General features: G+C 35.0%; 1 protein-coding gene across 2 annotated transcripts; it reads left to right on the forward strand.

Annotated features, from left to right (window-relative positions):
* Window positions 1–18,132: 18,132 nt before the first annotated feature.
* On the forward strand, window positions 18,133–22,202 carry LOC149571692 (protein neprosin-like). 2 transcript variants are annotated; one of them, XM_089809673.1, is made up of 7 exons: window positions 18,133–18,325; window positions 18,416–18,502; window positions 19,484–19,669; window positions 20,791–20,958; window positions 21,054–21,107; window positions 21,216–21,365; window positions 21,696–22,202. In XM_089809673.1, the coding sequence occupies exons 1-7, from the start codon at window positions 18,173–18,175 to the stop codon at window positions 22,098–22,100; spliced, it is 1,203 nt and encodes a 400-aa protein (XP_089665799.1). In that variant the 5' UTR covers window positions 18,133–18,172; the 3' UTR covers window positions 22,101–22,202. The 2 variants fall into 2 exon arrangements, with proteins under 2 accessions (XP_089665799.1, XP_089665805.1); XM_089809679.1 differs by having other exon boundaries at window positions 19,487–19,669.
* The last annotated feature ends 49,887 nt before the right edge of the window (window positions 22,203–72,089 follow it).

Genomic DNA, 72,089 nt, shown 5'->3' on the forward strand with positions numbered 1-72,089 from the left:
GTATCATCTCTCACAAAGATGTGTGGTACCTTTGACTACTTCATTAAAGAAAAATCATCCTTTGAAGAACCCATGTGATAAGAAGTACCTGACTCAAGGATCCATTCCTTTGAAGAATTTGAATTAGCCATGAGTGCTTGCCCTTTGCCCTTTGAATCTAAAGAAGACCATTTCTTCTTATGCACATTAGGTAGTGGAACATTATGTTTCTTCATGATGTTGGTCAACTCATCAATCTTCTTAAGATAACACTCATGTTCTTCATGTTCCATTTTCTTTCAATAGGCACACTTTTTCTTCTCCTTATTGTTGTCCCTCTTCTTGTTGGAATTTGAGGACTGGCCTTGTTAATTGGATTGTGGTCTTATTTTTCTACATCCTGTGATTTTTCCTTCTTCCATTTCTTATTCTTACCTTTTCCTTTATTTGAAGACTATCCAACTAAATTTTGAGAACCCTCATTGTTGGCCACCAATGCTTTAGACGTAGGTGATTTGAGAATCCCCATGGATTTCAACTTCTTTTCTTCAATATCCAATAGATTAACATATTCATCAAAGGAGACTTTCTTATAGGTAGACCCTCAGGTAGTCTTTGAGGTGTTAAAAGAAGATACAAATGTGGAATACTTCGATGGTAGCTTATTATGAATAAGATAGATCAATCTGTCATCTTTGAGAGAACCCCCACAATCAGTAAGCTTTGTAATTAGTTCACTCACCTTGATGATGAAATCTTGTATAGAATCAAATAACTTAAGATCTAAGGAGACAAGCTCATCTTCGATTTTGAAAAAGTCCTCTTCAAACACTTTACCATATAGGTTTTTGAGGGTATCCCAAGCTTCCTTGGATGTAGAATACTTCTTAATTTGATACATGATCTTCTCATCAACCCACAAACATATATCACCTAGGGCTTTCCTATCCATTGCCACCCAAGCTGAAATATCACTTGTTGATACTTTATCACTTGCTGGTTTAGGAAGAGTACCATCTACATATTGAGAAACTCCATTATGCATTAAGTGATAATACATTTTGATGGACCATGTAGCATAGTTATTCGGAGTTAATTTTGGAAACTTAAAATTTCCCATAATGCATAAAATGAAAGAAAACTATAGGGAAAAAGAGAACACAACACCAAGGACACCCCCCTTTTCACTAAATCAAGAAACCCTTGCAAAATAGATGCTTTTTGGAACTTTATCTGTAGTGTGATTACAATGGCCACTTGCCAATTTTGGCCTTTGTGGACCTCTAATTTTTCTTGTTACAACTTCTTAAAAGATTACAAATTTGGAACTTTACAATGTGCTACAATTATAAAGCAATACAAAGAAAAGAAAGGTCTTATTGCTAAAAGTGACACTTTTGTCCACATAACACTACAATTTGACTATAAATCTAGAAAGTAGACAAAAAATAATGCACTTTCAAAAAAATAGAGCCTATTTTTGACTCTAGATATGCCTGTATGAAGCGTTTGAAGTTGCAAAATATAGGATTATGCAGGTACAGTAAAAAAAAATGCAAATTTTGACAAATCCATGCACCAAAACCAGAAAAAAGCTGCACCACTAATTTTTTTAAGAAATTCTACCCAATTTCAAAAAAAATTGCACCTAATTTGCAGTCCAGATAACTAAGATATGGCCTCCCAAAGTTGGACTGTAAAATCAAAAATCAATCTGGAGAGGCGTTGCATCAGCAAAAGATGGGGTTAAATTTGATGGTCATATGGCCATTGTAGTAGTTCAAATTGGCCCTAGAATGATGGTCAGACTACCATCAAATTTAGGCTCATAAAATGATGACATCAGAAACACCAAGCCTAGTAATGATGTCAGCAATGATGTCATCTATATGGAATTATACAAACCATATGAAACTATATAGATGGCTGAAAATGTAGGATGAGTCAGTAATGATGTGTCTCTAACATATAGGCTTGCATGGCAGGTGACTTGGTGGTGACTATATCTATACAACTCATTGACATGGGTGCTACATAGGATAGGCAGGTATGCCATGTGCCCATGAGGAAGTCTGCACAATCATTGTGTGACATGGTGAGACAAACCAATAGATGATCACCGCATGCTATAGGGAATATGTTGACTATAGAGGTGATTTGATGGCACGTTGGTGACAACTACGAGTATGTTACAATCACTGGCAAGAGAGTAGTGATGTGTGTCCTCAGGTGTCCTCATCTGTGTGTCATTATGTAGAGATGGAGTGATAGGGCCCAAAATTTCCTTTGTCACCAGAAGATTACATTGTGAATGCCAATTTTTTAGTATATGGCCAGACTTCAACGAATGCTAGAATATTCTTTGGTCACTACCAGAGGTAACTATAGGATGCTACCAGTGGTTTTAGAATATTCCTCACTAGATTATTGATTTATAATCCCACATTTGTGGGGCAACAAACTACTATGTAGTTTAAAACAAACATGTTGTAGTTAATAAATCAAATAGTGAGCACTATGATATTAGCCTCACCAGTGTTGGGCAAATTAATTGCTAGTTCCAATGCACTTACTAGGTTATGCAGTTTGGCCACACTAGATTTATGTGCAGTGCTTGGAAATTCTAAAATGCCTGCTGATTAAAACCCAATTGCAAGTCAATGCCTTCGGGTACCAGTTGAAAAAAAAAAATTGCCTCGCGATCAATTTTAGTCCAATATAGGCATATTTATAGTCAATCTTCATTGAATCAACATTTTGGATGCAATGGCAAGGTTAAATTTGGCTCTAGATACTCCCAATTTTGCAGATTCTCCAAAATTGGGTTGAGGTACTAAAGCATGAACAGTCTCAAATAGCTATGTGTAGAGAATCTCCCCGAGCTCTGATACCATGTAAGATTTTGGCTTAGGCCAGAATTCACCCAAGACCAAGGAACTCAAACACATGCACAATAGTAGACCAAAGAGAGAGTATGATCATAATGATAATATATTCATTCAATATGCCATCTGAAAGTACAGTAGGAGTGCCTATATATAAAGGCCTTTGGAGAGCTTCTAGAATGCATAGAAGTCAGCAACATGATAAGTCAAACAACCGAGCACATGTCCACCAGATATGGGTTATCCTTCATTAAGCACAAAAGTGTGATGATGTCAAGATAAGCCTACAATGGTGTATCACACAAATTAGTGTAGACAACATGTGCTAAATTAGAAGTGTGAATAATTGTGTTTTCTACATGACAATTTAGTGAATGATGTAAACTCCAGTGTTGTGGATGCCATGTGCTAAATTAGAGTTGTGTACTTTTGTTTTGTCAACATGACAACTCATGTGAGTACACAAACTCCTAAGTGGCTCACCTAAATAAATAATAAAATAATGCATTAACCTAAGTAAACTTAAGTAAGTATAAATAGTAAATACTCATTTACACCAACACATTCATTTTTCCCGCTCAAATCCTTCCATTTTTCTGATTGGTTTCATGTTGATTGCATAGGGAATCCAAATATATTTTATCTTATCTTCAAAGCTTTGAGATCTATCCATAAGTTAGCTCAAAAAATTTTTACATAGTTGTTTGTGCCATCACAAACAACTAGGTCCATTCTATGTTACTTAGCACTTGACAATATTGATGCTTGACACTTACTACAATTCTGTCTTGCTCGACACTTGAACTTGCTTGGCATCAACTATTCACTTTGTACTTAAACTTCTTAGCACATGAGTGACTCGACACTCATTGCAACTCGATATCTATACATATTTTACTTGGCATGTGTTACTAGCTCGACATGAACTTAGCAAATATCTTAAGTGTGTTGACACTCAATTGTTAAAACTAATCTAAGATCAACAATCTCCCCCTTTTACATGAGTGGCAAAAACACTTAACTATACATAAAAAATCTAATCTACTTGAGTTTAATATACATACAATTTGGCATATGTACAAGACTTCAAAATTATCAAAACTATGTAATAGACTCATATACCTCAAAATTTTGCTCAAAATTTTTCTAACTCCCCTTGATTTAATGTGACTATTCTACATTCAAAATATTCTTCTCTTCTCTTAGTATATTTTCTTCATGTTGATACTCTTTGTCTTTCTGACACTTTGTTTTTGTCTGATATACTCTATTTTGCTACTTGCTCCCCCTTTGCTTGCTCTCCTTTATTATCTCCCCCTTTTTAACACTGATGTCAAAGGGTCTATATACTGATTGTGTATTTATCCAAAAAATTCTTATGGACTTGCATTATAATCTTAAAAGAAACATCCCAGTTGTCTAATGCAACATGTAAAGATTTGATCTGGATGGTTGTCTCTGCTGCAAGATGAACTAGACCATCCAATGTTGAAAGATTGGGGTCTTTCTTTAACATTGTCTTTGCATAGGCTACTTCTTTCTGGAGTAATTCCATATGGGGGGTAAGGGAGGCTTGTATATCAATTGACTTGGCTCTTATGTTAGCCTCTTTTGCTGTTAAGACAACTAGTTGATTTTGTGTATGAAGCATTGAATGAAAGTGCTTCTCTCATTGGGTTGGCTTTTGAGGAAATTGCATGCCTGAAACCTTCAAATTCCTTTCTAGACTAAAAATTATGTGTCTCATTTCTTGTGTGAAGAGTGTGGGGTCACACAATTTTGTGTTTAGTGAGAATATATTCTCAAGTACCTTCTTCACTTTTGCAATTTTGTTAGCCAACTCTACTTGTGATAGTGTTATTCCACTAGATATCTTCTCATTGACCTTTCCTTGAAATTTCTTTTCAAACCATTCCATGAGTTATACATTGGTTTTCTGGACTTCATTTGTCACCTATTCAACAATTTTTGACAGTTGTTCTAATAAGGGCTTTTATTCATCAAGTGGTTGCAAGCTAAAGGCATCTAAAAAGATGTATTTGATCTTCTGAAGTGCTTGCCTTTGTTTATACTCTTTCCTGAGTATCTCTTGATTTTTCTTCCTTTCCAATGCTTCTTGTGTGATATTAATTTGTTCTAAGTCCATGGTTGCATAATCATATTTTGGTATCACTATTTCTTCATCTAATAGTGCATCACCATAGTGGAATACCTTTGCAACCTTTGTTGAGCTAGAGCATAGTGCTTAAATTTGCAATGGTATTGCATCAGTGCTAGGCCTCTAAAGAACTTTAGTAGGAGTGCCAGTTGTTGGTAGATTTACCAATGTCTGAATGGCTTCTTGCTCCTTCTCTTTGGATATGTCCTTCTCTTCATTAGATTTTCCTTGATCAATTGTGATCAATTTTGGTGACCTTTTGTTTGTGCAGTAGGTACAGAAGCATCTATCTATCCTACTTGTCCCTTTGTTGGCTCCTTTTCTTCTACAATCTAACTTCATCAACTTTTGTAGTAGTGTTAACCTTTGTGGATTTATCCTCTATTTGTGTCAATGGTTGAGCATTGGTAGCTATAAGGATGGTAGTAGGCGGTTCTTGTGTAATCACCTTTTCCCTTGTTATGTTAGCTATAGCCTTTTGTAATTCCACACTGACCAATACAGGATTTTCACATAGTCTTGCCTGTAATGTGGATTGGTCAAGTATCTTTTTCAAATCCTCTATAGTTAATGGATTGATGTTCCGAGGAGATTTTTAAGGAACATCTTTCACTGTAATAGTTTCTATAGTTGTATTTGTGTCATGTGGAGGGCTCATGGTTGACAATTGTTAATCTTCCACATTCTATTCTACTTGTTTCTCATCAGCTATTGCCATCTCATCTTTCTTTTGTTGTGTCTCCTCCACTGTATTGCCTTCTTTCTATTTTTTTGTTTCTTCCTTCTTGTCCTCACCTTCTTCTTCAGTATTTCTCCCCTCAAAGGGATTTGCTTCTCCTTCCTTTATAGTTGTCAATCCATATATTTGTCTCCACATTTGTGTGGACTTCTTCACAACATCTTCAATTTTATTTTGCAAAATGCTAAAAGCCCTATACTTTGGTGCAAATCTACTACAATATTTCTTATTAGCTTTGGTTATTTTTCCTTTTGACAATTTTGGCATCAGTTTTTCCAATGTAGACTCTCTTATTTCCTTTTCCATATTTAGGCAATAGTGCCATTTATTCTCAATAATTGTGTACAAATCTTTGGGCATTGTGTTGTCAAATTCAAGAGGGGTGTTCTTAAATTTTTCCATCATGGCATATATAGATTCTTCAACCATGTTTTGATCTTCTCTACTTAGTTTACCAAATTAAATGTTTTTCAAACCAATCAAATCTACATTATCTCTAACATTATCAAAAATATTCTCAAGATCAGATTTGGGAGCATGACTTACCATTTTGAATTGGCTTATGTCCTCTGACTCCACCTTTTCATCATCTGACTCCGGTTGTGCCACATATTTCCTTCTAGGTTTCTTCTATATAGGACTAGTCTACTTAGTTTCCTTGGTTTTCTCTTTGGCTTGCTCCTTTTCCTTTTGAGTGGTAGCCCTTGTAGTTGCTCTAGTTGTTGGAACTACATGCTTTGTTGCACTAGGCTTTGTAGTCTTCTTAGCCTTAGGTTGTGCAATCGACTATGTCTTTTCTTTCCTTTTCTTTGCTTGTGGCTTGGTTGGTGCTTCCTCAACATCATCTTCCTCAACACCTTCTTCTACTTCCTGATCTTCACCCATTCCTTGGGTCAAAGAAAGAGGTTCTTGACCTTGTTCCTCTTCTTCCTCTTCTTCTTCTTCCTCTTCTCCATCATTTCCTTCAGCTCCTTCACCAAACTTTTCTTTAAGTTTCTTCACCATTTTATCCTTCTTCTTCACTTGGTTGATGCTATTTTTAATTCCATCTCAACTTTATATTTCACAACATTATAGTTACCAAAAAATTTAGTAGTTTTATCAACTTCTTTAGCAAGAAGTGTAGTGATAGTAGTTGAAGCTTCATCAATGTTTATTTCATAACCTAGAGGCCTTAACCATCTCACTCTAGGTACTGCAACCTATATGAAGGTGTAGTCAATATCCACAAGAAAGAAAATATCATTGTAGTATTTCTCCACCAAGGAAATAGGAATTCTAAGCCTCTATTTCATTGACTTCTTGAAATCTTCAAAGTAACTAGTCATCACTAACTCAAAATTGTCTCCCATTTGCTCAGTATACTCATTTATTTACATAGCAATAGACCTATTGGTCTTTCATCCTACTCTACCAAAAGATGGGAATTCATTTTGAACATAGAAAAATATGCATATTAGTATGGAACCAAACTTACATTGAGCACTTTTAAATTTCCTTATTGCTCCTAGGTTTTCAATTATTTGCTGCAATTGGAGTTTTGCAAGATCATAAGTATGATTGTTCTTGACTATCTTGTAGCATACATCAACTAATATATAAGGAACATTATTCAGTTAGCTTGACTGATAGAATTTTTGTGATATGACTCTCACTACAAAATCAAGTGGATCTGTGATAGTATCAATGGTTATTCCTCATGTGTTCCACTTAGCTCACGTATTTTGCCCAATCACCTCTTTAGAGTTGCTTCTTAAAGTCTTAGGCCAATATAGGTTTGGCTATCCTATAACCCTATGTACAATTCTCTTTGAAATTTTGATGGGTCCACCTTCCAGCCATAAAAATCTATCATGTATTCTACTTAAAACAATTCTGATCTATTCAGTTTTGAAGATAGTTGGAAAATCTAGGACATGGGTTAAGCCCTTCCTCTCTATGATTTTGAATTCTTCCTTTAACACTCCATGTTTGCATAACCTATCATATGCCTATATAATTTCCATGTCTCCAATTCCTCCTACCTTGTAGTTATAGCATTTTCTTACATCTTGAACCATAACAACCTTAGGTGGAATAACTGATAATGCACCTACTGGATCATTCTTGTATGCAACTTTTGATATGGCCCTAAATTCTGGTTGTTTTACTTCATTGCTAACTAATTGGACTTCAAATGGTTCCTTCTCCTTTGGATGCTTAGAACTTGAGGTCATTTTGCAAACTAGGGTTTTAATAAATATGTAAACTATGTAGCTCGACAGATGAAGAATACCTTAAAATCAATGAATTGATGCTTGATCTTTGCTATGATTCATGTGAATACTTTTTTCTTGCTTGTCAATTCCTTATTCACTCTACTTTCTCTTGCTCTATGTTTGAAATAAAGAAAAATATGTATAATTTTCCCTTATACCCTTTCAAAATATAACATTTATTGCATGGTACATGTATAACTATGAACTTAGCTTCTACAGAAACCACTACTGACTCAGTTTCAACTAACTTTAGCTAACAACTTAGCACATACTAGAATTTACTCAAAAATTAAAGATCAAGCTCTACTTTTCTCTTTGAGAGGCTTCAAAGAGAAGGGAAAAAGTCTTGAAATGGCAGAACCCATTAATGGTGATTCTTTTGTTGTCAATTTTTTATGTGCCCCCTACAAAAAGGACCCATAGAGTAGTATGTGGTTGTAGATCTAGGCCAAGCCTACCATATTCACCACATCATTTCATTTCAAAATGTAAGGGAAAGAATGAGTGATAAATTAAATTATCACAAAAAATCAAAATACACATAAATTAAATAAATTAAAAAATAAAAGAAAAAGAAAGTTGAGATGATCATCTATTTTCATCTTTAAAAGTTGTCTTAAAACATATTATCATGTAGTAGTGAAAGGTAAAAGTCATTTGGTCTATAAATTGAAGAAATCCTTGTATGGTGTAAAATAAGGTCCTAGGATGTGGTACTAAAAGTTTGATGCATATGTATTGAGTTTGAGATTTGTGCAATCAAAATCTGATCACTGTATATACTACAAGTTAGATGGTGATTATTTCCTAGTTATTGCCTTATATATTAATGACATGTTGTTAATTAGCAAAGGAAAAGGTTTGATTGCAGAATTAAAATCTCAACTCTCAGCAAAGTTTGAAATGAAAGATCTTGGTGTAGCAAGGTACATTCTGGGAATGGAGATTATAAGAGATAGAAAAAAATAGAAAGCTTTGGCTAGGGTAGAGTAAGTATAGTCTAAGAAGATTCAATATACAAGACTCGCGACCATTGAGTGTTCCTATTATTATGAGAACAAAGATTTCTAGCTCACAGTGCCCTTTGTCTCCATTAGAGATGGAAGAGATGAGTCAAGTACCATATCAGAGTGTTGTTAGAAGTTTGATGTATGCTATGGTCTATACAAGACAAGACATTGCCCAAGTAGTGGAAGTACTTTCTAGTTATATGTCTAATCTAGGAAGAGCACATTGGGATGCAATAAAAAGAGTTTTAAGATATTTGCAGGGTATCTCAGAGTACTCTATATGTTTTCATGGAATAGGAAATCAAAATTCCTTGGATATTTGAGGCTATGTGGATTCAGATTGGGCCGGTGATTTTGATAGTAGAAGATCCACCAGTGCATATGTGTTTATATTATTTAGCCATGTAATCAGTTGGATGAGCAAGCGACAAGCTATAGTCACTTTTTCCACTACAGAGGTGTATATTGTAGCTACTCATGATTGCAAGGAAGTTATCTAACTAAAGAGCCTATGTTTAGATATAGAATTCAAATAGGGTACAGTGACAATTTATAGTGATAGTTAGAGTGTAATCTACCTAGTGAAGAACCCAACATTTCATGCTAGGACCAAACACATTGATGTACAATATCATTTTGTGAGAGATATGGTCAAGGACGGCATGGTGAAGTTGGAGAAGGTAGAGACTTTGGTGAATGTTGTTGATGCATTAACTAAGCTCGTGAGCACAGAGAAGTTCAGATGGTGTTTAGAGTCTATGGGCCCCTTGGCTACTATCAATTAATTCCATGTAACTATGGATCCATTGACTCTTGCAAGGTGTTTGACAAGTGGGAGAATGTTGAAAATTGTGTCTCAACCTTGCAATCTTTTTTTAGAAAAAACTCTAGAATTTTTTTTTAAAAATTTGGAATTTGTTTGTGGTAGTTTTCCACATATTTATGAGTTGAAAAAATGTGTATGATTTGTTAAAAATGTGTTTAGTCTCTGGAACAATGTAGAAGGGCTATTTTTAGAGTGTAAACAACTCATTATATGACTTTTATGGAAGTCTAAACTAGAGGATAAAATTATGGACAAGAATGGTATTCTTGGAATTACAAATTGCAAATGGGTAACATGTGGCATGGTTGTTTTGTCCATGGTTTTGTAAAACCAAAAATAGTTTCCAAGTGGCAAATCACTATAAAAGGAGGGCTTGGGGAGGTGTTTGATTCATCAAGTTTAGTTTGCAAGACTATTGCTAGAAGAATTCTCTCTAAGTCCGAGTTTGAGTTTGAGTTGTGGTGATGTGCTCCTATAAGAACTTGCATTGCAAGTGTATTGTAATCTTCTAGATTTGAGAATGCATTATGTAGGTTTTGGAGGGTGGGGTTTTTCTCTTGGAAGGGTTTCCCTATTGTAATCATTGTGTTATGAGTTCATTTTTATTTTGATTATATTGTTATGCATTTCTTGAGATCTCTATTTAATAGTTAGTCAAATTTGCATAACTATCCTCTCAAAAATTAGTGTAGGAAGCAATTTCGTGCACCTTTTCTTCCTTATATACAAATTGTAAGTATAAGTAAAACTTGTTGCATGAATTGTAAGTATAAGTAAATAAAAATTATATACAAATATTTATAAATTGTAAATAATTTGGTCTTGATGAAATTGATTTAAAAAAAATTCATGATACCAAGCAAAAATATAGGCCATGGAGTTTTTTAAAAAAACTTCTAAAGTGGACAAGAAATTAGCCTATAGATAAGGCTATACAATCGTAGTTGAATGACTACAAGCAATGAGTGCACAAGGTTATTTTGCTAGATCTATGGATGAGGTAAATATACAATGATTATATATTTGTTTAAAACTTTAAAGTGAATATATTTATATGTATTAAAATGAATCATTAGTTAACATTTTTTGGTACTTCTCTTGTATATATATGTATATATTATTGATAAATGCACTAATTATTTACATTAGATTGTAGCCTACCAATCCTAATACACCAGTCAGGCACCATGGAGGCATCAATTCGAATGTGGATCATAGTACTGAAGGTATATATTTTCTATTCAATTTTTTATTTCTGAATTATCAACACAAGTAAACATTTTAAATTGAATTTGGTTTAGTAATACAAATTTAACTATAACATATGTTGGGATTAAGAAAACATCTTGTATTGTAGTTGCAAGGGATGTAGAGGTTGTTCTTGATGAGCATGTTGAGATTCAAGCCGACAGGAAAGATGATGTTGTTGGACAAGGTAAAGAGTGCTACAATGTTCTTTAAAATATTTAAATTCTCATTTATTTTTTAAATTTGACCTTTTGATTTGTTATTGCAAAGGACCCACCTTTGCAAAGGATAGTGAGATCATGTTCATGGGTGAGAAGAAATATCAATGATGACATGGATATGCCTCTACAACAATAAAGGGAAGGATAAAAAAAGAAAAAAAGAAAAAGAAATGATTCATGTGAACTTATGTAACTTATTTGAGGGTATATGTAGGATTATGGTCACGCAAGCTATGCCCTTAAGTGGTAATGAAAAATCAACAAATCAGGGTTATGTCAACTTGACATACAATTTTTAACTTGTTATGAACTTTCAATCAAAGAGTTGAGAGAAAAGAATCTCTAGGAAATTTAATTTAGTTTGTAAATTACTAGGCCTTATCTTAAAAAATTTAAAAATTGATTGGTCAAAATTTTGAATTTTAATGCAATAGTACAAAAATTTCATGACAAAAATAAGAAGTAGATGTATGTCTAACCACCTTAATCAAAATCAAATGATAATATTTATAAATAAAATTATAGATATAAGAAGAAGACTCATGCCCATATATGATGCATATTTTCGAGTATTTTTATTCTTAAAAATTTATTAATTATGAATTTTTTACTATAGTATTTTTGGAATAAAAAAACTCTCATGTCTGACCACCTTAACTAATTCAAAACTTTGCAAAATTTAATTTAATTTTTATTTTTCTTGCAATAGAATAAGCATAGAATGTGATGCATCTTTTGGATTTCAAAATTATTGTACCATTTGAAAGTTATAGTTCTTTTTTAATCAGTGTTTCAATCAACACTTTATGCATAACTCCATTTGAAAATAAGTAATAATTACTTACTAAAATCATAATTTGATAGGAGTTATATTTATGGGAATCTAAAAAAATTCTTAAGAAACTATTTTCATTTCATCAAATTTGGGTAAAAAAAAGTCATGAGGTACATGTTTGAAGTAAAAAAAACCACATAAGAACTTGCACAAAACATGTTTTGGGGATGTTATTAAAGTTGACCATGAAGGGTTGGTATCCAAAGATATACTATGACTTATAAAGGTATTAAATTTTTGGTTTGGCATTAGGATGGGTGGAAAAAAAGTAGGAATACATTTTGAAATGCTTTGAGGCATTTCAGAACTGTATATTTTTCAGATTGTCACTTTTTGGCACACCATGATCCTGTACATACCCTTGATAATGATTGATGTTTATGTCTAGTTGTTTTGTTTATGTTCTATTAAATTTTCATGTGAATGTTCTAATGAATCTTATGTTTTAATGTTAGTGTGAATTTTCTAATGAAACTTATGAGTTAATGAATGTTATCATTTGATAATTCATGAATGTTACATTTTATTAATAGAATGAATGAATTTTAGATGTTCACAAGGAATTTAGATGTTGGGATTGTGGGGCCAAATGAGCTATCATATTCACATGGTTGGCCTTGATTAATTGAGAATATTAAACTATTCTTGAAGCCAAGTGAAGCTCAACATCAACCTATGATTGCATGACAACTAACTGTGCGAATCTCTTGGTTTCAGACAATGTAGAAGGAGTCCATAGTTCAATGTGCAATCTCAATTCATATGCACATGACATCAGGTGGAACTCAAAAAATGCAAAAGGTTTGTATTTTTGTTAGAGGTCCTTAATTAGGTATTTTAAGTTATAGACCATTACAAACATTGTAACTTTGACTCTTATAGGCAAGCGTAATATACTTAGCATGCAAGCAAATCAAGACTTTCTATGTGCTGGCTTGCTAAGGACATTCTCTCATCCATGGAAGCTAGAGTTCTAACATTCATGATGGCCTATAATTTTAAAAACTTAATAGACCTATTGGACAAATGTAAATTTGGTACATTTTTTCAGCTCCGCCTATTGTCCATGCATATAGAACATAGTTGCATGTGTATTCTTGATTTAGATTGGCATTCACAAGTTTATGAAATCAATGTTATGATTTCATTGACATCTACAATTTTGCATTAGCAAGTGTAGTTAATTGCTAGGCTATTGTTACAAACTATACATATTCTGGGTGTATGTAAATTATTTGAGCACTATGACAATATTGTCCTATTATTAAAAAGTATCACTACTTATTTTCTTTTATGTGCAATGTTGGTTCTAAAGTGCACAAAGATCTGACAATTTGAAAATTTAGTCCAAGTTGCCACCACTCTGACAAAGAGCTAATTGATGTAGACTATTCAATTTAACATTTAAGAGGATAAGCTATGAAATGTTAGTTTATTTATAGCCAACTCCAACATTCACATTGTCGTAAACCATCTATGGAAAGAAACTTCAATCAATTGATTAACCTTGAAACCCTAAAGATATTTTATTGTCTACTTATCAATGAATTGGATCTTGGAGCCAAGTCTTCCAATTCTTCACTATTCAAGCTTAAGACAATAGATTTATCACATAATGATGAATTTTCAAAGATCTTTGTACCCAAAGACTGTTGCACCAGTCTCAAGACTCTCACAATTCAAAAAAAATAGAAATCTATTAAGTGAAAAAATTGCATAATATGTTGCTTGGTTTATGACTTATCCTTGGTGAAATCTAGCTTGCAAAGCTGATACTAGTTCTTACATTGGATGCTTTTTTATCCTTCTTTCTGACTAATGAACCATATCTATTTTGCAACTCACTTAAATTATCCTTTATAGAAGCCTACCCTCCAATATTTGTAGAATTGAATTTAGGGCTCACCAAAGCTTTCTTTTTTAACAGATTTGGTATTTTTTTCTGTGGAGTTGAGTGACGATCCTTTTAAAGAAACTTCTAGTTAGAGGAGTAGCTATGGGTGACTTATGTTTTGTTGACTCAGTTAGAATATTCTTTGTACTGAGAACAATTTTCTTAGTTAGTGAGCTAAATCCTTTTTGAGTTATATGCATTACAGTATGATAATCCATATTACCCTCCTCCATCAGGCTTTCCTCCTCAATAAGAAAACATCCAATATGCTCTTGAAATTGTTTTGCAAACAAGTTGGAGTTTGTGTCTAGGGAATTTGTGATAGTTCTGTCAAATAATGTTCCACCTGCAGGGGTCAATAAATCCAAATAATCAATCTGTGATGGATATCCCTTTCCTTAGCATTTGATGGAGTTTTGTAAGTGATCACTAGAGTACCGCTAGCAAAGGAATGACAACTAATAGGAGATGAGTACCACCAACAAAGGAATGACCATCATGATGAGTGTCTTGTTAATTGCTCTATTATTCGATGGACACCTACAAGTTGTGATGATTTTGGAGTCAATCTCATGACCAATGAGTTGCTCCTTCAATTCATCAATGTAGGAGTCCATTATATTGTTATTGAGTAAGAGAAAAGAACAAGTTAAGAAGTGCAATAGCTCGCTAGGCTGGCCTAGGTGTTAAAAGAATAAAATTATTTTTTAATAATTCAACTAGCTGTTGCAATTGCAATGACCTCTTTTGATGGCTAGTCGTCACTTGCACAACACATCTGTGACAATTACAATAGATAGTCTCGATAGATGAATGTTGCTTCCACAACATAGTTGTCACATTGACGTCTCAATTGTGATGGTGGACTAGGAGCTTATGATATCATAATTGCGATGCGATGACATACTATTGCAATTGTGATGTCACAAACATGAACTCTTGTCCCTTCCTTCTTCCAAGTTATGACAATGTCATCTATTGCTCTTACGACAACCACCCTCATCGTCCGATGGTCATGTGATGGGAGCCAATTCATGGTTCTGTCACTAGTGTGATAGGTAGATGTCGCAATTGCAATAGCCTACCATCACAATTTGAGTCCAAATGTAGTAGTGTTACCCATCTTTCAATCCACAAACCCACTTCTCCATACTAAATAAATCCAACTTAGGTGATGTTATTTCCTTCCAAACAAGACATGATAAACTTATGACATTCAAGAGAGAAGCTCTTGAAAATGAGATGAGATTAATTATAGTATTTCAAAGAGTATTTTTAGCTAAGTAGATATGAAATGTAGATAAAAAGGATTGACAAAACCTATGTTTGTATGATATAGCTAAATAGTTAAGAAAATTGAAGAATGCATAAACATTTTTCTTAATATGTTGATAGGAAAAAGAAAAGAGTATCGGGAAAAATAATAACAACTAATAGCAAAAATGAAATTGACATCTTTGAAGTAAATTAATTCCATAATGCCTTCAAACTGTAGTTTAAGACAAAAAAATTTAAGATACACAATTTCTAAGAAACTAATGTCAGAAAGACTATCTAAAACTATAGTACCTTAACAAAAAAGATTAAGAAAACATTAGACTATTATAAAAGAATTCCAAAACAATACATGAATGAAACTAATGTCAAAAAGAATACCTAAAACTATAGTCCTATCATCTTTGTGTTTTTGAAGAAAAGTTTAAAGTTCAAGCTAATCAAGCTATTATCAATTAGTCTTGTGCAATATGGTGTTCAAGTCTATGCTGTCAGCCTGAAATATATACATCTTGGTTGCAGCATTGTTTCAGCGTTCTTTAGTAATGGTTGTTGATACTTTGAAGGAATTGCCGAGTGTGTTGAAAGAGGTTGGGAAGCAGCTGCCACATTCATTTATAATATTCTCAATGTCCCTGTTAATTTGGATGGACATTTGTTGTAATATAATTACTACTGTTATACCAAATAACGTTGTATCTACTGTCATTTATTTGTAAAATATTTATTTTTGTTAATAAAATATTTTTTTCAATAAAAAAACTAAAACATTAAACTATTATAAAAGAATTCCAAAACAACACATGAATGAAATGGCAATGAGATGGACATAAATGATATTAGGTGCATGTAGATCCAAAATGAGATTTACGAGTTTCAAACATCAAAAATAATAAAAAACAATGATAGTCACAGTTACCAACATCTCTCAACAACTGCAAAAATCAAACTGTCAAATAAAAAGATGTCAGCTACCTACATTATTTTAATGGATCAGCATTGAAATATATATTTTACCCAGGCTATGCGGAAATGAACATTGCACGTGTTAAACCTGCTAGTTCTTTGACAAGAGCAATGTTGTTTTCAATTTTTAATAAACTTTTCCAGCAACGGTATATTTTTTTAAAAACAAATCTGATTATGTATGTCTGCTATATTTTAAAAGGATTAACAATGCATCTAATTGAAATCATTTTAACTCTCTAACATTCATAAGTAGTTACATCTTGTGAAAAACATGAAAGGTGTTTCATTATCTATTAATTTATTTTTTATAATACATTTAATTAAAAAATAATTAAACCAAATTATTATTTTGATAATGATTATAATAATTAATATTTATTATGTAATTATAATAATACCAGCTGATATTTTTGTCAATAGATTTTTCTATTTATAAGATAAATGTATAATTAGTTTTTGTAATAATAATTATTTTATTTTATTTTATTAGATCATCTAGTTTAATAATAATATATCAAGAAATGTCATTTTAAAAAATATTTCATATTTTTTATTTGTAAAATTATCAATAATAAAGTATGGAAAAAAGTTGGGTTTGTATAAGTTTTTAACATTGTCATTATGTTAGATAAAATTTCGTTTTTCAAAAATGGTGATGATCCATACCAACTTGCATTTGACAACCTTGTAAATGGTATCAAAAGTTTAAAGCCACCTATCTCAATACTATAATCATTTCTTAAATAGTGGTACACATGTTGCATTATAATCTTTAATACAATTCGTTGCATAGACATGTGCATGCTGGGGGTGATAATCTTTTGTTATAATTTATAAGAAAAGTGAAGGTTGATTATATTCACATTTTTAGAATGAACAAGATTTTTGAGGGTTGATTATGAAATGTTAGAATAAGATATTGTTATTGTATACAAAAGTGAGAGAAATACATAATTTTATACAATTTGTTGAGGTTAACAATTATTTATATACAGCTTAAGCTTTGCATAGCCTATAGTTCATATTTTCAATCAAATGGTGTGGGCCTTGATAAGTCACAAATACCAAAGCTCGCTTGGAATCCCTTTACCTTAATATATTAAAGGTATTTGCGTACAAGAGAGTGCATACATGTTTCTTAAAAAGTTAGATTTAATTACATTCAGAAGAAATGTATCAATAGTTGTTATTGCTAACTTTAGTTGGTTCAATATGCCACTTACAAGCTTACAACTGTTATTTTGTTTCTATGCAATAGCAACACATATTATGAAATCTGCAATGTCCATAAGATTCAAAAAAGTATTAATTTCTAATTGTATGCATATATGTTGTACACCCATCTTAGATATTGTCAATAGTTATGCATTAATATTCTAGTAGTCTTAGTATATTCTAACTATAGAATTCATCAATTTAGACTACTTAATTAATACACAATATATTTATTAATAAATATTTAATAATATGTTTATTAAAAAATATAGGATAATTGTCACTACTCTTTCCCGAAGGATTTTACTAGACTCTTTCTAAAGTCTTTTCTCATTGCCAAAGTCTCAATATAGGGTTAGATAAACGTGGGTTAACTCTGGCAAAATAGACATTTGAATTGAAAGCCAGAAAAAAGCAAATCTCCTAATGGGTTACGCCATGACAACATTTCTCTTGACTATTACAAATAGGTTTTGGCATTAGCGTAGAAAATTGTTATTGGCATGTTTTTCATTTTTACTGTTATAACATGTTTTTTCACATGGATTTGAAGCAATGCAGTCCAAAACACATTAAAATTGATTATAAATACACATCCTTTGATGCATTTTGTTAGCATGGTGGTGATAGTTTACAGATTAGTATCATTTGGTTTCAGCAATGGCTTTTCTTATGTTAAATCTGGTTTCTACTTATGCGGTGTGTGTGGCATTTATGATTTTAGCATCCTCAGCTGAACTAAATGATATGACTGATATGAGCATTGTGGATTATATCAATTACATGAATCCACCAGCTGTTCATAAGTACAAAGTAAGACAAATCATTTTTGTTTGTATTTTTTCCTTTCATATTATTTTCAAATATAAGCTTGGGTTTAATAGGATTTATTTTCTGTTTCAGCATGACAATGGAGACACCATATTGTGTGTAAGATTTGCTGATCAAATTTCCCTTCGCCGTGGAATACAGTTATATGGCCACGATAAGGTAGATGGCAACTTTTCAATGTCTTGATCAGTTTGATTCCCATAAATTCTTTGTACAAAGGAACCTCCTTTCATATTATTACAAGGTAGTAATTTGTAATGTCTTTTAAAATTATATTGGTTGATTTATAATTATGTTCAGAGAAAATTTATATGTACAGGAATGATAGTTAATATATGTGTGTGTATGGATATGCTTTTATAATATTCGGAACTATATTCTGTGATTTTTATTAGGAAGAAGAGAAAAAAATGAGTAAAATGATGTTAGTAAGAGATATTAGAAAAGATATATAATGTTCTATAAATTGTGAATGAATCAGTCATTGTATATATAATTGAGTTGAGACTTTTTTCTATTAGATGATGATCTGAGGTCTTTCAATATATATATTGGTCAATCTATTAAGCTATGTTCATAATGAAATATTGAAATGAAATTATAAAATTGTATTTTTGTTTAGAGAAAGTATTGATAATGTATATATAATTGAGCTTGGTGTGATCGACAAGTGTATAACAGTAAAAACAATAAGTCATCCTCCATCCAAACTGTTTGTTATTTTCTTTTCCACTTAACCTATATAAATTACAAATGCTCCTCTTTAAAATACTTGTGATTTGATTTTCACATTTATTTATTAGTTCATCTAAATAATTTGAATTTTTCTAACCAGTAAACAAAGACAAAAGTTCTAACAGCCTAATGATATATCTATATTTATTTATAAGATTTATGTATAATATACAAGAAACATCAAACTCAATTATTTGTTTGTCAAATAAATAAAACAAAACATAACGATCCAATGTTTCATTTATATAATGTACCTTGATGAGAAATGTGGGTAATGGAATATACTAAATATTTTTTATTGGTTATGTGCAATATCATTGAATCATCTGTATAGTATTAATTTAGATTAAACAATTATATTGAATCATCTATATGGTATTAATTTAGATTAAACAATTATTGCAGAAGACATGGAAGAATACTCAAGCAGGGGAGATATCTCCAACTCTCTCAAGCAGTAGGTATTTAAAAACGTGCCCAGAAGGTACAGTCTCTATTAAGGAGAAAAAATATAAAGACGTAAAAGCAATAGGACCTATAAATTCCTTTCCTAGCAGAGACGGAAGAGAATCCTCAACTATCCTTCACAAGGTACATTGCATGAGAAATTTCAATTTTTTTTTTATGATTTAAAATAAAGTTAATCTTCCAATATGAGGTCAATCTTAACTTCAATTTAGCATATTTGAAGTTCTTTTTAAATGAAAGTAGTAATTTTTTATATTTTTATATAAATATCATTTTTACAACTTTTGAATGTTTCAAGTAGAAGACTTTCATGTTAAGAAATAAATCAAACAAAACAATTTACTTATATTTTTTTTATCTTAAAATGAATATTTATAATATTGTTATTAGAATTCAAGTGTGTGGTTTTTGAGTCAAATTTATTAAGCAATAATATATATGTAATAATTTATAGATATCCATCTCTTTTAAGAATGAATGGCTCGCCTAAAACTATTGTTAAGTATGTTGAATTTTAAACTATGCATTTTTTGAGTCAAACTTATTGAGGTAATTTCTCATGGGAACGATGGGGGATGCATCACTCATTGCATCTAAGTTAAGTATACTTGAATCGAATTGGTACTAGGATGGATACCCCCCTAGAAAATTAGACTACTTTAGTCCTCTAGGAACACTTAAATGTAGTGAGTGGTAAATGATCAATTCATTCTTTCAAAACATCAATTCATCTCAAATATTAATGGCAAGATTTGTTGTTCATGAAAATCTTATTGTCTTTCTTGATGCTTCTTTTGAGAGGATGAATATGAACCCCGAATCTTGCTTCTCCTTCAGATTTAGTTGATAAGCTCGAAGATTTAAGGTCATCCTCTTCTCTGATTGCTCATCCTCCTCAATTCCTTCCCATATATCTATAGATTCATCCCTAATTATGTTCCTCATTCTAAATATACTTTTATTGACCCTCCTCTTTCTTCTTTAAATAATTGTTATTCTAGTTCTTCAGATTAAGACACTAAGATAAATAAGATAAGCAGCACCAAAGCTCCATTTTAAATTAGATATTTAATTGACTCTTCTTTTTAATATTATATTTAATTGACTCTTCTTTTTAATATTAATTGTTCTAATTTGCTAATTTTAAAATTGGATATCAAAAAATATCAATAATTCATTGAATTTAAGTAATATGTAAAAATCAATCTAACTTTGAAACCTTGATGTTCCCTGTTATTTTGAAGCATGCTGTTGTAGAGTTTGTATACGAGGGAATGTATAGAGCACAAGCAAAGTTCAATATATGGCAACCGCAAGTGGCACCTTATCCTGATGGCATTTTTAGCCTTGCTCAAATTTGGGTTATTGGTTACCTTGGAAATAAAAGACAAAGAATTGAAGCTGGCTGGATAGTAAGTATTATATAAACACATTCTTTAATTTGTTGAGGGCTCAAACTTTTTCAATCAATAAGCTAACACTGCAATCTCTTGTTCTGTGATCTCAGGTATATCCATCTCTATATAATGATTCAAATCCAAGACTCTTTGTATTTTGGACGGTAACTATGCAATTTCACTTTCATAATCTACCAATTAACATAAATATGCTACCGTTTTATAGATATATTATCTACTAATTATTAACATATGCTACCGTTTTAATGCAGCCTGATAGCTCCAACACAGGTTGCTGGAATCAAGAGTGTAATCCAGGATTTGTGTTGTGTCCTAAATCAAAATATTATCCGGGCCAACTTCTAGAACCTGTATCTGAATATGGCGGAAAACAGATTGAAAAAATGATAACGATTAAAAGAGTAAGTGATAGCTTTAATTGGTAAAACTTATAAGTAATAATTAATCTTTGATGTCCATATATATAGATCTTATAATGATATTAGTACTTGTGTATAGAGATGCATATACGTGTGTGACATTTCTAATGTGGCATTTGAAAATATTGATGATAAAATCCTAAACAATGAACTGTAAAAATATTTGTTTATATGATTTTGAATGTTAATAGGAAAACAGTTTAGATTTTCTATCTTAAAGCATTTAAATGACAAGATACAATTTATTTTTCTTGCATGATTCTTGATTAATATTTTTTCTAACAAACTAAGAATAAAAAAATTTAATTGCAGGAAACTTTAGAAGATGAGCCAATATGGTCTATATATATAGATAACGAAATCATGGGTTATTGGCCTGCATCCCTATTTGGTTCAGGTTCGTTGAATGAATCAGCTAAAGAAGTCCACTATGGAGGGGAAGTTACATATGATGAAAAGGATGAGGGAACCCCCTTCTCAAAAACAGAGATGGGTAGTGGGCATTTCCCTATAGAAGGTTACTCACATGCAGCTTATATTAGGGACATCCAAATGCATGACATTAATGACACCCTTGTGGAACCTGAACCCAACATTTATATACCCAAACCAAAATGCTATAATTTAACTTATGCCATTAATAATACTGATTCGGAATGGGGTCAATACATATTCTTTGGAGGTCCTGGAGGGTACAATTCTAGTTGTGTCAATTAATTGTTAGTGTTACAAAAATATGTATTAAATAAATAATGCATCTTTGTTGATGCCAGACTTATTATTGACTTAATAGTTAAACTATATGGCCTATTATAATTTTGGAGATCTTCTATGAATGATTCACTATTATGACGTTGGATATTGGATTTCAATATTAGCCCGTGGTTTACATTATATTATGAACATGTTGATTTGACCAATAATTAGATAACATTATATTATTTAATATATATTTTTATTCTTAAGATGAATTAGGTCATTAATTGATTATTAATTATCAGAGATAGAAATAATGAATGGTTTTATGTTGATGGCATATATGAGATTTATGAGGATTATGATTGATGAGTTTTAAATATTATTATATTAAATTAGGTTACATTGTGAATTAATTCAAAAGATTACATATTGAATGTGACATAATTCTTAAAAGATTCGATTATGTACACACAATGTTTTTACAACTTTTTTGAAGATCGAGATCTACCTATCATTCCCCTTTCTGATTTGAACTTGTTAGACCACTACCTCATTTTTTTTTACTATTATATGGCAATTTGTTAGGCGATGCTCTTCCAAAATGCATTTTTTTTATGAGCATATCTCTCCACCATCATGACCCCACTACAACTCATATTTCGCATGTCTAGAACTTGGAGCCTTGGCCCCACACTCATGTTGGGTGGATTTAATGGTGGAATGATGTCATCATCGATACAACAAGATTTCTTCATATCTATGGTAGGAAGCATGTCATTTACCATCAGAGATCCTATGTAGCTACTACCAAAGAGCTATGCATTGCTTCTAAAGCCCTAGTAATGAATCCTTTCGACATTGAAATTCAACTCTGGCTTACCAAGGTTCGTCATCACAAGTAGATTGTTGACAGTTATGCCGCATAGGGAGATCCAAACAAGACATGCCTACACTAGCTTAAGGTGGGTAACCATGCCTTCAAAGAGTTCTTTTAGGATCTTTCAAGGGCTTGTCATATTGTCATCGATGTCAAGAGAATTAAGGAAGGTCAACCGATTCTCTATGAGCTTCTTGATATTCTTCTAAAATTTGTTCATTATTATATTAAAGCCATTACTACCCTGGTCCACTCTGAGGTCAGAGATCAAGCCCTTCAAGCTTGCATTTTTGTTGTCTCCAATAGGCTCTAGGAGGAGCACCATTCCTTTTGTGAGTAGATTCTCTCCATCAGTGACCTCAAGAAATATGTCTTTTCCATGGCAGATGACAAGGATCATGGGTGAGATGGTTTCCCTTATGAATTTTAGAAGACCTTTCAGAATTTTATTTGCCCCAATTCGCACAAAGGTTATTTGGAAGCTTTGTTATTCTAACACACTAGGCAATATTATCAACAAGGGAAATATTAAGTTCATACCCAAGGCTAGAGATCCTAAATACATTTGTAGTTGGAGACCCATCACACTATTGAATGTCTTCTACAAAATCATTTCCAAGGCTTTAGTCTCATAATCTATCATATCTTACCTCTGAGTGTACATCCAGAGAAAACTAGCTTCATTCAATCTAGATACATATTGGATCATATTATTTATGTGTGGAAGGGTATGGAGTGGGCTCAACATTCCAAGCAACTAACTCTCTTCCTCAAGATTCACTTTTCCAAAGCATATGATAGGATTGAGTGGTCTTTCATTCTTGCAATGCTTAAAGCTCTTGGATTTGGGCTTTTTTTCCTCTAGATTATTTAAATTCTTTTTGGGGATGCCTCAACTTGCATCACCATTAATGAAACCCAATCTTCTTTTTTGTTTTATTTAGACCCATTTGGTAGGGTTTCCCTCTTGCACCAATCCTCTATGTCCTTGAGAGTGAGGGTTTTGGTTACTTTCTTGCTAATGTCATCTCCTCTGGATTATTTCATGGAATCTCCCTACTAAATTCTTCTCACAATTGATTAATGGGAATATTTTTGATGAATCCTTTCTCACCCTCATCGAGGATGAAGAAAATGTTTCCAATGCACTTCAATGTATAGACACCTTCTGTCTTGCTTTTGATTTAGCTATCCAATGCCATAAAGCCCTTTTTTGCAAGCAATCTTTTCTTTTGGCTCCTCCTTGGTTTGACCACTATGAATGAAAGAAAATTCAATGTGGTGAGATCTTTCGCTTCTTGGGCATTCCTTTTTTTTTCCAAGCTTCTCCTATTCATATTTGGAATGTGGTGCTAGCCAGAATTGAAAAAAAGATGGAATATTGGATTACCAAGCCTCTTTCCCTAGCTAGTAATTTCTATATTTATAGCCAAAGTTTGGCTACTACCCATGTCTATTATTCTTCATGTTGGGTTCCCTCTAAGGCTTTCTATTTAAAGTTGGAACAACTTTTAAGGAATTTTATTTGGGCCACAAATTCTAAGGATCATGGCTTTCATAGAGTGGCCTAAAAGTTTTGTTGTCTTCATAAGGAGTCTGGTAGTCTAGGACTTGTGTATACCCACAAATAGGGAATTGCTTTATTTTCCAAATGGGTCATTCATACTCTCACTAGTAATGAGGCATGGAACATTTTTCTTAGACATTGTATTTGTTTAGGTTATCTAGTCCATAGGCTTCCCTTGAAGGGGATTGACTTTTAAAACATTATAATTACCTTAGAAAACATGAAAATCATTGGCACATTTGTGGTGAAAATCATTTGGAAAACCTAGGAAGCTCTCAAACCTTGAATTTTTGTTGTGATGTGGAGCCTAATCAGACTCAAAGGTTTATTTGGTGTTGTTTCCTCCTAGATTATTTCTATAACGGTTTGGGAGTAGCACCCCCAAGATGGGGTCAAGGGGCAGTGTGCCTTGCAAGGTCTTGGACTAGCACCTCGGTGTGGTCCCTATCACAACACAAGGTGGAGTCGAGGGGCAATGACCTCGTAGGGATTTTTGGGGGCACCGCTCCCAAGAAAAAAAGTCTCACTATTGTAAAAGGCATCGACTTCAATTTTTCTATTGGAGTACAACTTATTCTATCCCCAAGTTTATAAGTGACAAAAGCTTGTATAAATGATATAGGATTAGGGATTTCATAATGTATGATGAGATTGTAGCTTCTTGCAATGATATTAAGCTGTAAGGGATTGTGGATTGTACGCACTAAATAATAATATTGGACTTGCATTTGGTGGATGTGGCCTATGGATTGGGTGAACCACGTTAAATCCTTGTGTCTTGGGTTCTCATCTATGTGATTTATTATTTTTTGATATTGGTTATATTTGTATGTAATTATTATTTATGTTTGTGGTCAATCCTAACAAGTGGTATTAAAGCCAAACTATAGTTATTTCTTTTTTTGGTCTAAACTGTCGCTATTTTTCTTTAGCCCAAATTGTTGTCATTTTTTAAAATTTTGGCTATCCTCTACAGGAAGCTCTCATGGTTGAGTGGGAGTAATGCAAGACAAGGGTAGAATGAAGGTTGAGAAGTTTAATAGGCATAACTTTCAACTATAAAAAAGCAAATGGAGGATTGTCTTTAATAGAAGGATTTACAGAAGCCATTGGATGAATAAGCCAAGAAATAGGAAATTATGACAAATGAAGACTAGGAGATTTTAGATAGAAAGGTACTTGGAAGTACTGGATTATGCTTGGCACCATTGGTGACATTTAACATTACAAAAGAAAAGACAAAGGAAGAGTTGATGCAAACCATAGAAAATCTATATGAAAAGCCCTCTACTTCAAACAATGTATTTCTCATGAAGCATTTATTTAATATGAAGATGGAAGAAGGTGGATCTATTGTAGATCATTTAAATGAGTTTAATACTATTACTAGTTAGTTATCTTCTATGAATGTCAATTTTGATAAATAATTTAGGGCTCTCTTAATTTTGTGTTCTTTTCCTAAAAGATGGAATGACTTGGTAATGGATGTCAGTAGTTCTATTTTTAGATCTAATACCCTACAATTTGATGATGTGATTGGTGTTATTCAGAGTGAGAAAACTTGTAGGAAAACCACATGTTGATCTACATCAGGAAATGCTTTGAATGCACAAAGCATATGCAAAAAAACTAAGAGAGGAAATGAGTCTGCAAATCATGGGAAATCAAGGGGAAAAGTGGTCTCAATCAAAAGGACCAAGAGATTGCTAGTACTATGGAAATCTAGGGAATAAGAAGAAATTTGTTGGACTTGAATGAACAAAAAAGGAGATAAACAAAAAAGGAGGAAAATGTGGTAAGTAACAAATCTGAAGAGGATGCTTTGTTTTTGTCTTTAGAAAGTGTTGATGACTCTTGGGTTTTAGATTCTTGAGCATCATTTCATGTGAAACCCCATAGAGGTTATTTTATTGATTATGTCAAAGGGTACTTTGGGCTTGTTTATTTGGGGATAATAAACCCTGTCAGATTGTTCGAAAGGGAAAAGTTAAGATTAAGCTAGAGAATGAGAATCATTGGCTACTACATAAGGCAAGTCAAGTTCCAAGGCTGAGTAAAAATTTGATTTCAGAAGGGCAACTAGGTGATGAGGGTTACATAGTTACTTTTAATGATAAAAATTGGAAGGTTACAAAAAGTTCCCTTGTAGTATGAAAATGTGTGCAAGTAGGCACCTAATATCTTTGTACATATCATATTGTTCCTTCTACTTTAATTGTTTTAGAGAAAAATAAATTTTCAGGTGTAGTTTCCATAGTTGAGAAGGGAAAATAAATAGTTGTTGTGGATTCTAATGCAAGTCTATGACACTATAGACTTGGGAACATGAGTGAGAAAGGTATGAAATTACGTCATCCAAAGAAATTTTAACTAAGTCTAAAATGTGCCAATATGGATTTCTGTGAAAGTTGTTTCTATGGAAAACAAAAGAGAGTTTTGTGAAGAGTGGGAAGGAAAAGTAAAAATAGAAATTAGAGCTTGTGCATATAGATATATGGGGACCAACTTAGGTATCTTCCCTTGATGTCTCTCATTATTATGTTACATTTGATATGATGACACAATTGGAAAAGTATGGATTTATTCCTTAGACAAAAATTTGATTTATTTCAAACTTTTAAGAAATGAAAATGCTTGGTTGAGAATGAGATTGGTGAAAAGCTAAAATGATTCAGATTTGATAAAGGTGGTGAGCATTGTAGTAATGAATTTGAGTATTATTGTTCCTCTGATGGTATTCATAGACAAAAAACTATTCCAATGACTACACAGGAAAATGGAGTGGTTGAATGCATGAACAAGACAATAATGGACCATGCATAGAGCATGAGGTTGCATGTTATGCCACCCTTGAGTATGTGGGTGGATGCTATCAATACTATTTTATATTTGATTAATAGAGGCCCCTTTACTCCTTTGGTTTGTGGTATTCAAGAGGAAGCATGGACTATTAAGAAGGTGAGCTATCCTTTTCTCAGAACCTTTGGTTGGAAAGAATCTGTACATATTGACTCTAAAAATAGAACCAAGATGGAAGCTAAGTTAAAGAACTGTGTATTTGTTGGATATGGCATTGATGAATTCACTAATAGGCTTCAATATTTTGAAAATCATAAAATTATAAGAAGCATAGATGTCATATTCAATGAGAAAGAATTGTACAAATATTTATTGTAGCAACATGAAAAGAAAGAAAATGATTATGTAGTGTTAGATGATACTCAAAAGGAAGATGTTCCAATAGTCCCTCATGCTTTGTAACAACCACAACAACATATACACACCCAGTGTGTGTTAGATGGTTAACAAGGCTACGTAGACCTCTAGAAATATTTTCTCCCTCTTTATACTCTATTTTACTAACTGATGTTGGTTAATTTGAATGTTATGATGAAGTTGTGCAAGTGGACACAAAGATTCAATGGGAGCCTATGATAAAAGAAGAATTTGACTATTTGCTGAAAAAATAGACATGGGATTTATGCAAGTTTCTTGTAGCTAAAAGATCATTACAGAATAAATCACTTTACAAGTTGAAATAAGAGGATGCAGGCAAGAAAATATTTAAATCCAAGTTAGTTGAAAAGGATTTGCATAGAAAAGGGGCATTGATTTTGATGAGATATTCCCTCTTAGTATTAAAATGAATTCTATTTGCACTATTTTATGTATTGTGGCTATTGACAATTTTCAATTAGAACAACTTGATGTTAAAATAATATTTCTTTATGGTGATTTGGATGAAGTAATATATATGGTACAACCATAGGATTTGAGGTCAAAGGTAAGGAGAACCTAGAGTGCAAATTGCAAAAAAATTTATATGGCATGAAGCAAGTGTTGACATTATAGTCAAAGTTTGTTTATTAGTGACTTATAGTTAGTCAATTGGTTAAAATCTACCAAGCTTATCTTGGAGTTTACAATGTCTACTGAGTTCTATAGTTTCTACCAAGTTCCATAATCAGTATCCAATTCACACCGAGTAGTATCTACTGATTTCACCAATGACAATGTAAACAAAGCTTCACAATACTAATTGAGTTGCATAGTGTCAACCGTGTTCTCCTCTATCTACCAAGTTTGCAGTATCAATGATGTGAATCTAGTGTTGACCAAGTCAAGGAGTGTCATCCAAGTGATTCTATTTATACCAAGCTCACAGTGTTAGTGTTGATCGAGCCATGCAGGGTCAATCAAGTGATTTAGTTTATATGTTAAGTTTCATAGTGTTCACCGAGTCACCAGTGCTAACTAATTTTAGAATAATTTGAAGTGATTAGTATGAACTGAGGTTCTATGTCTACCAAGTGCATGAAAATGTTGAGTGTTGAAAATTTCTTTTGAGTATCATAACCTCACCAATTTTGTCCTCGAAACTGAGTGCCAACAGTTGGGTCGACTTTGATGAATTGTTATTTGGATTGGTATATGTGTAATGTATTTTATCACATCCAAAAATGATATAGAAGAACATATGGTCCAAATATAAAGAGAAAAAGTGCAAAGTAAAAATTCTACAAGTAATATAAGGAGAAGAAAAGATTTATCTATCACTGCAAGGCGATCATTATGTTACAAAAGAATCTCAACCAACAAATTAGAGTTGTAGATCAAAGATCAATCACTGGTTCATCCTAATAGTTGTATCAGCTAAATCCTTTAACTGGGTAGACTCAACAGTCTTTGATAAATCTCTTTACCGAGTGCATACTTCATTGTATGTTTTATAAATCCTTTTACAAGGTTGACTTAGCATTCCTTATTGCTCCTAACAGGGAAGATCATCAAAAGTGATCAATTGTAATCCTTAAATAGCCAACTTTATAATGAAATACTAAATCTTGTGTGTATCATCCCCATCCTAATTTTACTTTCTATTTGGAAGGTTTTTGGGCCACCATATCTTGTGTCAATATGTTATGAATGTTTTCCTGATTTCATTCTTTCATGCATGTAGTTAGATCAAAATATTTTCTAAAGGATTAATTGGTGAAATAAGTTGAAGTTTTATTAGTTCCTAATTGACCCCACCCCCTCTCTCAGTAACCTTACATACCTCTCATTTCCAACAATTGGTATCAAAGAATCGTAGTTCTTAAAAAAGAAGTTTAACAACTTGAGTAAAGATTAGAGGCAATGGAGGTATACAAGCTAGATAAGGCTATTGACGATGAAAAGTTGGATCTTGAATTGGCTATTGGGTATCTAAAGAAAGCAAAGGAGAAACTCTCTCAATCATTGAAAAGAAGGAAAGACCTTGCAGTACAAATGAATAACAATCTCTACATTGAAGAAAGAATAAAATATATTTTTCCTGAAAGGAACTCAAATGAAGCTGATGATGCAATCAAAGATCTACTTGAAAAGAATTCCAATATCCAAGAAGAATTTAGAAAGATGAAAAGAGAATAAGAAATCTAGTCAATAATATTATGTGAAGTCATGGAAGAAAAAGACAAAATCAAAGAAGAGATAGAAGGAAAGAACAATAAAATTCAACATCTATCCCTCTAGCAGGCAAACTTCATTGATCATCTTACTAATGAAAATGAGTAAATCATGAATCTAAGATCAAAAAATGAAATATTACAAAATTTAACATTGAACATTGAAAATAAAACCAATGAAAGAATGTTGAAATCTCAAGCAAACATGAATCAGTTGAATGAGCAAAGTCAATATAGATAGAAAGGAAAAGTAGGAATAGGATACACAAAAGAAGGGGATCATCCAAATAGGGAGCTCAAAAGAATCAAAGACCTACTTGCAATCATTATTAAGTTATTTCATACATCAAACAAATGTTGGAGTAATGGTAAAGAAAAATTCAATGGAAAGTGTTGCAATTGCAATAAGCATGGCCATAGAGAAAGTGAATTCAAAATTGCAAGAAGCAAGGACATAAATCTTCTAAATGAAAAACCAAGATATTGAATCCAATAGAATAGATTGTGAAATCTATATTTGGATGGGACTACAACACATGGTTTAGATGCCACTACTATGGAGAATTCAAGGACATTGGAGAGAATTGTGTGAAACATCACATGAGGAAAGAGACATCACTAGAAGATGTCTTATTTATACAGAACTTGCACATCTTGCCAAGAACTATATGAACACTGGAAGAGTTGAGGATGAAAAGATATCCAAAGCTTACAACATCATAAAGAATATTAGGTAGCAATGGATTCCTAAATCTTTTGAGAATGCAAGTCCGAATCATAAAGTGAATGTCATTCAAGAGTTGAGTGACTTAAGCATGTCAACTTGAATTCCTTGTGGAATGACTAGAATTGAGACTCTAAAGTAGACATCTCACATTTAAAGAAAGATCTATATCATAATTTAAGATACAAAGAGATCATTGAGTGATTGCATAATTCAAGACCTTATCGAGCTAGGTCGGGTTGTGAGACCCTATCAAGCTAGGTTAGGATAAGTGAAACATTGTGTGGATACCGAGCTATGAATGACTCTTCTAAGAATTAAGGTTGAACTAAGTGGAAGATAGTTTATCAACAAATGAGTGAACTTACCAAGCATTAATGGAATTTGAAAAGTTAAAACTATTAAAAGGAAGGAAATCAAATTCATTTATCACTGTGAATTTTCGAAGAGCTATTTGCAAAGAGAAATTTCTATGCTTCCAAGCAATTTGTGTTTTTTTTGCTAAATTATATTTTCCTATTTTCTTAAACGGGTATGTGCAAGATCATGGTGTACCAAACTATGGCCTTAAGTGGCAGTGAAAAATCAGCAAATCAGGTTTATGTCAACTTGACACATAATTTTGAAGTGGTTATGGACTTTATATCAAAAAGTTGTAACAAAATAATTTGTAGAAAATTGAATGTAGTTTCTAAGCTACTAGGCCTTATCAGGAGAAAAAAATAATTGATTGGTCAAAAGTTTGAATTTTAATGCAGTACTAAGAAAATTTCAGGGCGAAAATAAAAAGTAGGTGTATGTCTGACCACCTTAATCAAAATCAAATCATAATTTTTTTTAATATAATTATAGATATGAAAACTAGACTCATGCCCGGATGTGACGCATATTTTTTGATATTTTTATTCCAAATAAATAATTAAATATGAATTTTCTACCAAAACTTTTTCGGATTAAAAAAAGTCTCGTGTCTGACCACCCTAACTAATAGAAAATTTGATCAAATTTTTCTTTTTTTGTTTTTTTCTTATACTAGACGAAGTATAGAATGTGACGCAACTTTTAGATTTAAAAAATGTTATACCGTTTGAAAGTTATAGCTATTTTTCATTCAGTATGTCAATCAGCACTTTACAATAATCTTCATTGATAATTAACTAATAAATACTTATCGAACTCAGAATTTGATAGAAATTATATTGATGGAATCTAGAGAGTGATATTAAAAAACCCATTTCGTTTCATTCAATTTCGATCAAAATAACATTGTCAGACGGCTTCCCGAAGTCTGAGTATCACTAAAACTCTCTATAAACACGTCTTTGGGGTTGACCGGGCAGGCTTGGTAAATACCAAGCCTGATCAGATATCCGATTTGACATCGGATATCTGATATGGCTCAGTAGTCAAATTCCAAACATCTTCAAATTTTGGAGGGAAATTCGATTTAAACGTTCTAGTTTTTTATTTTTAAATTATTTCACTTATATTAATATGTAAAGGCATATTTTAATATTATATATATATATATATATATTATATATATATATATATATATATATTATATATATATATATAATAACGTAATGTAAACATACAAGATATAATCTAGTAATATATAATAATATCTTATGTTAATCTTATTACAATCTATAAATATAATATATATTATTATTATTTTTACTAAATATAATAACGTAATTTATATATATATAAAATACGTATTATATATTATTATATTAATATGTATAATAATATAATATATATTATAAATATTATTATATTAATATGTATGTTATTAATATATTTATATAATAACATAATATTTTTATTAAATATAATAATGTAATATGTATATGTATATATATATATATATTATTATATTGATATGTATATTATTAATATATATGTATATTACTAATATATAAGAGTCAAAGGGGGTCATAGGGTGACCTATAACCCTCTTTGAACCATTAAACGACGATATATGTCTCTAGGGGTCCTAGGACCCCCAGGGACATAGCCGAATCATTCATATTGGTCAAAGGGGGTCATAGGGTGACCTATGACCCTCTTTGACCCATTAAACGACGACATATGTCTCTAGGGGTCCTAGTTACCCTAGGGACATATTCGAATGGGTATTATGGGTCAAAGGGGGTCATAGGGTGACCTATGACCCTCTTTGACCAATTAAACGATGACATATGTCCCTAGGGGTCATAGGACCCCTAGGGACATAGTCGAATCGTTCATATGGGTCAAAGGGGGTCATAGGGTGACCTATGACCCCTTTTGACCCATTAAATGACAACATATGTCCCTAGGGGTCCTAGGAACCCCAAGGACATAGTTGAATCATTCATATGGGTCAAAGGGGGTCATAAGGTGACCTATGACCCCCTTTGACCTATTAAACGATGACATATGTCCTTAGGGGTCCTAGGACCTCTAGGGACATATTCGAATGGGTAATATGGGTCAAAGGGGGTCATAGGGTGACCTATGACCCTCTTTGACCCATTAAACGACAACATATGTCCCTAGGGGTCCTAGGACCCCTAGGGACATATTTCAATCGTTCATATGGGTCAAAGGGGGTCATAGGGTGACCTATGACCCTCTTTGACCCATTAAATGACGATATATGTCCCTAGGGGTCCTAGGATTGCTAGGGACATATTCGAATGGGTAATATGGGTCAAAAGGGGTCATAGGGTGACCTATGACCCCTCTCTGACTCATTAAACGACGACATGTTTCTCTAGGGGTCCTAGGACCCCTAGAGACATATTCGAATTGTTCATATGGGTCAAAGGGCTATGAACCCCTTTGACCCATTAAACGACGACATATGCCACTAGGGGTCTTAGGATCCCTAGGGACATATTCGAATGGGTAATATGGGTTAAATGGGGTCATAGAGTAACCTATGACCCTCTTTGACCCATTAAACGACGACATATGTCCCTAGGGGTCCTCAGACCCCTAGGGACATATTCGAATCGTTCATATGGGTCAAAGAGGGTCATAGGGTGACCTATGACCCTCTTTGACCCATTAAACGACGACATATGTCCCTAGGGGTCCTCAGACCCCTAGGGACATATTCGACTCGTTCATATGGGTCAAAGAGGGTCATAGGGTTTGACCCATTAAACGACGACATATGTCCCTAGGGGTCCTCGGACCCTTAGGGACATATTCGAATAGTTCATATGGGTCAAAGGGGGTCATAGGTCATAGGCTGACCTATGACCCTCTTTGACCCATTAAATGATGACATATGTCCCTAGGGGTCCTTGGACCCCAAGAGACATATTTGAATGGGTAATATGGGTCAAAGGGGGTCATAGGGTGACCTATGACCCTCTTTGACCTATTAAATGCCGACATATGTCCCTAGGGGTCCTAGGACCATAGGGACATATTCGAATTGTTCATATGGGTCAAAGGGGGTCATAAGGTGACCTATGACCCCCTTTGACCCATTAAATGATGACGTATGTCATATTCGAATGAGTAATATGGGTCAAATGGGGTCATAGGGTAACCTATGACCCTCTTTGACCCATTAAATTACGACATATGTCTCTAGGGGTCCTAGGACCCCTAGGGACATATTCGAATCAAAGGGGGTCATAGGGTGACCTATGACCCTCTTGACCCATTACACGACGATATATGTCTCTAGGGGTCCTAGGACCCCTAGGGACATATTTGAATGGGTAATATGGGTCAAAGGGGATCATAGGGTGACCTATGACCCTCTTTGACCCATTAAACAATGACATATGTCCCTAGGGGTCCTTGGACCCCAAGGGACATATTCAAATGGGTAATATGGGTCAAAGGGGGTCATAGGGTGACCTATGACCCTCTTTGACCCATTAAATGACGACATATGTCCCTAGGGGTCCTAGGACCCTAGGGACATATTCGAATCATTCATATGGGTCAAAGGGGGTCATAGGGTGACCTATGACCCCCTTTGACTCATTAAACGATGACATATGTCGCTAGGGGTCCTAGGACCCCTAGGGACATATTTGAATCATTCATATGAGTCAAAAGGGGTTGTAGGGTGACCTATGACCCCCTTTGACCCATTAAACGATGACATATGTCCCTAGGGGTCCTAGGACCCCTAGGGACATATTCGAATGGGTAATATGGGTCAAATGGGGTCATAGGGTAACCTATGACACTCTTTGACCTATTAAATGATGACATATGACTCTAGGGGTCCTAGGACCCGTAGGGACATATTCGAATCGTTCATATGGGTCAAAGGGGGTCATAGGGTGACCTATGACCCTCTTGACCCATTAAACGACGATATATGTCTCTAGGGGTCCTAGGACCCTTAGGGACATATTTGAATGGGTAATATGGGTCAAAGGGGGTCATAGGTCTTTGACCCATTAAACGACGACATATGTTCCTAGGGGTCTTAGGACCCCTAGGGACATATTCGAATGGGTAATATGGGTCAAAGGGGGTCATAGGGTGACCTATGACCCTTTTTGACCTATTAAACGAAGACATATGTCCCTAAGGGTCCTAGGACCCTAGGCACATATTCGAATGGTTCATATGGGTCAAAGGGGGTCATAGGGTGACCTATGACCCCCTTTGACCCATTAAACGACGACATATGTCCCTAGGGGTCCCAGGACCCCTAGGGACATTCAAATCATTCATATGAGTCAAAGGGGGTCATAGTGTGACCTATGACCCCCTTTGACCCATTAAATGACGACATATATTCGAATGGGTAATATGCGTCAAATGGGGTCATAGGGTAACCTATGACCCTCTTTGACCCATTAAACGATGACATATGTCTCTAGGGGTCCTAGGAATCCTAAGGACATATTCGGATCGTTCATATGGGTTAAAGGGGGTCATAGGGTAACCTATGACCTCCTTTGACTCATTAAACGACGACATATGTCCCTAAGGGTGCTAGGACCCTTAGGGACATATTTGAATCGTTCATATGGGTCAAAGGGGGTCGTAGGGTGATCGATGACCCCATTTGACTCATTAAATGATGACATATGTCCTAAAGACATATTCGAATCATTCATATGAGTCAAATGGGGTCGTAGGGTGACCTATGACCCCCTTTGATCCATTAAATGACGACATATGTCCCTAGGGGTCCTAAGACCCCTAGGGACATATTCGAATGGGTAATATGGGTCAAATGGGGTCATAGGGTAAACTATGACCCTCTTTGACCCCTTAAATGATGACATATGTCTCTAGGGGTCCTAAGACCCCTAGGGACATATTCGAATCGTTCATATGGGTCAAAGGGGGTCATAGGGTGACCTATGACCCTCTTGACCCATTAAACGATGATATATGTCTCTAGGGGTCCTCGAACCCCTAGGGACATATTCGAATGGGTAAATTGGGTCAAAGGAGGTCATAGGGTGACTTATGACCCTCTTTGACCCATTAAACAACGACATATGTCCCTAGGGGTCCTCAGACCTCAAGGGACATATTCGAATGGGTAATATGGGTGAAAGGGGGTCATAGGGTGACCTATGACCCTCTTTGACCCATTAAACGATGACATATGTCCCTAGGGGTCCTAGGACCCTAGGGACATATTCGAATTGTTCATATGGGTCAAAGGGGGTCATAGGGTGACCTATTACCCCCTTTGACTCATTAAACGACGACATATGTCCCTAGGTGTCTTAGGACCCCTAGGGACATATTTGAATCGTTCATATGAGTCAAAGGTGGTCGTAGGGTGACCAATGACCCCCTTTGACCCATTAAATGATGACATATGTCCCTAGGGGTCCTAGGACCCCTAGGGACATATTCGAATGGGTAATATGGGTCAAATAGGGTCATAGGGTAACCTATGACCCTCTTTGACCCATTAAATCACAACATATGTCTTTAGGGATCCTAGGACCCCTAGAGACATATTCAAATCGTTCATATGGGTCAAAGGGGGTCATAGGTTGACCTATGACCCTCGTGTCCCATTAAACGACGATATATGTCTCTAGGGGTCCTAGGACCCCTAGGGACATATTCGAATGGGTAATATGGGTCAAAGGGGTTCATAGGGTGACCTATGACCCCCTTTGACCCATTAAACGATGACATATGTCTTTAGGAGTCCTAGGACCCCTAGAGACATATTCGAATGGGTAATATGGGTCAAAGGGGGTCATAGGGTAACCTATGACCCTCTTTGACCCATTAAATGACGACATATGTCTCTAGGGGTCCTAGGACCCTAAGGACATATTTGAATCGTTTATATGGGTCAAAGGGGGTCGTAGGGTGACCTATGACCCCCTTTGACTCATTAAACGATGAAATAGGACCCCTAGGGACATATTTGAATCATTCATATGAGTCAAAGGGGGTCGTAGGGTGATTTATGACCCCCTTTGACCCATTAAACGACGACATATGTCCCTAGGGGTCCTAGGACCCCTAGGGACATATTCGAATGGGTAATATTAGTCAAATGGGGTCAAAGGGTAACCTATGACCTTCTTTGACCCATTAAATGACGACATATGTCTTTAGGGGTCCTAGGACCCCTAGGGACATATTCGAATCGTTCATACGATGATATATGTCTCTAGGGGTCCTAGGACCCCTAGGGACATATTCTAATGGGTAATATGGGTCAAAGGGGTTCATAGGGTGATCTATGACCCCCTTTGACCCATTAAACGACGACATATGTCCCTAGGGGTCTTATCACCCCTAGGGACATATACGAATGGGTAATATGGGTCAAAGTGGGTCATAGGTCTTTGACCCATTAAACGAAGACATATGTCCGTAGGGGTCGTAGGACCCTAGGGACATATTCGAATGATTCATATGGGTCAAAGGGGGTCATAGGTCCCTTTGACCCATTAAACGATAACATATGTCCATAGGGGTCCTAGGACCCATAAGGACATATTTGAATCGTTCATATGTGTCAAGGGGGGTCATAGGGTGACCATTGACCCCCTTTGACCCATTAAACGATGACATATGTCCCTAGTGGTCCTAGGACCCCTAGGGACATATTCGAATGGGTAATATGGGTCAAAGGGGGTCATAGGGTGGCCTATGACCCTCTTTGACCCATTAAACGACGACATATGTCCCTAGGGGTCCTCGGACGCCAAGGGACATATTCGAATGGGTAGTATGGGTCAAATGGGGTCATAGGGTGACCTATGATCCTCTTTGACCCATTAAACGACGACATATGTCCCTAGGGGTCCTAGGACCCTAGGGACATATTCTCGTCGTTCATATGGGTCAAAGGGGGTCATAGGTCCCCCTTTGACCCATTAAACGACAACATATGTCCCTAGGGGTCCTAGGACCCCTAGCAACATATTTGAATCGTTCATATGAGTCAAAAGGGGTCATAGGGTGACCTATGACCCCCTTTGACCCATTAAACAACGACATATGTCTCTAGGGGTCCTAGGACCCCTAGGGACATATTTTAATGGGTAATATGGGTCAAAGGGGGTCATAGGGTGACCTATGACCCTCTTTGACCCATTAAACGACGACATATGTCCCTAGGGGTCCTCGGACCCCAAGGGACATATTCGAATGGGTAATATGGGTCAAATGGGGTCATAGGGTGACCTATGATCCTTTTTGACCCATTAAATGACGACATATGTCCCTAGGGGTCCTAGGACCCTAGGGACATATTCAAATGGGTAATATGGGTCAAAGGGGGTCATAGGGTGACCTATGACCCCATTTGACCCATTAAACGACGACATATGTCCCTACGGGTCCCAGGACCCCTAGGGACATATTTGAATCGTTCATATGAGTCAAAGGGGGTCATAGGGTGACTTATGACCCCCTTTGACCCATTAAACGACGACATATGTTCCTAGGGGTCCTAGGACCCCTAGGGACATATTCGAATGAGTAATATGGGTCAAAGGGGGTCATAGGGTAACCTATGACCCTCTTTGACCCATTAAACAATGACATATGTCTCTAGGGGTCCTAAGACCCCTAGAGACATATTCGAATCGTTCATATGGGTCAAAGGGGGTCGTAGGGTGACCTATGACCCCCTTTGACTCATTAAATGATGACATAGGACCCCTAGGGACATATTTGAATTGTTCATATGAGTCAAAGGGGGTCGTAGGGTGACCTATGACCCCCTTTGACCCATTAAACGACGACATATGTCCCTAGGGATCCTAGGACCCCTAAGGACATATTCGAATGGGTAATATGGGTCAAATGGGGTCATAGGGTAACCTATGACCCTCTTTGACCCATTAAAGGATGACATATGTCTCTAGGGGTCCTAGGACCCCTAGGGACATATTCGAATCGTTCATATGGGTCAAAGGGAGTCATAGGGTGACCTATGACCCTCTTGACCCATTAAATGATGATATATGTCTCTAGGGGTCCTAGGACCCCTAGGGACATATTCGAATGGGTAATATGGGTCAAAGGGGGTCATAGGGTGACCTATGACCCTCTTTGACCCATTAAATGATGACATATGTCCCTAGGGGTCCTCGGACCCCAAGGGACATATTCGAATGGGTAATATGGGTCAAATGGGGTCATACGGTGACCTATGATCCTCTTTGACCCATTAAACGATGACATATGTCCCTACGGGTCCTAGGACCCTAGGAACATATTCCAATCGTTCATATGGGTCAAAGGGGGTCATAGGGTGACCTATGACCCCCTTTGACCCATTAAACGACAATATATGTCCGTAGGGGTCCTAGGACCCCTAGGGACATATTTGAATCATTCGTATGAGTCAAAGGGGGTCACAGGGTGACCTATGACCCTCTTTGATCTATTAAACGACGACGTATGTCCCTAGGGTTCTTAGGACCCCTAGGGACATAGTCGAGTCGTTCATATGGGTCAAAGGGGGTCATAGGGTGACCTATGACCCCCTTTGACCCATTAAATGACGACCCTCTTTGTATTATATATTATTATATTAATATGTATAGTAATATAATATATATGTATAACAACGTAATATTTTTATTAAATATAATATATATTATAAATATTATTATATTAATATATATGTTATTAATATATCTATATAATAACGTAATATTTTAGTATATATAACGTAATATTTTAGGATATACTATTTATACTATTTTAGGATAATAATTATAATATAAATAAACACTAAATATTAATATTATTATATGTATTGTAATAATAATAATACTATTATAGCTATAATAATAATATATATTAATACTATATATTGTAGCTTAATATAAATAAACACTATATATTTACACTATTATATCTATATTAATAATATTAATACTATTATAGGTATAATAATAATATTGATACTATAGGTATATTAATACTATTTTATATTAATATTATTGATATTTTATACTAATACTAATATACTATTAACTTAGTTATAAATTAAAGTCGTTTGCCTCCAAATATTTTCATAATATTAATATTATTGTGGCAAAGGAGGGAAACCTTAGCAAGTTTTCCTCCCAAAAGTCCTCTTCCTATATCGGATATCCGATCCTGAATCGGATATCCGATCTATTATTGGATATCCGATTATACTGGCATCAATTTCAAATATTTGACTGTCCCTACAAACCCGACAACATTACTTTTTTACCTCTTTTTTCACGGGATTTGTAAAAATTCGTGTTTTGGGGCCCAACCAATCGAAAAGAATTCAAAAATATAACCTTAGGTGTTCGAATTTGTCATCTAAATGGGGAGCAGCAGTCGTCGAAAGAATAAACGTAAAAGGAAGATATCCAATGAAGACATTGCAGCATATAGGGAAAAGGACAAAATGAAACACCGAAAAAAAAGACAAGGTATGCTAAATATCAATCAAGTTGACGATGAATTAATAGAAGGTGAAATCATAGAGTCAGATAATGAAAATGTACAGTTGGAGAATGAAAATGTACCTATTGAAAATGATAATGCAGAAATTGAAAATGTAGAGATTGAAAATTTTGAAGAAGAAATGCCACCAAGTCATAATCCAAATTGCATAATTGACCATGTCGAAGATGACAATGCACAAGAACTTAGTGCACAAGAACCTTACATATCTCCTAATTATAATCGACATGAAGGTTCTAAAACACCAAAATGGATAATTGAAATTGATGAAACGATTATGACTAGTTTGGAAGGAAAAAAATTAGAAAGAACCATTCGGTTATGGGCTTCAAGACTATATCAGATGTTTTTCGGCAACAAGATAGTGGTAGAGCAATGTCAGCTTTTCATGCACTTATTAAAGATGCAAAAGATGAGACCTATGCTTTCCAAATTGAAAATTCGTGTCAATAAAAAGTTGGAAAGAAATGCCATTATTGTGAAGAATCTTTTCAGTGCTCTCAATAGCATTGGGAAAAATAGCAGAGAGAAGGATAATAGAGCTGCTTGAAGGGTTATTACAACCTCTTTGGTAAGTCATCATTTGAGAAAGGGTAGATATATGAGACGAATTTGTATTGATTTGAATCTAAATCGTACTACTTTGAGAAGAGCACTTAGTCGATGAGAGAAAATTGATGATCTTCTTCAAAATGAAACATGGGCATTTGGTGGGAGACTTCCACGTTTTGATAAGAAGCTATCCGACGATGTGAAGGAAGAAATTATACAATTTTGGCACTCTAACTCACGAGTATCACCCAATGCTAAAGATGTCTTAAAGTTGAGAATTGGCATCAGAGACCGCACGCCACATCCTAAACACTATTTGGAGGTAAGTCAAACTATGTTGTTCAAACAATTTAGAGAGAGTCATCCAAGTGTTCATATATCACAAAGGGCTTTTGAATCTTTGAAGCCATTTTATTGTGTGCCACTCAAAATTCGAAATACATGTTGTTGCAAATATCATGTTGAGTTTTCTATGCACCATGAACTATTATGCTCCATCCGTTCTACTTTGCATAGTAAAGAAATGTTGGAGGATTGTGGGGCTAGTGGGCTTCCAAAATCATCAAGAGACTTGTTAGATCAACTCTTATGTCGTAGAGTTGATGGTTGTTCCTTTTATAAAAATGCTTGCTTAAATGAGAAGTGTTCAGAATGTGGTGGCTTATCCAAGTTTGACACATGTTTCCATGAGGGGTGTGAACAAGATCTTGGAAAGACAATAGTGAAAAAAAGGGTCTATGAAATGGTGAAATACACATTGAAGAGTGGGAGTGAGAGCTCTAGATGTGAATTGGTTGGAAAAGATATCAATGTGGCTAATTTTATTTCAGATTTCAAGGCAAATCTTTTTTACAAGTATGCAAGACATAGTCACAGGTCTCAGTGGTTGGATCAACAATTTAGAACATGTAAGGAGACTTTTCCCATTGGCACTATTATATCAGTTGTTGATTTTGCTGAGAACTACACATTGCAACCTCAAAATGAGACACAATCTTAGTATTACAACTCTATTCAGATTGCAATTTTTGTTCACATAACATATAGACATGCCCCTGATAGTGTGGAAGATAATCGAAAGATTATTAGAGAGTATCATTTTTATATGAGTGATGATAGAGCTCACTCTCACGAGTTTGTGCAACATTGTTTCGAGAATTTTTTTTATTTCTTACATGAGCATGCAATTTCTATGGATAGACATATCATTTGGTCAAACAACTGTACAGGTCAATTCAAGAATGCTCGCATGTTTTATTGGTTGTGTAGGATGCACGTAGAGAGAGGGGTGCCTCATATTTGGAGTTTTTTTGAGTCTAGCCATGGAAAAGGGGAACATGATGGAGCAAGGGCATGTGTGAAGAGAGCTCTAGTTAAGGAGAAACTGAAGATTTCAACAACAGAGCTTCTTGATGCTCGTAGCATTGTTGATTGGTGTAGTTTAGCATTATCACAGGGGGGGACTCTTAATTCAGTGGTACGCAGGTTCTTTTGGTTGGTTGAGGAAGGGTCCATAGGTGATAGATCAGATTGTGCTACAGTGACAAACTCATCAAAAATGCATTCATTTCAGAGCTCTAATTCTAGTACATGGACCATTTGGACACGACAACTAGCTTGTTTTTTTCGTACTTGTTTTCAGTGTGATTGGGATCGCTATGAGTCAAGTGAGTGGGTGGACACATGGGCTCCACATTATCTTACTCCATTTTCTATCATACCCTCTATCAAAAATGATGACATGGAAAGTTCACTTGAGCATAATCATCTATCAGATCTACTTCAGCCAGGACATGTCTTTGCATTGGTTGCACCATAGGGGAATAATGAGAAATCCAATTATTGGTTAGCACATTGTGTAAGAGGAAAACAAAAACTTTCACAACTGATCACAGATGATGATGGATTCATGTATCCTACTGGTTCAGTGGTTGTTGCTGGAACATGGCTGCGGACATACATGCTTAGAAGGAACAGAATTCTTGCATTCGAAGACTATCAGAAGCACAAAGTAATTCTCATATATTCGCATCTTATTATAGCAACAAATGTAAAGTTATTGAAGCATCAAGGAAGACCAAAAGTAAAAGAACTTTTTACTATTGCTAATGCTGATCATGAAGCCTTGTTGGAGACCCTAAAACAGAGAGAGGACCCTATTGGAGTACTTGACTAGGTATGTATACTTCTTATGTTATTTTCTTCATAATGATTTAATGAATTGATGATTATCTTGTTTAATACAATAAGTTACTAATTTTTGTATGATATTGGAATGTAGGTACATCATGAAGAGTTGGAGGGGGGTGGTATTGGGGAGAATTTCTAAAATTTATGATGTATTATGATGTAAAATGTGTAGTTTTTTGTATATGGTTTTTGTATTTTGGTAGGTTCTTTGTAAGGAATTATAAGAGGAAGATATTGAACAATTTCTTCCAAATCATATTTGCATGTGATACAAGGCTATAACGACAATTTCAAGAGCATTTATAACTATATGAAAGATAATTGCATGCGGATATCTTATTACAAATTTGGTTTTTTCCTTATTTGACATAAATCTGACATTATGATTATTAAAACTATTTTTATCAAACTAATCAAATAAGAAAAATCCATAAAGTACGGATGAACAATTAGAATACTTGATTTCTTCCATTTTACAACCAATCATAGCATTTGAAAGCATAAAGAGTCATAATATTGTATAATGTTTTGAAAAACTTTCATATTGAAAAGTTGTATGAAGCACATTTGGGATAAGCCATAAAATCCATGAAAGAAGATAGCATGTAGGATAAGCAATTAAAGCCAATAAGCAAGATAGCACATGCATACTGACATTGTATGAAGTTGGATATGAAGGCTATGAGTGGATGAGTCATTAGAGGTATCAACAATCCCATCATAAATGAGATCTTGGATTTTATGTTTCAACACTATGGAATCTTTAGTTTTATGAGATTTTCTTCCATGGAGATTAATTTAAGAATGCCCCGTGTGTATGTAAAGGTCTTAAGGGAGATTAATTTAAGAATGCAATATTCTCCTCTAACCTTTTCTCAAGTTTAGAATTGATTACTATCATGTGCTTAGAGAGATGAAGGTAAGAAAGATTATTTGTCTCTTCTAGCTCTTTGTATTGAACATATAGAAAGAGAGATGACAAGTGAACAAATTTAAGTGTAGTCAATAGATCAAGGAAACCATTTAGTGAAAGAAATTCTTAGTATGCATATCATAGACCATGAAGTTAGAAAATACCAATAGCTCTAAGACCAAAGAGCCATTTTAAGTATGTTCAAGCACTAGAGACATAGAAAATCAAAGTCAATTTATGAAACTCCCTTAGCAAAAAATGCAAACAAATATTTGCATTTGACATTTTGACTTGGTTGAAAAAGTTTGACAATAATTGATAATATTACAAGCTTGATGTTCAAAAGCAATTTTTTTTCCAAGAAAGATAGTGACACATGGAGTAGTCTTCAAACAATCATCCATCATTTGCGGCCACCCCGTACCGAGGAGTCTCCAAGGTGCTCTAAGTGCATTTGGAGGTCGATCTTTCGAGGGTCATAACTCAGAGCTCGTGAGGACTATGGATGAACTGTCAAATGCTATAGGATGATGATCCTGAGGCCTAAAATAAACTATCTCATTTTCGAGAGATCACATTCCGTTTGGATTCAGCACAGTGATCTCGCTCGATGCCAAAACTCGCAGTGTGCCTCAGTTCATAGGTGCACCATAGCGTAACTTTGAAACTGCTGATCTTGGCATCGAATTGTCAGTGCCATTAGCTCCAGATGGGTGGGTGAACCCTAGTCACACCCTTTTTCTAGCCTCAAAGACCATCCATCATTTGCGGCCACCCTGTACCGAGGAGTCTCCAAGGTGCTCTAAGTGCATTTTGAGGTCGATCTTTCGAGGGTCATAACTCAGAGCTCGTGAGGGCTACGATGAACTGTCAAATGCTATAGGATGGTGATCCTGAGGCCTAAAATAATCTATCTCATTTTCGAGAGATCACATTCCATTTGGATTCAACACAGCGATCTCGCTCGATGCCAAAACTCGCAGTGTGCCTCAGTTCATAGGTGCACCACAACGTAACTTTGAAACTGCTGATCTTGGCATCGAATCGTCAGTGCTATTAGCTCCAGATGGGTGAGTGAACCCTAGTCACACCCTTGTTCTGGCCATGAAGAACATCCATCATTTGCGGCCACCCTGTACCGAGGAGTCTCCAAGGTGCTCTAAGTGCATTTTGAGGTCGATCTTTCGAGGGTCATAACTCAGAGCTCGTGAGGGCTATCAATGAACTGTCAAATGATATAGGATGGTGATCCTGAGGCCTAAAATAACCTATCTCATTTTTGAGAGATCACATTCCGTTTGGATTCAGCACATCGATCTCGCTCGATGCCAAAACTTGCAATGTGCCTCAGTTCATAGGTGCACCACAGTGTAACTTTGAAACCGCTAATCTTGGCATCGAATCGTCAGTGCCATTAGCTCCGGATGGGTGGGTGAACCCTAGTCACACCCTTGTTCTGGCCACGAAGACCATCCATCATTTGCGGCCACCCCGTACCAAGGAGTCTCCAAGGTGCTCTAAGTGCATTTTGAGGTCGATCTTTCGAGGGTCATAACTTAGAGCTTGTGAGGGCTATCGATGAACTGTCAAATGCTACAGGATGGTGATCCTAAGGCCTAAAATAACCTATCTCATTTTTGAGAGATCACATTCCGTTTGGATTCAGCACAGCGATCTCGCTCGATGCCAAAACTTGCAGTGTGCCTTAGTTCATAGGTGCACCACAGCGTAACTTTGAAACCGCTGATCTTGGCATCGAATCGTCAGTGCCATTAGCTCCGGATGGGCGGTTGAACCCTAGTCACACCCTTGTTCTGGCCACAAAGACCATCCATCATTTGCGGCCACCCCGTACCGAGGAGTCTTCAAGGTGCTCTAAGTGCATTTTGAGGTCGATCCTTCGAGGGTCATAACTCAGAGCTCGTGAGGGCTATCGACGAACTGTCAAATGCTACAGGAGGGTGATCCTAAGGCCTAAAATAATCTATCTCATTTTTGAGAGATCACATTCTGTTTGGATTCAGCACAACGATCTCGCTCGATGCCAAAACTCGCAGTGTGCCTCAGTTCATAGGTGCACCACAGCGTAACTTTGAAACCACTGATCTTGGCATCGAATCATCAGTCCCATTAGCTCCAGATGAGCGGGTGAACCCTAGTCACACCTTTTTTCTGGCCATGAAGACCATCCATCATTTGCGGCCACCCCGTACCGAGGAGTCTTCAAGGTGCTCTAAGTGCATTTTGAAGTTGATCCTTCGAGGGTCATAACTCAGAGCTCGTGAGGACTATGGATGAATTGTCAAATGCTACAAGATGATGATCCCGAGGCCTAAAATAACCTATCTCATTTTTGAGAGATCACATTCCGTTTGGATTCAACACAGCAATCTCGCTCGATGCCAAAACTCGCAATGTGCCTCAGTTCATAGGTGCACCACAGCGTAACTTTGAAACCGCTGATCTTGGCATCAAATTGTCAGTGCCATTAGCTCCAGATGGGTGGGTGAACCCTAGTCACACCCTTTTTCTAGCCTCGAAGACCATCCATCATTTGCGGCCACCCTGTACCGAGGAGTCTCCAAGGTGCTCTAAGTGCATTTTGAGGTCGATCTTTCGAGGGTCATAACTCAGAGCTCGTGAGGGCTATCGATGAACTATCAAATGCTATAGGACGGTGATCCTAAGGCCTAAAATAATCTATCTCATTTTTGAGAGATCACATTCCGTTTGGATTCAGCACAGCGATCTCGCTCGATGCCAAAACTCGCAGTGTGCCTCAGTTCATAGGTGCACCACAGCGTAACTTTGAAACCGCTGATCTTGGCATCGAATCGTCAGTGCCATTAGCTCCAGATGGGCGAGTGAACCCTAGTCACACCCTTGTTCTGGCCACGAAAACCATCCATCATTTGCGGCCACCCTGTACCGAGGAGTCTCCAAGGTGCTCTAAGTGCATTTTGAGGTCGATCTTTCGAGGGTCATAACTTAGAGCTCGTGAGGGCTATCGATGAACTGTCAAATGCTACAGGACGGTGATCTTGAGGCCTAAAATAACCTATCTCATTTTTGAGAGATCACATTCCGTTTGGATTCAGCACATCGATCTCACTCGATGCCAAAACTTGCAATGTGCCTCAGTTCATAGGTGCACCACAGCATAACTTTGAAACCGCTGATCTTGGCATCAAATCGTCAGTGCCATTAGCTCTGGATGGGTGGGTGAACCCTAGTCACACCCTTGTTCTAGCCACGAAGACCATCCATCATTTGCGGCCACCCCGTACCAAGGAGTCTCCAAGGTGCTCTAAGTGCATTTTGAGGTTGATTTTTCGAGGGTCATAACTCAGAGCTCGTGAGGGCTATCGATGAACTATCAAATGCTACAGGATGGTGATTCTGTGGCCTAAAATAACCTATCTCATTTTTGAGAGATCACATTCCGTTTGGATTCAACATAGCGATCTCGCTCGATGCCAAAACTCGCAGTGTGCCTCAGTTCATAGGTGCACCACAGCGTAACTTTGAAACCGCTGATCTTGGCATCGAATCGTCAGTGCCATTAGCTCTGGATGGGCGGTTGAACCCTAGTCACACCCTTTTTCTGGCCACAAAGACCATCCATCATTTTCGGCCACCCCGTACCGAGGAGTCTTCAAGGTGCTCTAAGTGCATTTTGAGGTCGATCCTTTGAGGGTCATAACTCAGAGCTTGTGAGGGCTATCTACGAACTGTCAAATGCTACAAGACGGTGATCCTGAGGCCTAAAATAATCTATCTCATTTTTGAGAGATCACATTCTATTTGGATTCAACAAAACAATCTCACTCGATGCCAAAACTCGCAGTGTGCCTCAGTTCATAGGTGCACCACAGCGTAACTTTGAAACCGCTGATCTTGGCATCGAATCGTCAGTCCCATTAACTCCAGATGAGCGGGTGAACCCTAGTCACACCTTTTTTCTGGCCATGAAGACCATCCATCATTTGCGGCCACCCCATACCGAGGAGTCTTCAAGGTGCTCTAAGTGCATTTTGAGGTCGATCCTTCGAGGGTCATAACTCAGAGCTCGTGAGGGCTATCGATGAACCGTTAGAGGAGAAAAGTTCGTAAGGATGGAGTGGCTTAGTGTTTTTGCTAAAATAAGTTAGTGGGAAGGCTTTATTAGAGGGTCTTGGCCAAACTAGTGGGGTGTTTGCCAAAATTTCTTATTTTATTTCTACTTGGTTTTGTTTTCTTGTTTTGTGCTTGAGTATTGTTATGGGATTGGGACTTACACTCACCCTTGTGGGAAGGGAAGAGAAGTCCAGGGTGAAGGGCTTAAGCTGGGTTCAAAAAATGTATTGAGAACCTTGGAGTATGGTCTCCATTGTATGCCATAACATTTCATATCTTGTTGGGGGTGATAAGGAAAGTATGGTGTAGAAAGGAAGTTTGAGGAGTTACAGTTGATGGTAGTGGGTTTGGAGGAGGAAATGTGGAGGCCCTGAGAGGGCATTAAATGGTTCATTTATGATAGCCCTGAGAGGGCATGAAATTTGGTGAATTATGATAGCCCCGAGAGGGCATGAAAATTGTTTATTGAAAATATGGTTTGGTATGGCAAGTCTCCATTTTAGAACACACCTTCACCCTATGTTTATGGTTCCATCTGTGAAGCCATTGTGAAATAGTCTTGGGGGGAAATTGTTCAAGTTTGAAATGTAATGTTTATGCATTGAAAGATTGTATGTGTATCCCAGTTTGAGCCTTGTTCCCTAGCGCGGGGGTGGTCTTTTTGAGGCCTATGGTTGGGTGGAAAGCACCCATGGTTCTTGTTATTTTGTTGTGTTGCATATGCAAATTTGTGTCCAAGGGAGCAATGGAAATGGCTTGGAATGATCATCTTGCAGATTGATGTTGGATGAGAAAACTTGACATTGTGCCCTCATTTGTGAAGGAGGATTCACCAGCTTGTTCATGTTCTCAACGATCATGTTGGACAATGTTCATGCTACTCATTGTCCATATCTTTCAATGTCCATGTTCCTTATGATTTTGAAAGGTCCCTTATGTTGCCCCATTGTGATGGAAGGAGATTGTATCATTGTTACCTAATGTACATGTAGAAGAAAATATTGATAAGGTTGTATATGCATGTTTCATTTGGAGTTTATATTGTTATGAAAGCATTGGTACGAGTCACAGATTTGCTTTGACATCATTTTTATCATTTGAAAATGTGAAAGAAAGTTTTCTCCTTGTGGTATTGTAAATGACTAGTTGATAATAACAATCCATAGATGTTATGTGATACCATTGATTGTATAAATTTAAAACTTAGTAGATTGCTTACAATCTTGTTGTGCACTCAATAATTTGGTGAGGAAGCAATGTTGATAGATAATGAGGATATAGTAATATACTAATTGTCACATTAATACATATTTTAATGATTAATGAATGTGTGTACATTGGTAATGAGGATAATAAGTAATTCTGATCCCCTTCCCTTACATGCTAGAATCACGACCTAGTCCATATGATACAACTGACAGACCCTAATAGAATATTAGTATCAGAGGCTTGTTAGGATATGAATTACCTCACTAATTTATGAGTGTTGTATCTTGAACTTGCTCATTTGACTTTTGACGCTAACTTGAACTAGACTGTCATCCAATCTATTTGAAAACCACCTGTGACTAAAATGTTAACACCTTCACACTATTCACATGATTCTTGAACTCCTATTCAATGATAACCTTGTTTTACAATATGTAATTTCTTATGCGACTTCATAAGCTAAAAAAAAAAAAAAAATTGTTGTGTTTTTACTAGTAAAATTTAGGGCATGACACATGATCCACGATAAATTGAACAATACTATATACTAAATTAATATCTATATCCTTGTGCATGTAAATGATAAAAATATATATCAAAATACATGTATCCATAGACAAAATTTTACACAAATATATATCAAAGATCATGTATCCATAGACAAAGTAATCAAATATATATATATATCAAAATACATAGATCCATATACAAAATGTGGCTGATCCTGCCATCAGAATGTGTATAATATCAATGTTTCTATATACAATGTGGCATATGCCATCTCAAAATGTCTCATGATGCATCCTACAAAAACTATACTATCCTAGGGTGCTGGTGGATGATCAAAATGCAGCCTCTTCGCTGCACTAGGTGGATTGGATGCCTCCTACATAAACAAAAAAGGAAAACCCAAAGTTAGACTACTAAATTTATATGATTCTACGTATCTAACATTGAATTACTCAAATGCATAATGATCTTTTCCGTATTGGAGATTAATACTATCAAATTTTCATAATAAATACCTCTCTCGTCGACCTCTTGTGCTGCTTAGGAGTCCTCTCGTATGCCCTCGGCAATGCTGGTACCTCTATGATTGTGGGCTGTATATATTCAAATACCTTTGTCAGATGAATCTACAATTTAAACTATAACATTATAATTCATAGCATGCTAAATTTATAACATATTTAATCATGAATTCAAACTACAACTTACTATTGTAGGCTCCTCCTCAGGAGTGAGTGGCCGCGTCATCAAATCTACATAACTGTCCCGTCGAACCTCATGTGCACTAGGAGTCTCCTATGAGATACAAAATAGTAGTTGTTAATACCATGGAAATTAGTTTTGAATTTATTTATGAAGATAAGTGATGCAAGAGCATCCCATGCTCATCAGGGGAGCATTGAAGATCCAAGGCATTACAGAGGTCATGGAACATCTCTTGAAGTCAATTGGGCAATCCTTGCACCAATTATGGCTCATGGAAGCATACAAAGTTATAATGTTGGAATCATATGTGGAAGAAAGTTGTAATTGGGCATGAGATAGGATTTTAGGATTTTAGGATTTCTGCATCAATTAAAAAAATAAAAAATAAATGATACTTATACATACAATGGGGCTCTCTGTGCGAATGAAAATCCCTGATGATCTAGGACACCGAATCTGTACAGGCTCATCGCCAGTAGCCACACCCTATATACAATACATAATGTAATTAAATGAGATTACCACAAACATTTTACAAGAATGCATCAATATTTAATCAATTAGAAAACATCTAATTACCTTTCCTTTGTCAATGCATGCTGGCTCACCCCCCGCACTTTGTCCCCCTGGGGCAGGTGGTATCTGCAAGATAAAAGAAAGATTAGCAACCATATATGCTACAATATCAAATAGAAAAATGAAATGTGAACACAACATAATGTACCGTAGATGTCTCAAGGCCAAATGGAATGGCTGAGAGTGTAGCATCATCTATCTGTCTGAGCTCCTCCTCGGTCATCAACTAAACATGAATGAAGATCACATACATGTAAAAGTCAGTATGGCTTAAAAATTAAAATTACTCTATTATAAAAATTAACTTTAAATCAGATATATCATAACAAAAAAATGTATACACGTACTGACACCGAAGGAGTCCATGCCTCTACATTCCCCTCCTCTCTTGCATTAGGGTCTGTAGCCTCTGCATGTGCGTCTGGTGTATCCTCGTCTAATACAAAATGATACTCAGGAAGATCACCTATGGGACCCAGGAAAATATTCTTGCATGTAATGCAAGTGTGAGGCACACAAATGTGTGATGAGCTAGCTGATGATGAACTGGCACCAACATCATCAACACGAGGAGGCAAGACTGACCTAGCCTGAGATATCATTAGGCTACTCAGCCTATGAATGGCTCTGATGGTCTGAGAGCTAGCCTCTGCCATAATATCTGGATGCTGCACTCGAGGAGGGGGGGAGATATCAGGGGGGGGGGACAAAAGTGCCAAGTTTCTTCCACTGGGAAGAGGGTCTATCCTGAGGAGCTCCTAGTCCTAAGCCCATGTTGGGCTTCATGCTCCAATAGTTCACTTTAAGTTTCAACACAAATTCTGCATATAATTTTTTAAGGAAATAAAATGGTATGTCTAAATTTCCATGTGGAGGGATATCAAAGACCATCCACCAACGGTCCCAAAAATTTGCACGTATGGCGCCATTTGTGCACCATTTAATCGATAGTTTGGTTTTTTTTGGGTCAACTGGTATACCCATTTTTGGGTTAGCAAAACGGCTTGCCAAATCGTCTTTGGTTATGTTGAGGGCCGCAACCTCATCATAATCCAAACCATCATCAAACATCTGGTGCATTTCATCACGCCAACGAAGAGCGGCATTTTGTTGGTTTGTAAGAGTTTCAATGTTATCCACTATGGTGTTTAACGTGGATAACATAGGAGCCAGTGCAGTTACATTATTGTATGTTCTATGCAAACCTCTCAACTCAGTGAGATTTTCATTTATCAAATCCTCGATTCGAGGAGGGTTTTGAGGAGGTAGAGGATCATTTGGTGGACGGTTTTGTGGGGATACTGGATCGTTTGGTGGTGGGTTGCGAGGAATATTATTCCCTTCCTTAGTGTCATCATTTTGATCAGCTAATATATATTAAAAAAAAATCTAAATTTTAACCATTTTTGTCAAAAAAACCCTAGATTCAACTAAAACAAACAAAATCTTGTTAAAATCTATTAAATTTAGGTTAAAAATGAATCAAGGGGGGGGGGGGAACATACTTGATATCTGATATCCGATTTGCTATCTGATATCCGATTTATTATCTGATATCCGATCTAACTAGCCCAAATTCACGTGAAAATAAGGGCCGTGGGTCTGTGATTTTGTATTTAATCCATGCACAGGTATCGGATATCCGATATTATAATATATATAATATAACATATATATTACATTTTATATATTTTTATATTATATTTTATATTTATTATATTAATTTACTATATATTATAATATAAAATATTATTATTATACTATATTATTATAATTTATAATATATTATACTTTTTTATTATATATTATATTATAAGATATTACTTTTTATTATTATATTATATTATATATATATTATATTACATTACTATATATTATAATATATGAAATATTATATTATATTATTATAATATAATATGTTATTATAATATTATTATTATAGTATAATATTATACGATTATAATATAATAATAATATTATTATTATATTATAGTATAATAATTATTATAATAATAATATTAAATAATAATATTATTATTATAATATAATAGTATGATATATTATTTAATATTATTATTATTATTTTATATCAATAATAATAATATTAAATAATATATCATACTATTATATGATTTTAATTATTAGTCGAATATTGGATTTAAAATCGGATATCCGATATGAAATCAGATATCTGATAAGGCTCGGCTTAACCTTCCAGGTTTGGTTCCTGGATAGGTAAAAAAAAAGTCAGAGCGGATTTTGAAGCGCTTTTAGGCGTCTTCAAACTCTTTTTTTTTCACATCGCCACTTTTTGGCACACCATGATCCTGCACATACCCAAACCCTACTGATCATAGTGTCCTCCAGTAGCAAAACCTAGAAAGGGTCTAAGATGTTGGTTCATGGAAATGAATGGAAGGTACTAGATTTCAAGTTGAGCTTGACAATTGTAGAAGCAATTGACCCAACTAGAGCTCAATCTTAGATTCCACCCAAGGTATTACTTATTAATGATATTCATTCAGATTTTTGTTGTTCGATACAAGAACTTGGAACCATGGAGATGGATGAGTCTCTGAAGGTGTTATGTGTTAATGGTGTGTTGAAACCTGAGCATCAAAACTTGGAGACCAAGGGTTTAACACACATTCTACATATGCCCCTCAATTTTCAAATTAAATGGATAAGGTTTATCCTTAGTTGTGTGCACAATGGGTAGTTATTGTTGGATTAGAATTTTAAAATCTTAAAGAAAATGATTCATAGGATAACAGGACTGCCGATGTTGAACAAAGCCACCATAAACCTAAGTTGGGTAGAACTGAAAAATAAGACTCTTTCCAAGTGGGATGGAAGAAGAATGAAGATAAGCAATGTGACTGACATGGAGCTAAAATTTAGAATCCATGTGATTTCCCATAAGATCTATAGTTCCAGTCATCTCAACAATGTATCATGTGAGGTAATTGATATAGCTCTCAAGGCAGTGAAGAAAAATATGTCCTTTAACCTTGTCGAGCTAATGTTGAATTAGTTAAACAAGAACATGGAGAGAAAAAAAACTTCAAAGAACAATCCATGTAAGTTTGGTGCACTCTTAAATTGTTTATTTTTCTATGTGTAAATTTTTTCCCTTCTAAAGGCTTAGTTGTATGGAGAAAAGATGTACCAATGTTATATCAAATTAATGAATATATAGCAAAGATGGGTGAGAAATTTTTTAGTATCATGGAAAAATATTTTGATTCATTTAAGGAAAAGATGAATAACAGATATAGAATTCCAAATAAACTTATAGAAGATTACAAGGATGATGTCTATTTCATGTTGGACTGTGACAAAGTGTACATTCAAGTAGTCAAACCTAGAAAGGTGTGGGTTAAGCCTCTAAGCTACAAGGTTAACATTGATGACACCAAGGATATCATTGACACACTATTGAATGAACCTATGGATCCCAAGGCCACCCATTTTGGTACTTATGATGAAGCCAAAGCTAGAATAGAACTTGAAATCAATCTTCCTCAAGAAATCAACAAAGGAAGGAAGAGGATAGCTAACCTAGGGCTGTTAGAAATATAAGATAGGTTAGGTTATTAAGAGGGAAGGGGTGAATCAAGAACCAATAGAAATTATTCTTAATTCACCAGTTAATCCTTCATACGTATTATGATCTAATTGGATGCATGAATAACTAAAATCATTAAAATATTCATAACACTTTGACACAAGATATCATAACCCAAAAACATTCCAAATAGAAAGTAAAATTGGGGTGAGGATGATACCCACAAGCTTTAGTACTATAGTATAAAGTTGGCTGGTTAAGGCTTACAATGATCACTTCTAATGATCTGCCCTATGAAGAGTAATAAGGATTACTAGACCTCCACCTTGTAAAAGGATTTACAAAATATACAATGAAGTATGCACTCGGTAAAGAGATTTACAAAAAACTATTAAGTCTACCTTGTGGAAGGATTTAATTGTTCCACTTGTTAGGATGAATCAGTGGCTAATCTCTAATCTGTAACTTTGATTTGGTGGTTGAAATTCCTTTGGAGTGTAATGATCACCTTGTTGTGATAGATAAATATTTTCTACTCCTTATATTTCTTGTATCCTTCTTACTTTATACTTCTACTCTCACATATATCCTCTATTATGCTTACATCTTTAAAAATCATGTTTGGATATGATACAATATATTACATTTATACCAATCTAAAATACAATGTATCAAATTCGGCTACAATACAAGTTTCACCAAAATACACAAAGTTAGCCTAACTGCTAGAACTTAGGTTCTAAAGACTAACTTGGTGAGGTTTTGATACTCGGCAACCATTTTCAATAGTTAGCATCATCATACTCTCGGTAGATGTAGAAGCTTAGTTCATACTAATCACTTCCAAGTAGTTTGAACTTAGTCAGCATTGGTGACTCAGTGAACACTACGAAACTTGGCATATAAACTAAATAAGTTTATTGATATTGCATAGCTCAGTCAACACTATCAATAGAAGCTTGGTATAAACTAAATCACTTGGTTAACACATCCTGTCTAGGTCAAAACTATATTCACATCACTGATGCTGTGAACTTGATAAGTACTAGAGAACTTGGTTTGCACTATGCAACTCGGTAAACACTATGAAGCTTGGTTTACACTAATAATCATTAACTCGGTAGATACTACTCAGTGCAAACTAAAAACTATTTCTGGAACTTGGTAGCAATTTTAGAACTTGGTAGAACCTAAATTACTTAGTTAACACTCTAAACTATAAGATAAGCTTGGTAGCTTCTAGCCATTTTATTAAGTGTGTGTCACTAATAAAAAAAATTGACCACAATGTCAACAATCTCCCCCTTTGGCATTAGTGACAAAAACACTTATCAATCAAAACTAAATTTTCAAAATTTTATGTTCAAAACAATCTTTAGTCTCCATCCTGTGTGTTCAACTTAGTAACATACTACATTTTTGAGATTCTTCAAAATTTCTTTTGTAAGAGATGTTTTCTAATTATCTATACATGTATATGTATAATATTATGATGCTTCCCATGCATATATATACATTTACTTACTATATATCTCATGTATTTATATTACACCTTCTCTTTTCAACTTCTCTCCCTTTATTGCATCTTCTCATTTTCTCCCCCTTTTTGACATTAATGCCAAAGGTGCATTGTACAAGCTAATGGAAAAATGTGACAAAAAGTCAGAATGTATCTTCAAAATCAATGACATTGTCTTGTCCCAATTTTCTTGTACCACCTTCCTTGCACGTAATGCAATCTATACTTCTACTAATAACTCCATCATGTGATCATCTATGGAGAAGTTATTATCATGGATGAGAGTTTTGGCATGTGTAATTTTTTTTGCAATGCATCCATGTTTGGAATAATTATGCCTTGAATGTCTACAAGTGTGGCCCTGATCCTGGCTTCTTCCCTTAATAATTCTTCTTGCATATCAGTCAGAAATTAGATCTTTGAGTAATCAACAAAATTGTAGCTTGGGTCAAGTGACAACTGGTATACACTTCCCTTCAAATCTTCATCTATCTTAGATAGTTTGTCTTTGATTTCCTTAGTGAAGATAGATGTATCACATAAATTTTTAAACAATGAAGTGACATTATTCGCATAGGTTTCCAATGAGCTAAGAACATTAAATAAGTCTAATTGATATATTGCAATTTTTTGTACAACAATCTCCAATACTTTGTTTTCAAATTTCTTCTCTGCTCTTTGCAACAAATTTTCTTGCCCATTTGGATCTTCATTGAATTTGATAACAACTTCTTCGAACTGGATCAAAATAGGTTGAGTACTATCAACCTCGATATTGAGTGCATCTGCAAATATGTTCTTTGCATCTTCTAGCACTTGATTTTCTCTATTTTTCTCCTCTCTAAGACTTTTTTGAATAGCATTTTCTGCAATAGTTCACTTACTATGTGCATTTTATTTAGAGTAGATCAATGTCTTCTTCTTTACCCTTATCCTTTCTTGAAACTTTGGTACTTGATTGAGGCTTGCTCTCAACAGTCCTTGTATTGACTATTTGTAGACTTGAGATTGTAACCATAGTAGAAATAGAAGGACTAGTAACAAAAGTAGATATTGCATTGATAGTAGAAATACCTAGTTGTTGTGTAGCCAGATATGATGAAGGAGGAAGCACTAGCTACTCAGTAGATGAAGTTTTGATCACTTTAGTCAATGTAGTACTTAGCTAAATAGGTGAAAAGATTGGTTGGGTGATTGGAATTACAGTGGTTGACACAACCAACTTGGTAGAAGTTTTCTTTGAGTTTGATAGCTTTAAAGCTTTAATCAGAGAGTGAGGAAATGATGCCATAACTGCTACTACAATCTTCTTTGGGTTAGTTTCCTCAATGCTCTGAATCTCAGAGAGATTCTCCTCAGTAGCTTCTTGGTCTTACTCCTCGTCATCCAGATTAACATCATCTGTTTCTATCTTTTCCTCATCATTATTGTCCTTTTCTTCCTTTTCATCTTCATTATCATCTTTATCACTAACATGAACAAAAAAATAGCTCTTTTGATAAAGATTGTAGATATTTTTCATGTAGTAGTAGCTGATTTCACCACATGTTCAATGCCATTATTTTTTCATTTTTCTTCATGGACGCTTTTACTTCTTTATCATTAAAACTTGACATGAGTTGCCTTAGAGTCTATTAAAATATTTCCTTTGCAATCTTCTTAACAAGTTCCCATCTTGGTTTGATTCTTTCCATAAGTTCATTGGGAATTTTGTGTACAAGTTAATTAGGTGAATATTTCCATTTTCCTATCTTAGACATAATAATGTCTTTAATTTTCTTCTTCTCATCTGCATTCTTGATCTCGTATCCGAGAGATTTAAAGTTTTCCATGCTAGCTCCTACATCAATCTCTCTTAATTTCTCCTTAAATATAGGTCGAGGGTTTTTGAAAATAATATCCTCTACTTCTTCTTCACCTAATTTCAACTTCTTTCTTGATTTGGATGCTCTTCTAGTGAATACTATAGTAGTAGACTTGGTAGGTCTAGTTATGATAACCTTACCTTTCTTCTTGATTGGCTCTTCTTCTTTTGATTTGGTTTCTTCTACCTCACCTTTTGCCTCATCTTCTACATCATCTTCTTCCACATCATCTCATTTCTTTCTATTAATAGGAGAGTAGAACTTTCTTGCCTCAATTTTTCTATCCTCTTCTTTCCTTTGATGAGTACTTGAGGAAGCTTTATTTCAAGTTCTATTATGGCTTTGACTTCATCATACGTACCAAAATATGTAACCTTGGGATCCATAGGTTCATTTAATAGTGTCACTATGATTTCCTTGGTGTCATCAATGTTAACCTCATAGCTTAGAGGCTTAACCCACATTGCTCTAAGTTTGACTGCTTGAATGTATACCTTATCAAATTCTACCATGAGAAAAACATCATCCTTGTAATCTTCTACAAGTTTCGTAGGAATTTTGAATCTGTTAGTCATATTTTCCTTGAATGAATCAAATTAGTTATCCATGATACTGACAAAATTCTCACCCATCTCTGCTATATACTCATATGATATAATATTGGTACATCTTTTCTCCATATGATTGAACCTTTTGAAGGGAAAAAAAATTGCACAAAGAAGAATAAACAAGTTAAAATTGAACCAAACTTACACAGGTTATTCTTAGAAGTATTGATTATTTACATGTTCTTGTTGAATTGAATTAACATTGGCTCAGCAAGCTCAAAGGACATGTTGTTCTTCACCACCTTGAGAGCCAAATCAACTACCTCACATGACACATTATTGAGACAACTGTAGCTATAGATCTTATGTTCTATCACATGGATTCCAAATTTTAGCTCCATGTCAGTTATACAGCTGATCTTCATGCCTCTTCCATCCCACTTGACAAGAGTTACTTAGGGTTTTGGTAGTTTGTGCCTTATTCAACATTGGGAAACCTATGATTTGATGAATCATTTTATTCATTATTGGAATAGATTGCTCCAACCATAGCTTCCTATTATGTACATGGCTAAGGATAAACCTTATCCATTTTACTTGGAAGTCTCAGGTCATATGTGGAATGTGGGTTTCCAATATATTGAATTGAACAATAGAAATGTGAGTGAATATCATTAATCAATAGTACCTTTCATGGAATCTATGACTGAGCTCTAGTTAGATCAAGCATTTCTATAATTGCCTGACTTAATTTGAAGTCTGGTGCCTTCTAATCAATTCCTCAAACCAACATCTTAGATCCTTTCTTTCTTTTGCTACTAGAGGATGCCATGCTCAGTAGGGTTTATGAAAACATGAAGATCTTCAACAAAAAATTGCATAGATTGCTTGGAAGCACACAAATTTCTCTCAACAAATAGATCTTCAAAAATTCATGGTGATAAATGAATTTGATTCCTTCCCTTTTAATAAATTTCACTTTTCAATTATAATAAATGCTTGGTATGATCTCTTGCTTGGTGATAGACTATCTCATACCTGGTTTGGTCTTAGTGCTTGGTAGAGTCAACTACATCTCGATGTTCACAAAATGTTTAGTTACTCTTGACCTTGCTCAACAAGGTCTTGTAACCTGACCTAACTTGGTAAGGTCTAGGTTTTCCTTAGACACTTGGTAATCCCTTTGTATCTTGAATGTTGATATGGATATTTCCTTCTAGCTGACTAGAACTAATGTATGATATCTACTTTAGAGTTTTAGTTCCAGTTATCCCTATAGGAGATCAAGTAGAAATTCTTTAGTCACCCAATTTTGAGTGACATGTGCTTCATGGTTTAGACTTGCATTCTCATAAGATATTGGAATCTATTGCTACCTCAACTACTTTCTAATGTTGTCTGTCTTGGCTTTCTTTTCATCTTCAATTCTTCTAGTGTTCATACATTTCTTGGCAAGGTGTTCGAGTTCTATACAAATAGAACATCTTCTAGTGGTGTCTTTTGTCCTCATGTGATAATTCACATAGTTTTCTCCAATGTGTCCAAATTATCCATAGTAGTGGCATCTACACCATGTGCTATAGTCCCAACCAAATATAGCTTTCACAATTTGTTCTATTAGGCTCAATATCTTGGTTCTACATTCAGAAGATTTGTGCCCATGCTTCTTGCATTTGTGACATTTTCCTTTCTATCTATATTGAATCTTTTCATTCAACTGATTCATGTCTACTTGAGATTTCATCATCCTCTCATTATTTTTCTTTTCATTGTTTATGTCATTTTACAATCTATCATTCTCTAATATTAGATTCATGATTTCTTCATTTGCATTACTAACTTGATGAATGAAATCTACCTGTTGAAGGGGTAGATGCTAAATTTCATCATTCTTTTCTTCTATCTCTTCTTCAACCTTTCCTTTTTCTTCCATGACTTCACACAATCTTACTAACTGAATTTTTTTTTCCCTTTTCAGCTTTCTAACTTCTTCTTGAAGGTTATCATTCTTTTCTAATAGTTATATGATTGTCATATTATCTTCATTTGAATTACTTTCTAAATAGATATCTTCAATTCTTTCTTTAGTGTAGATTTTTTCATTCATCTATACTACAAGATCTTTTCTTCTTTTCAAAGATTGAGAGAGTTGTTCCTTTTCTTTCTTAAGTTGTCCAATAGCCAATTCCAAGTCTATCTTTTCATTTTCAATAGCCTCATCAAGTTTGAATACCTCCAATGCCTCTTATCTTAGCTCAAGCTATTAAACATCTTCTTTGAGACCCACAATGCTCTAATACCAATTGTTAGAAATATAAGATACGATAGGTTACTGAGAGGGGTGAATTAGGAAACAATAAAAATTATTCTTAATTCACCAATTAATCTTTCATATGTATTCTGATCTAATTGCATGCATGAAAAATTGAAAGCATTAAAACATTCATAACATTTTGACACAAGATATGGTGACCTAGAAACCTTCCAAATAGAAAGTAAAACTTGGTTGGGGATGATACCTACAAGCTATATTAATGTAGTATAAAGTTGGCTAGTTAAGGCTTATGATGATAACTTTTGATGATCTATCCTATTAGGAGCAATAAGGACTACTTGGTCCACCTTGTAAGAGGATTTACAAAACATACAATGAAGTATGCACTTGGTAAAGAGATTCACAAAAGATTGTTAAGTCTATCTTGTGAAAGGATTTAACTATTCCACCTGTTATGATGAATCAATGGCTGATCTTTGATCTACAACTCTAATTTTCTAGTTGAGATTTCTTTGGAGTGTAATGATCACCTTGTGTGATAGATAAATCTTTGCTGCTCCTTATACTACTTGTAGCCTTCTTACTTTGTAATTTTACTCTCACATATATCTTCTATTATTCTTACATCTTCAAAATCATGTTTGGATATGATACAATATATTACATATATACAAATCCAAAATACAATATATCAAAGTCGTCTACAATACAAGTTTCACAAAAATAGACAAAGTTGGCCAAATTGGTGGAACTCAGGTTCTAAAGACTAACTCGATGAGGTTCTGATACTTGGCAACCATTTTTGACATTCAACATCATCATGCTCTTGGTAGATGTAGAAGCTCAATTCATAATAATCACTTCTAAGTAGTCTGAACTCGATCAACACTGGTGGCTCAGTGAACACTATGAAACTTGACAAATAAACTGAATCACTTTGTTGACATTGTATAGTTGGGTCAACACTATCACAACAAGCTTGGTATAAATTGGATCACTTGGTTGACACATCCTAGCTCCGTCAACACTAGATTCACATCACTGATGTTGCAAACTTGGTAAGTACTAGAGAACTCAATTTACACTGTGCAACTTGGTAAACACTATGAAGCTTGGTTTACACTAATAATCATCAACTTAGTAGATACTACTCAGTGCATGCTAAATACTATTTTTGGAACTTAGCAGAAATTGTAGAACTTGGTAGAACCTAAATTACTTGGTTAGCACTATAAACTGCAAGATGAACTTGGTAGCTGCTAACCATTTGATTAAGCATTTGTCACTAATAAATAAACTTGACCATAATATCAATAGAGCCAAGCAAGTTCTACTCTCATGTTGACTAAAGGGAAAGGAGATGATGTAGAAGAAGATGAAATAGAGGATGAAGCAGAAGAAATAAGGTTTGAAGAAGAAGAGCCAATAAGGAAGAAAGGGCATGTTATCATAACCAAACCTACCAAGTCATCTACTATAGTATTTACAAGAAGAGCATCAAGATCAAGAAAGAAATTGAAATTAGGTGAGGAGGATACCGAGGAAGTTATTTTCAAGAATCCTCTACCTACATTTCAAGAAAAAAATTAAAGTAAATAGAAGGAGGGGTTGGAATGGAAAATTTCAAATCTCTCAAATATGAAATAAGAAGTGTAGATGAGAGGAAGCAAGTTGAAGATATGATGATGTCAAAATTGGGTAAATGGAAATACTCTCCTAATCAACTTGTACAACAAATTCTAAATGATCTTTTTCAAGAAATCAATCCAAGATGGGAAAATGCTAAGAAGACTGTAAAAGATATGTTTGAACGAACTCTAAGGAAACTCATACTGAGTCTTAGTGAAAAAGAGGTGAAAGATTCTTTGAAGAAAATGGAGAAAAAGCTGACTCTAAAGTTCAATAAATGTCTTATGTTTATAAAAGACAAAGAATCTATGGTGAAGATAGCTACTACCACATGGAAGAACATTTACAACCTTCACAATTGGGTGATTTTTTTGTTCATGTTAGTGATAAGGAAGATAAGGAAGATATCAAGGAAGTTGATGATAATGATGATGAAGTTGATGTGGAAATACAAGATGATGTAAATCTAAATGATGAGGAGCAAGAATAGGAAGCTACCGAGGAGAATCTCCCTGAGATTCAGAGTATTGAGGAAACTGACCCAAAGAATATAGTAGTAATAGTTATGGCTTCATTTCCTTATTCTCTGAAAAAAGCTTTAATTCCATCAAGCTTATGGAAAACTTAGAGAAATATTTTACTGAGTTGGTTGTTGGTAACCACTATAAAACCATGCAACCAACCAATCTCTACACATATCCAACTAAGTTCCATATTGACTAAAGTGATCAACACTTCATCTATTGAGTAGCTAGTGCCTTCACCATCATTAGGTTTGGATACACCATAACAAGATATTTCAACTATCAGTGCAATATCTACTTTTTTTGCTAACCCTTCTTTTTCTATTGTTGTTACAATTCCAAGCATGCATATAGCAAGTACAAGGATGGTTGAGATCAAGTCTCAACCAAGTACAAAAGTCTCTAGTAAGGATAAAGATAAAGAAGAAGACATTGATCTTGATGAGGATATAGCTATCCTAAATTGGGGAATCTCTACTCTAAATCCTTATCAAATGAACATAATGGGTGAACTATTGCAAAAGAGAGCTATGAAATAGTAGCTTAGAGAAGAGAAGAGTAGAGAAACCCAAGTGCTTGAAGATGTAAAGAACATACGTATGGATGTACTGAGTATTGAGGTTCATAGTAAACCTATTTTGGATCAGTTAGTACAAGTTGTCCAAAAACTTAATAGATCTGAATGAACAAGAAAAGTTGCTATAAAGAGAAAAGAGGAAATTTGAGAACAAAGTATTGTAGCAAGTTGCATAGAAAATTATAATAAATCAAGTATAATTGTTTACTACTCTTATCTCATTGGAAACCTCTACAAATAATGTTACTTCATTATTCAGCAAGCTGTGTAATACATCTATCTTCACCCAGGGAATCAAAGATAAATGATCTAAGATAGATGAACATTTGAAGGCAAGTGCACAATAGTTGTCACTTGACCCAAGTTACAGTTCTTCTCACTATTCCAAGATAAGATTTATGACTAATTTGGAAGAAGAATTATTAAGGGAAGAAGCCAAGATTGTGGCTACAATTGTAGACATCCAAGGCATGATTCTTCCAAACATGGATGCATTGCAAAAACACATTGCACATGCCAAAAATATCATCCATGACAATAACTTCTTTATAGTTGATCAAATGATGGAGTTGTCAACATAAGTATAGGTTGAACTTCATACAAACAAGATATTATAAGAAAATTGGGAAAAGACAATGACATTGGTTTTAAAGGTACATTCTAACTTCTTATCACATTTTGGCATTTCCATGTAGCATACATCTTTGGCATTTATGTAAAAAGGGGGAGAAGATGTGATATATAAAGGGGAGAAGATGAGATATATATAAAGAGGGAGAAGTGAGAAAGTATAATATCTATATAAATGTATGGGGGAACAACATAATATTATACATATACATGTACAAATAATTAGAAAACATCTTTTATAAAATCAATTTTCAAAATTTTCAAAAACATAGTATGTTACCAAGTTGAAGACACCGAATAGAGATAAGGAATGTTTTGATTTGAAAATTTTGAGAATTCATTTTTGGATCAATAAGTATTTTTGTTACTAATGCCAAAGGGGGAGATTGTTGACATTATGGTCAAAGTTTTTTTATTACTCACTCATACTTAGTCAATTGGTTAGTAGCTATCGAGGTTATCTTGCATTTTATAGTGTCTACTAAGTTCTACAATTGCTACCAAGTTCCAAAATCAGTACTTAGATCAAGCTAAGTAGTATCTATTGAGTTCACTAATGATAGTGCAAATTGAGCTTTATATTACTATTGAGTTGTATAGTGTCAACTGTGTGCTCTAGTGTCCTTCGAGGTTGTAATATCAGTGATGTGAATAGAGTTTTGACCAAGTCAAGGAATGTAAACCAAGTTATTCAATTTATACCAAGCTTGTAGGGTTAGTTTTGATCGAGCCATGCAGGGTCAATCAAGTTATTCAGTTTATATGCCAAGTTTAGTGTTCATCGAGTCACCAGTGCTAACCGAGTTTAGACTACTTTGAAGTAATTAGTATGAACCAAGATTCTATGTCTACAAAGTGCATGATGATGCTGAGTGTTGACAATGGCTTCCAAGTATTAGAACCTCACCAGGTTTGTCCTCAAAACCTAAGTGTCAGTAGTTGGGCTGAATTTGTGATCTTTATGGAGACTTATGTTGTAGCCAACTTTGATGAATTTTTATTTGGATTGGTATATATGTAATGTATTGTATCACATCCAAAAAGAATATAGAAGAAAATATGATGTGAATATAAAGAGAATAAGTGCGAAGTAAAAAGGCTACAACTAGTATAAGGAGCAAGAAAGATTTATCTATCACAATAAGGTGATCATTACATTTCAAAAGAATCTCAACCAGCAAATCAAAGTTACAAATCAGTTAGCAATCACTAGTTCATCCTAATAGGTGTATTAGCTAAATCCTTTAACTAGGTAGACTTAATAGTCTCTAACAAATCTCTTTACTGAGTGCATACTTCATTGCATGTTTTGTAAATACTTTTACAAGGTGGACCTTGTAGTCCTTATTGCTCCTAATAGGATAGATCATCAGAAGTGATCAATTTTAAGACTTAACTAGCCAACTTTATACTACAATAGTAAAGCTTGTGGGTATCATCCCCACCCTAGTTTTTCTTTCTATTTGGAAGATTTTTGGGTCCCCATATCTTGTGTCAATATGTTATGAATGTTTTATTGCTTTCATTCTTTTGTGCATGTAATTGGATCATAATATTTTATGAAGGATTAACTAGTGAAATAACATGAAGTTTTATTGGTTCCTCATTCATCCCCCACCACCCCCACCCCCCATTAACCTTGCATAATAACATTTCCAATAGCGAGAACCTCGACAATGGTATGTAAAATTTGACAGTTTTATGTATGAGCATGGATACAATAGGTGTCATTTATATCATTATATTTATTTTAAGATATTGGATAACAACAACTACATTATTTTATGTTCATATATTGATGATATTCTTGTATCTAGTTCTAACATGGATCACATGAAGAGTTTAAAACAATAGTTAGAACATTCATTTTCTATGAAGGATTGGGGGTAGAAAAATAAATTCTTGGTATGAAAATTTGCAGAGATAGGAAGAAGAAAAAATTGACATTATTTAGGCTAATTATATTGAGAATATGTAGCAAATTTCTCTATGGTGAATGCTAAAATAATCAGCACACCTTTACCTAGTCATTTGAATATGACTAAGGAAATGTGTCCAAATACATAAGAAGAGGAGGATAAGATGTCCAAGGTGTTGACATTAAGGTCAATTTTTCTATTAGTAACTTAACACTTATTTAGTTGGTTACATTTCTACGAAGCTCCATGGTTGCTAGCAAGCTTATTACTCATCTAGCAGTGTTAACAAAGTTTTTCAGTTGCTACCGAGCTAAGTAGTTAGAATGCATTTCATGTCAAGCTTCATAGTGTCTATTGAGTATCTCTGATAGTTTACTGTATCACACAAGGTAGAAAAGTCTACCAAGCTATCTAGTACAAGTAATGAATTTCTCAATGTTAACTAAGCTCTATAGTGTTAACCAAGTTCTACAGTGTCTACTTAGCCCACAATGTTAACAAAGTGAATCCAATGTTGATTGAGTCATGTAGTGTCAACCAAGTAATTCAACATCTACAAAGTTTCTCAAAGTTCACCGAGTCATATAGTTCTAACCAAGTTCATGCTACTTGAAGTGATCAATATGGATTGAGCTTCAACTTCAACTGAGTTCCAAAGTTTTTCAGGCATTGATAGTGTTTTTCGAGTGTCAGAACATCACTGATTTAACTTCTAAACCTAAACTATAGAAATTGGTTGACTATGTGAATTATGATGAATTTGGTATTGTAGCCAAATCTAGAATGTAATTAATTGAACTGATATATATGTAATGTATTATATCATATCCAAATGCAAATTGAGTATGAGTATGTGAAGCAGTAAGAGTAGATGTGTGTGAATTGAAGTAGGCTACAAGTAGTAAATAGTAAAGCAGAGACTTATCTATCATAGTCAGGTGATCATTGCAATTCAAGAAATCTCACTTAGCAAATCAAAGTTACAGACTAGAGATCAACCACTAATTTACTCTAATAGGTGCATGAGTCAAATCATTTAATTGGGTGGACTTAAAAGCCTTTTGTTAAATCTCCTAACAAAGTGGGTACTTTATTGTATGTTTGTAAATCCTTTAACAAGGTGGACCTAATAGTTCTTATTGCTCCTAATAGGGCAGATCACTAGAAGTGGTCAATTATAGGCCTTAACAAGATAACTTTATTTTGCAGTACTAAATCTTGTGGGTATCATCCCCACCCCAATTTTACTTTCTAATTGGAAGGTTTTTGGGTCACCATATCTTGTGTCAAAGTGTTATGAATGTTTTATTTCTTTCCTTTTTTCATGCATGCAATTAAATTAGAATAATATATGAAAGAATAATTGGTGAAGTGATTTAAGATTTCATTGGTTCTTGATTCACCCCTCCCCTCTCAGTAACCTAGCCTACCTTATATTTCCAACACAAGGTACCTTATGCTTCTATTGTAGGAAGCTTGATATATGCTATGGTATGTATGAGACTACATATTGCACATGTAGTGGGAGTTGTTAGAAGGTATATTCAAGTCATGTAGGGATAAGTCATGTAGGGATCAAGCATTGGAATGGAGTTCAATGGATTCTTAGATATTTGAGAGAAATATCTAGTGAGTGTTTACATTTTAGGAGCTCTACTACTAATTTATAGAGCTATGTTGACTTAGATTTGGTAGGTGATATTGATACCATACATAGTATTACATGTTATGTATTTACTATTGGTGGGGCAGCAATGAGCTAGGTTTCTCTATTAGAGAGGGTGAATGTTTTATCTATTATAGAGGTAGAGTATGTTGGTGTTACAAAGGAAGCCAAGGAGATGGTATGGATTTAGTTCTTCATTGAAGAATTGGGACACTCACAAAGGGATAGTTATTTGTTTACAAATAGCCAAAGTTTCATTCATCTTACCAATTATTCTTCTCTACACTCAAAGATAAAATGCATATAGTTGTGGTACCATTTCATTTGATCAGTTTTGGATGATGGATAGTTAAAGACAAAGTAGATACATAAAGATGATAATCAAGTAAATATGTTTACAAAGGAAGTCACAAGGGAGAATTTGAACTCCTCTTTAACTTTAATTAGTCTTCTCAACTAAACAAGATAAAAGAACAATAGAGTCAATGGTGATTTGATATTCCAATGGGAGTTATAGGTTTAGTAGTGCTATGATTAGTCTCCAAGTGAGAGGTTATTGTTGTGGAGTATGATCAGTTTCCAAGTAGTAGATTGTTGTAATGTGGAGCCTAATTAGACACGAAATTTTATTCGGTATAGTTTCCCCCTAGATTATTTCTACAAGGGCTTGGGGTCAACACACCAAGATAGGTTCAAGGGTTAGCACCCCATGTGGGGTCTTGGGGAAACACCCTAGATGTGTTTCCTATTGTAGTATAGGGTGAGGTCGAGGGGCAATGCCCTCATAGGGGTTTTGAGGGGCAAGGCCCTTGAAGCCAAAATTGACTTACTATTGTAAAAGGTTTCAACTGTTATTTTTCTATTGCATGACTTATTCTAGCCTTAATTTTATAAGAAAAAAAGCCTATATAAAATGTCTTAGGGTAATGGATTTCATAATGTATGATAAGATTATAGCTCCTTCTAGTAGTATTGAGATTTAAGGGATTGTGGATTGTAATCACTGGATAATAATAAATTGGGCTTTTTGTTGGTGGACGTAGCCCAAGGATTGGGTGAATCACATCAAATCCTTGTGTCTTGGGTTCTCTTCTATGTAATTTATCATTTTTTGATATTGAATATATTTGAATGTAATTGTAATTTATGTCTATGGTGGATTCTAACACCTTTTTTGGGCTGGTGATGGCTTCAAAGATGAGCTTTTTATGAACCAACACAATATTTGGCAACCCCCTTATTTACTATTGAAGTAATTAGGTTGGCCAAGGTTAATGGAGTCAGTGCTCTACATTTTTTCAAATGTGGCATGAGGAATCATAAAGCCCTTTTTTCTAAAGGCACCATGAGTATTCACTCTTGGGAGGACGTGTATGCCCAATTTCAACTTAGCTGTCAATATTGTCAGACATTTGATCTTCTATTTTTTGTAGTGCATCCTCATATGCTTTGCAAAATGGGGATTACTATTACAAGCTAGAGTTGATGTTGCACAAAAATATTGACCTATTAATGCCTAATACAACCACTAGACTTATAGAACATAGGAGGTAGTTAATCCATGTCACGAATCTTGAAGGGGAACATTGGTGGTTAGTCCAACAATCCCCCCTCGGTGTTACCTGAGGAGATTGAAACCTGTGACCAAGCTCTAATACCACTTGTTACACTAGAGTTGATGTTATACCAAAAGACTGACCTATTAATTCCTAATACAACCACTAGACTTATAGAACACAGGAGCCAGTTAAGCCATATCATGAATCTTGAAGGGGAACATTGGTGGTTAGTCCAACAATTATGTCTTTTAAACCATGGTGGAACTACTAAAGGTGGTGTCTAGCCACTCCTATGCCCAACTACAAACCCAATTGGTTTATCATTGGTTGGTTCCCTAATTGTATATGGATGATGTGCTCAATCACTAGTGGCATTTGTTGTCTTCTCACAAGAATTGGAGCCTTAGATTTATAAGAATTTTCCTAAGGGAAAAATTCATCCAAGAACGAAGAACTCAAACATAAGCACAATTGTAGAACAAGAGAGAGAGAGAGAGTATGATCAAAATGATGATAGATTCAATACTCCATGATAAGAGTACACTAGGAGTGCCAATATATAAAGGCCTCTTAGGAAGCACCTAGAATGTCTCTAGAAACAACTAGGAGATAAGACAACTAAGTACCTTATCCAACATTCTAGATGAATGGATAAGAATGAAAAAGTGTCATATGTGGTTAGAAGATTCTTGTGTTGTAGACAACATGTGCTTAAAAGAGGTGTAGACCCTTGTGATGTCATCATGACAACTCAAAAGAGCACATACTCCTAGGTGACTAATAAATAAATATTAATATAATGCATTAACCTAAGTAAACTTAAGTAAGTGTAAATAGTAAATACTTATTTACACCAACACCCCCCCTTAAGTGCAACTTAGGGGAACACCCTTAAGCTTACAAAAACTAGGATGAAGATACATAATGGGTCCTAGCTACTAGGCCATGTTAGGTACCCATGTACATAAGGAAGATGTAATCTCTCATAAAGTAGAGAAAGAGGGAAAACCTCATGGGAAAAACTCTCTCCCAAAAAGAGAGATAAATAGGTATGCATCAATAGATGGAGTAATCAAGACCCCCCCATTATGACATACATCCAATATATACATAAGAGAATGAGAGAAGGAAGAGAGAGAAAATAGGCTCTCCCCCCTCCCCAAAAAAAAGAAGAATGTCAACAAGTGAAAGCTGCTTCAATGAAGAAGCTGGTCCAAGAATGTAGAATGGTGTTCCTCCCCTTAGGAAGAAACAAAGTCAAAGGTACACTCCTAAAGATGTATGGTGATGCTGAAACTTGCTCAAGTATCCCTATGCTGATGCTGAAGTTCACCCCTTCCAACTATGCTAAAAAGAACAAAGGTAGATCTAGCAAGGATGTCTATTGAACCTGTTCCACTGAAACATATATCTCCTCAACTGACAAAGAGACCTCCACTAATTTTTGTTCATAAGGATCCACAATCATGCCAACCTATGAAGATTGATCATGTAGAGAATGGACATGAGGGTCACAGTGAGCCCTCATAACAACTATAGAAGGATCACCTTCATCAATGAGAAGATGTAAGTTCTAAAGGCTATCTCCTAAGTCGACTAAAGTTGGAGTTGGAAGATGAGATGTACCATGCTATGATGGACCTTTCACTATGGCAATGTAAGCATGTGGACTAGACTGATGTGACCTATCACTGCAACTATCGATAGAACCCCACATGTATGAACCTGTTGAAGCACTATCAGTTGTGTCACTATCAGTTTCCATTGTATATGATGTGTAGAGAGGAGTAGAGGATAAGCTGGGTGAAATTTCCTCAAAGTGAACATCCTTCACAAAAATCTCATGTGTCTCTAGACCCATAAGTCTATAAGCCTTTGCTTTGTCTTCATAGCCGATGAAGGTACAAGGCCTAGGTGCCAGTGCCTTGCAATTCTTGGAAGATAGGTTAGCCCATGCTAGACAACCAAAGACTTTAAGGTGACTCACAACTGGTTTTCTATCACACCATGCCTTGAAAGGAGTCTTCTTGTCTAAGGTTGGATGAGGAGACCTATTAAGTATGTGAGTAGCACTGCTAATGGCTTCAACTTCAAGTGTAGGATCAAGAGACTTGGCCTTTATCATGCAACTTTCCATGGTCTTGAGAGTCCTAATCCTCATAGCTACAACATTTGTCTTGTGTAGACTAAATGCTAGTGAGTTTTGAAGATCAATCCCCTCAATTCTACAAAAGTTCTTAAGTCTTCTGTCGAGATATCTATTCTCATTGTCCACCCTTAGTACCTTGATGGATTTCCTTGACTTGTGTTCAAAATGAGTCTTGAAGTATTGAAGCTTATGAACCAATTCATTATTATGATGAAGGAAGAAGACCCAAGTGAATATCAAAAAGTCATCAACAAATGTGACTATGT

The sequence above is a fragment of the Cupressus sempervirens genome, chromosome 2 (genome assembly GCF_028749045.1).
Source record: "Cupressus sempervirens isolate cs-2001-9-10 chromosome 2, ASM2874904v1, whole genome shotgun sequence".
Taxonomy (NCBI): Eukaryota; Viridiplantae; Streptophyta; class Pinopsida; order Cupressales; family Cupressaceae; genus Cupressus; species Cupressus sempervirens.

Excerpts from the sequence above, each read along its gene's own strand:
- LOC149571692 (XM_089809673.1), top strand. The coding sequence starts at position 18,173 with ATGGCTTTTCTTATGTTAAATCTGGTTTCTACTTATGCGGTGTGTGTG. Across the intron at positions 18,503-19,483 it reads AGTTATATGGCCACGATAAG|AAGACATGGAAGAATACTCA; the intron begins GTAGATGGCAAC and ends CAATTATTGCAG. Across the intron at positions 20,959-21,053 it reads GAATTGAAGCTGGCTGGATA|GTATATCCATCTCTATATAA; the intron begins GTAAGTATTATA and ends CTGTGATCTCAG.